At 42.0% G+C, this 69779-nt stretch overlaps 1 protein-coding gene across 2 annotated transcripts; it reads left to right on the top strand.

The window, feature by feature from the left end:
• The first annotated feature begins 8227 nt into the window (after nt 1–8227).
• On the top strand, nt 8228–49105 carry CDC42 (cell division cycle 42). 2 transcript variants are annotated; one of them, XM_080655671.1, is made up of 6 exons: nt 8228–8289; nt 31898–32052; nt 34533–34605; nt 42703–42812; nt 42933–43130; nt 47635–49105. In XM_080655671.1, the coding sequence occupies exons 2-6, from the start codon at nt 31948–31950 to the stop codon at nt 47722–47724; spliced, it is 576 nt and encodes a 191-aa protein (XP_080511797.1). In that variant the 5' UTR covers nt 8228–8289; nt 31898–31947; the 3' UTR covers nt 47725–49105. The 2 variants fall into 2 exon arrangements, with proteins under 2 accessions (XP_080511797.1, XP_080511798.1); XM_080655672.1 differs by lacking the exon at nt 47635–49105 and adding an exon at nt 46190–47029.
• Nucleotides 49106–69779: the final 20674 nt, after the last annotated feature.

The raw sequence follows: 69779 nt of genomic DNA on the forward strand, positions 1-69779 counted from the left end.
TGGCCCTGTTTACCTGAGCCTCAGGCAGCCCTGGGCAGCTGGGCAGCCACCATCCGAGGCTTGCCTGTGCCTCAGGCCTGCCCTGAGTGGCTGGGGGGCTGAAGGGACTGGGCACTGCCATCTTTGAGGGTGTGGCAGTCAATTAGCATATTCCCTCCTTATTGGCTGTGGGTGCCGTCATCTTTGTGAGGGTGTGAAGGTCAATTAGCATATTCCCTCTTTATTAGATAGGATTATCCATGAGAAAAAGCACATAACACAAATGTACAGTACAGTGAATAATTACAAAGCAAACATCCATGTAATCATCACCCAGGTCATGAAACAGAACATTGTCAACACTCTCTCCCCAATAGCCCCCTATCCCTCCCAAATTACAACCTCATTTAGAGGCAGCCAGCAGCTGGATTTTTAAAATAATAATCACTTCCTCCCTGGCCCATATGACTCGGTGGTTGAAGGTCAACCCATGAACCAAGAGGTCACTGGTTTGATTCCTGATCAGGGCATATGCCCAAGTTTTGGGCTCCATCCCCAGTAGGGGGCATGCAGGAGGCAGCCCATCAATATCATTGATATTTCTATCTCTCTCTCTCTCTAAAATCAATAAAAAATATTTAAAATAATCACTTCCTGACTTTTGTAGTTTTATCACCTATGAATAACATGGAATCTTAAATTAGGATTTTCTAATGTAAATCTTAAGACTGAAGACCAGGAAGGCAAGTCTATTTAATGTGGATCCTTCTCTTCTTTCATAAATCTTGTTAGGTCCTGGGGAGAAGTGGTGGATTTGTGGTCTTGAGCATTCAGCAGAGAACACACTTTTGTTTTTTTAATTGTTTAAAGTATTACATATGTCTCCTTTTTCCCCATCGACCCCTCCCAGGCCACTCCCACCCCCCCAGGACAAGCTCCCACTCCCCCAGTTTCTGTGTCCATTGGTTATGCTAATATGCATGCATACAAGTCCTTTGGTTGATCTCTTACACCCCTGCCCCCTCCCCTGCCTTCCTTCTGAGGTTTGATAGTCTGTTCAGTGTTTCTCTGTCTCTGGACCTATTTTTGTTCATCAGTTTATGTTGTGCATTATATTCCACAAGTGAGTGAGATCATGTGATATTTATCTTTCTCCAACTGGCTTATTTCTCTTAGCATAATGCTCTCCAGGTCCACCCATGCTGTTGCAAATGGTGAAAGTTCCTTCTTTTTTATAGCAGCATAATATTCCATTCTGTAGATGTACCACAGTTATATATATATATATATCCATACCCAGGGGGCAGTGTGCAGGAGGCAGCTGATCGATGTTTCTCTCTCATCGATGTTTCTAACTCTATCCCTCTCCCTTCCTCTCTGTAAAAAAATCAATAAAATATGTTTTAAAAATCTATATATATATATAAATATATATATTTATATAATATATATATATATTAATTGATTTTAGAGAGAAAGGGAGAGGGAGAGATAGAAACATCAATGATGAGAATCGTTGATTGGCTGCCTCCTGCACACCCCCTACTGGGGATCAAGCCTGGGCATGTGCCCTTGACCAGAATTGAACCGGGGACTCTTCAGTCCACAGGCTTACACTCTATCCACTGAGCCAAACTGGCTACGCCGTCACAGTTTTTTAATCCACTCATCTGCTGACGGGCACTTAGGCTGTTTCCAAATCTTAGCTATTGTAAATTGTGCTACTATGAACATAGGGGTGCATATGTCCTTTCTGATTGGTGTTTCTGATTTCTTGGGATATATTCCTAGAAGTGGGATGACTGGGTCGAATGGGAGTTCCATTTTTTTTAAAAAATATATTTTATTGATATTTCACAGAGAGGAAGGGAGAGGGATAGAGAGCTAGAAACATCGATGAGAGAGAAACATCGATCAGCTGCCTCCTGCACACCTCCCACTGGGGACGTGCCCACAACCAAGGTACATGCCCTTGACCGGAATCGAACCCGGGACCTTTCAGTCCGCAGGCCAACGCTCTATCCACTGAGCCAAACCGGTTTCGGCGGGAGTTCCATTTTTAACTTTTTTTTAAAAAAATATATTTTATTGATATTTTACAGAGAAGAAAGGAGAGGGATAGAGAGCCAGAAACATCGATGAGAGAGAAACATCGATCAGCTGCCTCCTGCACACGCCCCACCGGGGATGTGCCCGCAACCAAGGTATATGCCCTTGACCGGAATCGAACCCAGGACCCTTCAGTCCGCAGGCCGACACTCTATCCACTGAGCCAAACCGGTTTCGGCGGGAGTTCCATTTTTAACTTTTTGAGGAAACTCCATACTGTCTTCCACGGTGGCTGCACCATTCTGCATTCCCACCAGCAGTGCGCGTGGGTTCCTTTCTCTCCACATGCTCGCCAGCACTTGTCGTTTGTTGATTTATTGATGGAGAACACAGTTTTGAGGCTTCTTTCATTCAGCCTGTGTTGAAATGCTCACTATGTTTAAGGCACCTAAAGAGTATGGTGAGAGGCACAGAGATGTGTCCAAAACCTCGCCTGCCTCTGGGAGCTCGTAGTCAGGCAGAGACAGCACGGAGATACATGTCAGAACAGGGCGAGGGCCTGAAGAAGTCCCCAGATAAGTGCTATGGGTGTTTGGAAGAGGCAGAGATCACTTTTGGCAGCTGGAAGCAGAGCAGGCTTTGTGGAAGAGGTGCCATTAAGTTCATTCATGCATTATTTATCAAACGTTTTTGAAGGCCGGCAGTATGCCAGGAAATTAGGTCAAAGGATACAAAAATGAATAAGATCCTTGCCAGTTCACAGACTAATGGCTGTGTCAGCATAGATATAAATGATTCTAATATTGTATGCTAGAAATACCCAGTGTAATAGGAATGACTGTGGCCTGAGGTTTTCAGGGAGGGCTTCAGAGCTGAGAGCTAGGATAGTATTTTAAGGAGAGAGGAATAGGAGTTTGGCAGACAGAGAAGGGAACCACTGAATCTTCAGAGGTGCTGAGGTGGGAAAGAACACAGGTCAGTGTTGGCAAAAAGTAGAGTTCATAGTGGGACTTGACAGGTAGGATGGATGAGCAGAAAAGGTGTTCTAGGCAAAGGGATCAACCTGAGCAGGGGTTTAGCAGCAAGAGATTATGATACTGAATGCACAAAAGGATGTTGTGAGCATAAAGTATGTGATGGAAGATCTTATGTTTAATTTTGTGTCAAGTTGACTGGGCCATGAGATGCCCAAATATTTGCTCAAACATTATTCTGGGAGTGAGGGTGTTTGGGGATGAGATTAACATTTAGATTGGTAGACTATCAGGGGTGGGCAAACTTTTTGACTCGAGGGCCACAATGGGTTCTTAAACAGGACCGGAGGGCCAGAACAAAAGCATGGATGGAGTGTTTGTGTGAACTAATATAAATTCAAAGTAAAGGAGTGGAGGGGAGAGCAAGAGAACCCTCCGCTCTTTCGGCTCCGCGGGCCGGATAGAACAGCCGAACGGGCCGGATCAGGCCCGTGGGCCGTAGTTTGCCCACGGCTGGACTAAGTACTGCAGACTGCTCTCCCTAATGTGGTGGGACTCATCCAATCAGTAGAACAAAAGGCTGACCAACAGTTGAGTTAGGGAAAATTATTCCTGGCTTTGGAGTCAAGACCCATGGGTCTTTCATGGGTCTTGAGCCTGCTGGCCATTGGACTGCAATTAGATATCGCTCTTCTGGTTCTCAGGCCCTAGGACTTGGACTAGAACTACACCATTTGCTCTCCTGGGTCTCTGACTTGCCAACTCACCCTGCAGATCTTGGGACTTAATCCATCTCCATAGTTGTGTGAGTCAATTCCTTAATAAGTATAAAATAGGAGATATAGATAGATAGAAAGAAAGATACATGTAGGTGTAGGTGTTTGCTATGGGTTCTTTTCCTCTGGAGAACCCTGACTAATACAGAAGGGAAAAGCAAATAACTTTGGAAAGGCAAATTGGTCCCAGATCAAGAGAATGCAGAATGCCTAGCTCAGTGGTCGGCAAACTCATTAGTCAACAGAGCCAAATATCAACAGTACAACGATTGAAATTTCTTTTGAGAGCCGAAAACCGACTTCTGCGCATGGGCCACGAAGTTTCAATCGCACTGTACGTGTGCACCCACATGTGGTATTTTGTGGAAGAGCCACACTCAAGGGGCCAAAGAGCCGCATGTGGCTCGCGAGCCGCAGTTTGCCGACCACTGGCCTAGCTGAAGGACTTAGACTTTTACTTGGAAGACATAGGAGAAAACTCTAGGGGTTCCTGAATCTGGAAGTGACTTAATAAGAGCTGATATCTGGGAAGATGAAAGTTGTGCTGTATAAAATGAATTAAAAGAGATTCTCAAAGGAAACCTCTAGAAATTGGGTATTAATTTTGTGGGTACAGGATCTATAATGCAGGAAATGTTAGAAGCCCCTGGATGTACAAGGGTATAGGGACCCAAAGCAGATATAGGCACCACAGAACCTGGAGCAGGTGGGAACTGGGTGCTGATGGGACTTCCGAGAGCTGAAATTGAGCTCTCGGTGGGAATACGCACTAGAGGAGATAGAGATTTGGGAATCATCTACATAGAGGGCTGTGGCAAGTACCACACAGGGGCAGACATGGGGGGCAGAGTGACTCATGAAAAGTCTCACAGTTGAGAGAGAAACCTACTCAACCTGGCTCAGGAAGTATAAGGACTTTATTAGCTAACTAGAGGCCTGGTGCACGGATTCATACATGGGTGGGGTCCCTCAGCCTGGCTTGTGCCCTCTTGCAATCCAGGACCCCTCGGGAGATGTCAGACTGCTGGTTTTGGCCCGATCTCCTCAGGCCCAGCCTGGCCTGCAGGGATCAGGTCAAAACCGGCAGTTCGACATCCCCCAAGGAATGTAGCAGTGCTGAAGTGGCAGGCGGCCGGGCAGGAGCCTGTGCCACTCATCCTGGCCCTGCTGTGCCTGTTGCCGCCTGTAGCACTACCGTGGAGGCGGGAGAGGCTCCCGCTGCCGCAGCTGCGCTTACCAGCCATGATCCCGACTTGTGGCTGAGCAGCACTCCTGCTGTGGGAGCACACTGACCACCAGGGGGAAGCTGCTGCATTGAGCGTCTGCCCCCTGGTGGTCAGTGCACGTCATAGTGACTGGTTGACTGGTCGTTCAGGTCATTCCAGTTGTAATGGTCATTTAGGCTTTTATATATATAGACTAGAGGCCTGTTGCATGATATTCATGCAAGAATAGGCCTGCCTTCCCCTGGCTTCACTCCCAGCTGCCCGGGAGCCGGCACATCCCCGCTCCTGGCCCTCCCGGGAGCCCGCAAGTCCTCGCTTCTGACCAGAACACCGCTCCTGTAGCTCCCTCCGCCACCTCCCCTCCCCCTCATAGCAGGCATCCCGCCCCTCTCGGCTGCTCCGTGCCTGCATATGCAAATTAACCCACCATCTTTGTTGGGTTAATTTGCATACTCACTCTGATTGGCTGTTGGCATAGCAGAGGTACCGTCAATTTGCATGTTTGTCTATTATTAGGTAAGATGTGGCTGAAAGTTGAAACTAAACAGAATCCAAGGGCTCAAACAATGCCACTGGGATTTGGTGTCACTATCTCCATCTCTCAGCTCTGTTTCCCCTCTTGTCTTAGTCTCATCCTCAGGTGGTCTCCCTCTTTGCAGTGGGAAGATGACTGCCAGAAGTGGCTTGGTTACACATTGCCCTCAATGGATAGAGTCATTCAACTGGATAGTTCTGACCAAAGTCCCAGGATAGAATCTCATTGGCTTTCATTTGGTCATATACCCATTACTGAAATGCTGCAGTAAGAGCACTCTCTACAATGCTCTGATTGGGCCTGGCTGGTGTGGCTTAGCAGTTGAGCATTGACTCATTAAATAGGAGGTCAGAGCACATGCCTGGGTTTCCGGCTCAATCCCCAGTGGGCAACCAATGATGATTCTCTCTCATCACTGATGCTTCTATCTCTCCCTCTCCCTTCCTCTCTCTGAAATCAATAAAAACGTAAAACACACACACACACCCAAAATGCTCTGATTGGCCAAGTCTGGGTCACCAGTCTATTCCTACAACTGTAGGTAGAATAATCTCTAGAGCTACTTGGAGTGAGAATAGGGGAAGGGGTGCTTCCAGAAGAAGGAGGTGTTACCAGAAGAAGGAGGAATGGACACTGGGCTTGTAACCACAGGGGAAGCAGAGCTGGAGAACAATAGGCTACCCCTCCTGTTAATATGAGGAAACTATAGCCAGTGGGGGCAGTGGGAGGCTGGTGTTTTGATGGGCCAGCAGCAAGGGAAGGGGTAGACTGGGGTCAAGTAGTAATGCTACTGCCTTTTGGGGCTGTGAAAAGTTGAGGAAGGGGCCTTCTGATAAAAACCTGACAATATAATAGACACAGTGCTAAGTGAATCTTTGTCCTCAGAATAAAGGCAGGAAAAGCCAAGAAGTTGGGTGACACCCCATCAAGATATTGCTGCTGATGGAAAGGGCAGACATTGTCTGGGGACATTCATGGAATTGGGAGAAGGGAAGAAGGAAAGGTCACTGCCAATTGGCATTGTTGAGGGAGAAACAACCAGTTTTCTCTCAAGTTTAAGAAATGAAGCTGATGCATTTTTACGGTACTAAAATTTTTATAATAGCCCAAAACAACTTAGATTCCAACAGGAGATTGGGTGAATAGTATAATGCCCATGCATTAGAATACAGCCTTTACAAATAATGCTTTATTTGACACAAAAAGATGTTCACAATATAGTTTTGAGAGAGAAAAGCAGATTACAATCTGTTTTTGTGCAATAGATATATGTGTACCCACACACATATACATAAATAAATTACTGAGAAGGTATACACCAAAATATTAATAGTTGGTATTATTCAAGGCAGGGCCACAGCTGAAGCTTGTCTTTTGATTTCTCTATAATAAACCTGCTGGGTATTATGATAGAGTAGTGGTCAACTAGAGACAGCCTCCGGGGTTCAAGTCCCAGCTCTGCCACTGCCTGCCTTGGCGACCTTGGACAAGTCCTTTAACACTTCTGAGCCTCAGTTCATGTATCAATAAATGGAGGTACTAGCTCTTAACTTATAAAATGGTTGAGTGTTAAAGTAGCTACTATTCCATGCCTACAATAATCACTCAAAAATGTAGTTATTCCTGTGTAATTAAAAAAAGTCCGAACAACATAAACTGATGAACAAAAATAGAACCAGAGTCATAGAAGCATCGAACAGACTGTCCAACCTATGAGTGAAGGCGGGGGGTGAGGGAGTAAGAGATCAACCAAAGGATTTGTATGTATGCACATGAGCAAAACCAATGGACACAGACAGTAGGGGGGTGAGGGCATGTGCTGGGGGGTGGGGGCGGCCAGGGAGTGGTCAATGGGGGAAAAAGGAGACTTATGTAATACTTTGAACAATAAAGAATTTTAAAAAAGCTTAAAAAAAGTCCAAAAGAAAATATGACTTTTAAATTATATATATTTAAAATAGGTGTCTTTCTTGGCCAAATAGCTGTGGTAGTCAACAATAAATGAACTATTATTAAAATAAGCTGTTTTCCTCTAACACTGGGACACACTTGAGAAAAGACAGAGAAGGTTCCTATTCCCCTGAAGTTTCCACTCTAGCAGGAAAGACAGATAAACAGGTGCTGTGAGGCTAGGGTGATCAGGGAGGGCTGAGAGCCAACCTCAGGGCTTGTGAAGAGGAGCAGGCAAGAAAACAGTGAATGCAAGGCCTGGCAATGGGGAGGAAGTCTCTAAACCAAAAGAAGACGCTGTGGCTGGAGGGAGGGAGGCTGGGGTGTAGGCAGAGATGAGAAGGGCGGCTCAGCTCTCACAGCGGATCCACAGAATACAGGGCCATATCGCCTGCAGCGTGGTCTTCCGCAAGTCACTTTCCTCTGAGTAGTTTCCGTCTTCTCTGCAAACTAGGGAAGATAATACTGTACTTCACCAGAATGCAAGGATCTGAAGAAATGTTAGTGAAGGACTTTGCAAACGGCCGTTTACATATTATAAATAAAACCATCTCAGAAGGATGAGCGCTCAGCCGCAACCGAGAGAGCCGCGTCGTTTGGCGCGTGCGCGACAGGCAGCCTGAGCCTAGGCGGAGAGTGAATTCAGGTACTCGCTCGGCCTCGGTTTGCCTCCCGGTCCCGCCCACTTCCGCGGGTACCCAACCGTGCGTCGCCTGCGTGCTGACGTCAAGCGCGTGCCCCTGTCCGGCAGCCGAGGAGACCCCGCGCAGTGCTGCCAACGCCCCGGCGGAGAGGCTGAGGTGAGTGCGGGGCCCAAGGCTCCCCGCGGGAGCGGCTTCCCAACTGTCCCGTCCCTACTGTGCCGCCCCGGCATCTCCTTGTCCGCGGGGACACCCCGCTTCTGGGTTCCGGGGAAGCCTGGGAGCGCGGGTCGCGGGGTGGGGGTGGGGTTGCCTGGATCGCGCGGCGCCGTGCGGGAGAGCGCGGGTCTGGGTTCTGTCGGGGAACGGAGGGGAGAGGGTCCCGACGGGGAAGGTGTGGGGCGCCCGTTTCGCCCAGGGGAGTGCGGCCGGGATGCGGGGTGCCGGCCTGAGGGCGCGGGCGGTGCCGGGTTGTCACCGGGCAGCGGCGGAAGGAAGGGGTCACACCCATCCCGGCCGCCCGGGCTCCCCTCCCCCCGGCTGGCCCCGAGGGCGGGCGGCGGGCCGGGGCGCCGTCGTGGGTCTGGGCCTTGGAGCCGCCCGCGGGCGCCGGGCTGAGCGGGAGTGTCTGTGGCTCGGGCGGCCGGGCTAGCCCCAGCGCCCGAGCTTCAACTTCCTGCTTCGCCGGGCGCCGCCGCGGACATTTTGCGGCGGGCGGGGGGAGGGGAGCGGAGTTGCTGGCGCGGCGGGGAAGTGGCGGTCCCGGAGAGGGTGGCTTGCTGGTTCCCCCCCCCGGGCTTTGCCTGCGACTGGCTTCTCTCCGCAGCCTCGCTTCCGACGCTTGGTCCGGGCGGGGTGGGTCTGATCCCCGTTTCTCCAGTCTCTCTATTTCTGCTTTAGGTTAAGTTCCTAATGCCATTTCCGTTTGCTTCTCCAACTCTGTCTCTCTGCCTGTTCAGCTGAGCTTCCCTTTCTGGGAGTTACCTAACCATCTCTCGAAACTGTCGTTCTGCCACTTTCTTAATTCCTCTTACTAGGGGGAAATTTTCTTTGTTCGTTTGCTTTTTTTCCCCCTCTTTAAGTCCAAGAGAAATGCAGTGTGGAAGATTACGTCATCGCAATATAAGGGGTGAGAGTTTTAACTCCTGCAAGTCAGGGATTCACCCAATTAAGACAGCATTTTGCAGCCTTAGTTGGATATCCTGCCTGCTTCTCAGTGCATCGTATTCAGAGATCTTTTCAAATCCCGGTCGTCTCAAATGCACCCAAAAGCCAGGAAGGTTTAAAATCTCAAGATTAGTTTGTGCCACGGAATAAAGCGTAAGACAACACCATGCACAGCCACTTACGAAGGCCATACCTTTAAAGATCCCTTTGTACTCAGTGAAGTGAATTTATTTGTAGAAGCATTTTTCCAGAAAGACTTTCCTAGACTGTTTAACGTCTCCTGTATGACTTACTGATGCAGAGTGGTTACCTAAGTCGACTAACCTGTGCTTTTTGTGACAAGGGAAAAGAGAATCAGTTCATCTCACCCCTAATCTTTGCTTGCTACACTTATAATTTTGTAATTAAAAACGAGTTTTGGATTTTTAAGAAAACTTGAGTAACATTTTCAGACTTTTTGGATCACAGTATTTGTTCCCCAGAATGTTAGGTACAACCTTCATGGACTACAGGGTACAGTAGCACAGAAAAAAAATGTTAGCATTGTAAAGCAAATGAGATCCAATTGTGTAATGCATTGTAAAAGTAGTTCTTGTTGGAACAAGTACTTTCCTATTGTTTCTCATTTGTTGTATAGAGAGAATAAATTGCTTGTTAGGAAACATAAAAGAAGTGTAGGTTTAAATCGGCTTTCTGTAGTGGATAGGTGTTGTAGATTGGATAGGTGTGGAGCTTGGATCTTCTGAAATATGTTTGCCATAATTTATCATGTTTTAAGAATATAAAAATGGAACACTTAACTGCTGTCTTGTTTCTTGAATGTTCTATATTTAAGACGTTTAAATGTACATATATCAACTTGTATCTTTCCTCTTAAAATATATATAGCAGAATAGTTTGAGTTTACAGTGTTTACACTGAAGCAGTGAGATTGGTAATTAACTGAGTATTAAAAATGAGCTATTTTCTAGTAATTACTTCAGGACCTAAGAAGTATCACATCCTCTTAAAATGTTTTCACATAATAATGAACAGTTGTACTCAGTTCAAATTATTTTTTCGGGAATCTAAGACAGTTGTTATAGCTAGGGTATTCTGGAGTCTTAAATAAAATATCAGGAAGAGCCCTGGCCAGTGTGTTCATTGGTTAGAGCGTTGGCGAACCAAAGAGTTGGGGGTTTGTTTTCTGGCCAAGGGCACATACCTGGGTTGTAGGTTTGATCCCTGGCCCCGAGGGTGCATGTGGTTGGCAAGCAGTGGATGTGTCTCACATTGATATTTCTCTCTCTCCTCTCTTTCTTCCCCTCGCTCTCTCCCTGTCCCCCTCCTTCCCCTTCTTCCCTCCCCTTCCACTCTTAAAAAAAAATCTGATTCTTAAAGCCCACTGAGTCCAAATCTTGACTGTCTGGTAACTTAAGATTTTTTTTTTTTAAATATTTTATTGATATTTTACAGAGAGGAAGGGAGAGGGATAGAGAGCTAGAAACATCGATGAGAGAGAAACATCGATCAGCTGCCTCCTGCACACCTCCCACTGGGGATGTGCCCGCAACCAAGGTACATGCCCTTGACCGGAATCGAACCTGGGACCCTTACAGTCCTCAGGCCAATGCTCTATCCACTGAGCCAAACCGGTTTCGGCAAGATTTGTTTTTTATTTGGATAATTTTTCCACTTAAAATTTTATGGATTACTAGAAAAGCATTTCTAGTTCTTTTTAAAATGGTTACTCCAATAAAATGTATTAATCCAGGAGCTGTCACATTTGGAAAACTTTTTTTTTTTTTAAAAAAAATATATTTTATTGATTTTTTACAGAGAGGAAGGGTGAGGGATAGAGAGTTAGAAACATCGACGAGAGAGAGACATCGATCAGCTGCCTCCTGCACACCCCCTACTGGGGATGTGCCCGCAACCAAAGGTACATGCCCTTGACCGGAATCGAACCTGGGACCTTTCAGTCCTCAGGCCGATGCTCTATCCACTGAACCAAACCGGTTTCGGCACATTTGGAAAACTTTGAGGTACAATTTACTGTGCCTATTTGGGAGTAGTATTTATAGGTATTCTTGGAAATAAAGGTCAGATTGTACTTTTAATTTGTAGATACATTTTACATGCATTTATTTATTGTCTTAGGGTCTTTTTCAAGAGGATAAGAAACAATGAGCATTTCAGGCTACAGGGCCTCTGCAGCAGGAGGAGTCCTTAATATTTTGTGAACTTATTTCCCATAAATGGATCTATATAGCCCACTATATCAAAGAGCTTTATTCTAGGCTTTCAATATTTAATATTCTTTTCCAAATCTATTAGTTTCCCCCATTAGAATATAGGTTCTATGAGGGCAGGGCTTTGACTTCCCTGGTCACCCCTGTATCCCTAGAAATGTTAACAGATGAATGAATTTGATGATGTTTGAGGGTTAACCTTTTCTTTCTGCATACTTTAAAAAAATACATTTTTAATGATTTCAGAGAGGAAGGGAGAGGGAGAGATAGAAACATCAATTATGAGAGAGAATCATGGATTGGTTGCCTCCTCCACACCCTTACTGGTGATGGAGCCTGCAACCCCAGCATGTGGCATGTGCCCTTGACCAGAATCGAACCCGGGGCCTTTCAGTCTGTTTCATTCCTTTCTCTCTCTTTTTTAAAGTTGATTTGAAATATTCTCTATTTCTTTGCCATTAGCAGCTTATTTTTACCACTTCTCCTCTACTCAACAGTATCAAGTTCCTGGTCATGTTATGCTTTGTCCCTTACTAGTTTCTACTTTTAGTTACTTATCTCTTCAGTCCAAAATATTTTTGGTAAAGCAATTTTCATTACTTGCCATTTCAGCTATATCTGCCACTGCTGCTGTTAAAATCTCTGGATGTCAAAACTCTTCTTCACTAGTTGCCCCTGGAACATGGGTCTCAAACTACTTATTTCATGAAGTGAAACCAGGTGTTTTGCCACCAAATGGTATTTCATTAAAAAAATTGTTTAGCAAAGATTTTTTTTTTTCAAATATTTAGCTATTCTGAAGTCCAGAACAGTTTCTAATATAGCAAAAACTTTTATATGGTTAAGTCATTCACCAAGCATTGGTGGTCTGTCACCTGAAGAGAACCTTGTTGCTCCCTCTGCTTTAACGGTACACTGTAACACATCGTTTTCTCCAAAAGTAAGCCATTATGATTTGCCATTTTAATTCTGCTGCTGTGTGTTCAGAAAAATGCTGCTAGTACAGCAATTAAAAGTGTAGTCTGAAACTGACTGCCTGGTTTAAAATCCTGGTCCTGCTATTTATTAGTTATGTGCAACCTAAGTAATGTCTTTGTGACTCAGGTTTACCTTCTGTATAATAAGACTAGCAATGGTCCCTGCCTCACAGTGTTACGAGAATCAAATCAGTTAATCTGTGGCAAGTACTTAAGACAATTCACTGGCGCATAGTAAGTGCTGTGTAGGTGTTTGCTCTTGTTATTTTTTTATTTATTTATTTTTTTTGCTCTTGTTATTATTACAACTTCTCTTAGGCTGCCACTTTTAAGCAGCTATCTGCCTTTTCCCTAAACATTCATACTTTAATAACCATCTCTTCCCCAGATTAATTTAATGAAACCATTATTATTATAAAATTATTAAATGAAATGGAAATTGTTGCCTGTTTTAAATTTTTGTCCATTTTCTCAATCATCATCATAGAAGCAGAGTTGTAAGGTTCCAGGTATGCCTTGTGTGGTCTATGGACCAGCAGCATAGGGATCATTTTGGAGCTCATTAGAAATCTCAGGCTCCATCACAGTCCTGCTGAAGTGGAATCTGCATTTAACATGACCCCCCACATGATTTTTATGCATGTTAAAGTTTGAAGCACCTCTTCAGAAACAGTGTTGAGTATTTTATTCTTAGTTTCTCCCCTACTTAGTTAAATGTAATCTTTTAGGCAGTGTACCAGAATTTATTGCAAAGATCATATCTTAAAGTAAATGTGAAACCTATTTGGTTTTTAAAGGAATTATAGTTTCTTACCTATAGTAGAATCATCTCATCCTGTACTCATTCATTATCAGGAACAAATGTTTAGTTATTAAAATGCCATTGCCCACTTAACTAATAACTAGATAATCTTAAATTCTAGTTTAGTATATCAGTTAACACATTTGAATTCAAATGACATTTTATTGGAAACTAATTTTTATGAAGAGGATCATTCATGGTTATGAAAACATGGTAAATACAAAATTGGCATTTAGCTGGTCAAATGTAAAAAGTTTTCTGCTTTTTTAAAAAAAAAAATATATTGATGTTTTTACAGAGAGGAGGGGAGAGGGATAGAGAGTTAGAAACACTGATCAGCTGCCTCCTGCACACTCCCTTCTGGGGATGTGCCCGCAACCAAGGTACATGCCCTTGATTGGAATCGAACCCGGGACCCTTCAGTCTGCAGGCTGAAGCTCTATCCACTGAGTCAAACTGGTCAGGGCTGCTTTTTTAAAAAATATTTTAAATATATATTTTTATTGATTTCAGAGAGAAAGGGAGAAGGGAGAGAAACATCAATGATGAGAAGGAATCACTGATCAGCTGCCTTCTGCACTCCCCCTACTGGGGATTGAGCCTGCAACTCGGGCATGTGTCCTGACTGAGAATTGAACCACCACCTCCTGGTTCATAGGTCAATGCTCAACCACTGAGCCACTCCGGCTGGGCATGCTTTCTTTAAAATAAACCATATCTCCAGTCTTAAGGGAAGATGTTAGTAACAAAAATCTAGTCAGTCTTAGCTGCCATATTGAAAAATTATTGATATTTTTTAAGGACTAAATTAAAATTTTTTTCTAATAACTTTTCCCTTTTTCTTTTTCTTAAAGTATTTGGTGTAGGAGAAATTCACTAGTGCTATCTCTTTGCAGTGTACACTCTAGAGTAGTGCTTCCTAACTCTTTTGAAATCAAGGCAGACATAGAAAATGTCACACTGTAGTAAATGGATGAGGCTGCTCTTGGCTGACTGGAGTTGCTGAAGACCCCCGGAGAGCTGTAGGATCAATGTCTCAGTCACACCTGTGTCCATTCTCCGTGTCCCAAGTGGCAATATGAAACCATCTAGTGTTGGAAGTTAAACCACAGCCATCCTTTTCAGCTAAATAGATTATCACTGTTTGCTACTCCTTGTGGAAACAAGAGATTGAGGACAGATCAAATGAGCCAATGAAACAAGGGAGAGATGAAGGAATAAAAGAATACTGTGTTAAGGAGTGTAAGAAGAGGATACATTTTGTAGAGGAAAGCGTAAGCAAGATTTCAGATACCATTTGCTTTGTTGGTTGGTGGTTTAAGAATATTTGTAACTTTTTTTGGTTTATTTTTAAATCTGTTTAAAAGTAGATGAAGAGGAGTCGGAAGTAAAGAATAAAGTTTCTTAACAAAGCATCTGTGGTTTCAGGATTTTTCATTATAATACACCTTTGTTTTACCAGCTGAGCACTATTTGAGAGGAGGTCAGTTTTGGAATCTTCCGAAGTGGAATTTTAACTATATATCACACTACTTTCCTAGAAAAACCATATTTTTATTGTGGAGTTTGAGATTAAAATTAAGATTTTAAAATAAATTATTAGATTTTATTTATTTTTTAAATATATCTTTATTGATTCCAGAGAGAAAGGGAGAGGGAGAGAGAGAGAGATAAAAACATCAGTATGAGAAGGAATCATCGATTGACCGCCTCCTGCGTGCCTGCCACTGGGGATCAAGCCCGCAACCTGGGCATGTGCCCTTGACTGGAATCGAATCCACGACCCTTCAGTCCGTAGGCCGTTGCTCTATCCACTGAGCCAAATTGGCCAGGGCAATAAATTATTAGATTTTAAAATGTAAATTTTTTTGATAGCAACTTTTTTATTGGCTAAAAAAACCTAAGCATATGTACAAATTAGGTACACATTCAGATGCTTCTTTTGAAAGAATGGTTTAGTCTTTTTAAACTCAGTTTAAAAAAATAAAAACTGCAATTTTTCAACACTGTTTTGAAAACTTAAAAGTGCACCAGTATATTTAGCTTCTTTATCTACAAAACTAGTGGCCTGGTGCACGAATTCATGCACATTGAAAGGAAATTAATTAGAAGAAATATTTTAATACTGCTATTCGCCCTTTATAATAGAAGTGTCAACCAAATTCACGATTGACAATGACAGATCGAAACACACGTGTGCCATTGGCGCCAGTGAGAGCTTTATATGTATCTCGCATGCACGAGTCAACTTAGCCTTTTACCAGTATATATATATAGAATAAATTTGCTTAGTTAGACCTGTTTTCTGATTTAGCTACACTTTTTCCAGCCCAGTGAAGCACCCCAACTTTCAGGTAATTGTCAGCAACACAGCAGTAAATAACATGAAGCAGATTATTATTGTAGATCATGCAAGGAGAACAAAGGGTAAAATATTTAACTGCAGCAGTGCCAGGGGTCCTCAAACTACGGCCCGCAGGCCACATGCGGCCCACTGAGGACATGTATCCAGCCCGCCGGGTGCCGCTGCTTGTCCTACTTAGCAGCCGACTCGTCCTGGGCCTGCAGTGCGCATAGGAATTTGTTCATAGTTTTTTTTTTTAAACTATAGTCTGGCCCTCCAACGGTCTGAGGGACAGTGAACTGGCCCCCTGTTTAAAAAGTTTGAGGACCCCTGTGTGAGAAAACCTGAAGTTGTTTTCAAGGTCTACCATTTCTTTTCAGTCGGGTCAAGTTTCTAAGCTTTCTAAATCTCCGTTTTCCGGCTAATGAAAAGAAAATAGGATTCCATCTAGTCTTCTATCAACCTACTCCAGGAGTTATGTGAGGGTCAAATGAGATGAGGCACAGGAAAATGCTTTACAGACATTTGATTAAAGTGTAAAATGTTTCCACCTGGTTATAAAGCAAGTCCTGTTCCTGGGCTGAAGAAACTGCAAGGAGGCTAGTTGCTAGGGAGAGGAAGCCAGGTATTGCTATGTGACATCATTACCCAGCACCCACAGGCACCGTTTTCGGACTGGGCTGGGCTGTGGGCTGCATTTTGCGCCATGGGGTCTCGGCAGTGTTGGCTGCGATTTGGTGGGCTGTCGCTCCGGGGTGGTGGCGGGCCCTGTGTTCCACTTGGGGAAAGCCGAGTGTTACTTTGTGGGCACCAGGTCCGCAGTGCCATTTCTCTGTAAATGGCCAGTGCGCGTAATGGCAGCTCCTGCGTTGAGTGTCTGCCCCCTGGTGGTCAGTGTGCATCATAGCGACTAGTTGGATGGTTGGACAATTAGCATATTAGCCTTTTATATATATAGATGGTACAATTACAATTCTAACCTGATAAAATTGCAACAAATTGAATCAAGCAAATGCATATATCTGTGCACTACTTGATGTTATGTTCACTTATGTTAGTTTGCAATTAAAACACAAGAGGAAATGGGAATTGGCACAATAAGGCCGAATTTAATCTCATTGTGTGCAAAATTTAAAAGATAACTGTCAGTAAATAATGGAGAGTGCAGAAGAAACTAACTGGAGGGGCACAATTCACATTATCAATTAGAATGTAGTTTTAAAAATGTTTTTATCGATTTTTTTTTTAAGAGAGAGAGGAAGGTGCGGGGGGAGAGAAACACTCATCGGTTGCCTCCTGCATGCCCCCCCTACTGGGGATCTAGCACGAAACCTGGGCATGTGCCTTGACCGGGAATTGAACCAGCGACTTCTTGGTTCATGGGTTGATGTTCAGTCACTGAGCCACACCAGTTGGGCTGTCTCAGTTTTTTTAAAAAAAATTACTATTTGGTAATTAAGCTTTCTTCAGGATCAAGATTAATTCATGTCCTGCATGTGACATGTGTTGAAGATCCAAGTTTGTTTTCTGCTGACACCAAATTTCTTACTTCTGCTCCTTTCATTTGGATAAATTGCTATCATTTCTTCTCCTATAAATTATACTAGTAAATTTGCCTCTCTGGCTATTAAAATATGATGGTAAGATGATTCTCTGCAAACATTAGAAAAAAACCAAACCACCCAAAAATCTAAGAAAAGAAATCTAAGACAAGCAGCTTTTAAAATAGAGCTAATCACCCTTGCCTTTGTGGCTCACTTGTCCTGTGCACCAAAAGGTTGCCTGTTTGATTCCTGGTCAGGGCTTGGTTCTGAGTAGAGGGGTATGTAGGAGACAGCCAATAGATGTCTCTCTCCCTCCCCCCCTTGCCCAAACTTTAAAAATCAATTAAAAAAAACTTTAATAAAAATAGAGCTAATCAATGGCAGAGATTTTTGTGAAGACTTAGGTTGTGGAGATAATTCTTTGGCAATTATGTGATGCTTAAATTTGTTATACACTGTTTTAATGGATTCAAATTTGAGTGAGTTGTTTCAAAATTGGAGGCATATTTTAATTATAAAATGTCTAAGGGTAAGATTGCTTACCTTAACTATTTTACTCTGATACAGTGTAAATACAATGTAATACACATACTTTAGGAGGATACTGCTTTTTTTAGGAGAGTGTTATCTTTTTTTTTTTTCCTGGTTTAAAAGTTGGTAGAACTGTGCATTTCCAGAATAGAGTTGCTCATGATGATACAGTGTGTTTATTCCCTAAAATGATGCTGGGCGACTTCAAACACTTGGTGTTAAACCACTTCAGCTAGTTCAGACTGCAGATTTGACTTATGTCTTAGAAATAGGATTTTTCTTCTTCAGAAGGATATAGAAAAAAAATTATTCTTTATTCAGAAGTAATACGGGAGTGTTTAGGAGCCTAAAGGACACATTAAAGGGTGTATTCTGAGTCCAAAGAACATGTTTTTGACTTGCTGCATCTCTAATCCATACTATCTATTTTTTTAAAAAAATACTTTTATTGATTTAAGAGAGGAAGGGAAAGGAAGAGAGAGGAAATTAATTAATGATGAGAGAGAATAGAATCATTAATTGGTGCTTTCTGCACACCCCACACTGGGTATCAAGCCTGCAACCCAGGTATATGCCCCACTGGGAATCAAACCATGACCTCCTGGTTAATAAGTCAGTGCTCAACCACTGAGCCACTCCATCCCATCTTATTAATTTATGAATTCAGCAATGCTGTGAATGTGTGCTGTGTGGCAGTCACTGTGTCTGGGTGTTGGGGATATAGTGGTGAATAAAATAGACCAAAGCAAATGTCTGTCCCCGTGAAATTTACATACTACTGTGTGAGCTGGAGATAAGTGGAGAAAAATGAAGTGGAGGAAGATGAGGGAGGGCTGGTGGTGGGGTACAGTGGAGTGCTTTAGGGCGCGTGGTAGAACTTGGGTTGCATTTTATTATTTTTTTGGTTAATCCTTACCTGAGGATATTTTTCCATTGATTTTTAGAGAGAGTGGAAGGGAGGGGGACAGATATATAGAAAGAAACATTGATGTGAGAGAGTCACATTGATTTGTTGCCTCACGCAGCCAGGGATTGAGCTTGTAACCAAAGTACGTGCCCCTGACCAGAATCAAACCCGCAGTCCTTCAGTCCAATGCTCTACCCACAGTCAAACCAGCTAGGGCTTGGGTTGCATTTTAAAAAGGTAGCATTGTACCAGAATGAGATTTGAACTAAGATCTATAGAAGATGTGCCTGAACCATCTAGGCAAGAGAATTTTTGTTAGAGGCTGCAACTGTGATCACTTTTTATCAGTGACAAATACTGCTATGCTTACTTTTATAGGAAATCTTTAAAAATAGACCTTAAGTAACCCTGGCTGGTGTGGCTCAGTTGGTTGAGCATCATCCCGTATGTTGAAGGGTCACTGGTTCAATTACTGAGGGGCCGCACATGCCCGGGTTGCCGTCCTGGTTGGGATGGGTGCTGGAGGCAGTGGATTGATGTTTTTCACATGGATTGTTTTTTTTTCTCTCTTTCTCTCCTTCTTTCCTCTCTCTAAAATCAATAAAAACATTAAAAAAATAGATATTAAGTAACTGTATTTCATGATGCATCTGGAGTACCATTATAGGAACTTAGTTTCCCAAAATACAGTGTATGTGAATAATTTTCATATCAAACAATTGATGGTCAAGGCAGAAGTTTGTGCTTTGATGGTGTTATCCTTGGTTTTAAAGTGTGCTTAAAAAGCAGATTTATTACCCTAGTTGGTTTGGCTCGGTGGATAGAGCGTTGGCCTGTGGACTGAAGGGTCCCGGGTTCCATTCCAGACAAGGGCACATGCCCAGGTTGCAGGCTTGATCCCCAGTGTGGGGTGTGCAGGAGGCAGCCAATCAATGATTGTCTCTCATCATTGATGTTTCTATCTCTCCCTCTCTCTGTGAAATCAATAAAAATATGTTAAAAAAAACACACACAGATTTGTTGTCAACACATATTTGTTATTTTTCAGTCTTTGCAATTCTGTCTCTGTTTTTGTTTGTCTCATTCTCTTTTAGTGGATAGAACTGTACAGTTACTCACTACTGTGCAACCAAGCTGAAACATCTTCAGTCATGTCAACTGCACCCTGTGGGCATAGTCTTTGGTGCAACTGTTACAGTATCTCCAATTATTCTTTGTCCAATTATTTCTCCAAGTACATGGTTGAATGTTTCTGTATACGTTTGCCCCATTAACAACAGATTTTACATCAAAATTTGGTAGACTGCCTTGATTCACAATCTTTTTTATTTTATTATTATTTTTAAATTCTCACCTGAGGATACTTTTCCATTGATTTTTAGAAAGAGTGGAAGAGAGAGGGAAAGACAGAAACATTGATGTGAGAGAAACACATTGATTGGTTGCCTCCTGCACATGGCCTGGCAGGGCCCAGGCCGGGGAGGAGCCTGCAACTGAGGTACGTGCTCTTGACCAGAATTGAACCCGGAACCCTTTGGTCCACAGGCCGACGCTCTATCCACTGAGCAAAACTGGCCAGGGCTTGATTCAGAATTGTGGTACTCTTGTCTTGTTCTTTAAAAAATGGTTTGTGGTTTATAAAACAGACTGTATGAGAATCTGAATGTAGGTACTTCTGCATTATAAGATATAGCAGAGAAAGTCTCAATGATCCTGGTTAGTTTTGTAGTTGGTTTTTCACTGATAAGATGATGTGTGTTGCCCAGGTAAGATAGTGACTTATTTTTTACTTTTTTGCTTCAAATGTATGCTTGTATGTAGGATTTCTTATACTGGCTGGCACACGATTTCATCCTTGAAAGACTTAGGACAGAATTTGTCCACTGAATCTGAAAAGGCTGTTTTCTTACAAGAACGCCTTAAGAACATAATAGATTTCTTCTAACTTCTCCATTTATCTGTGGTACAAACTTATTTTCTTATTTCCCAGACTAAGAAACTTCCTTATAATTTCCTACCTCCTTACACAAACCCACTCTCCACCCTCAAACTGGTCAACTATTTCTTTTCTCTTTCCATGCTCCTATCCTAGTGCAGGTCTTTTGTTTAAGTCTTGGATTATTAAAGTAGTTTCGTAGCTGAGTTCCTTTACTTTATTTGGTTATCTTTGACAGTCCACCTTGGAATACAGGTGTAAGATTGATACTCTTAAAAACATACACACACACACACAAAAACTTGTTCATGGTTAAGAAAGAGATGGTAGCCTCCTGTTCACCACCCAGGTTAAATGAAAACTCTGCCTAGTTTTCAGTCTTTAATGACTTGGACGCATCTGTTGTTTTTTTTTTAAATCCTCATCTGAGGATATTTTTCTATTGATATTTAGAAAGAGTGGAAGAGAGAGGGAAAGACAGAGAGAAATATTGATGTGAGAGAAACATATCGATTGGTTGCCTCCTGCACGTGCCTGACCAGGGCCCGGGCAGGGGAGGAACCTGCAACCGAGGTACATGCCCTTGACCAGAATCGAACCTGGGACCTTTCAGTCCACAGGCTGACGCTCTATTCACTGAGCCAAACGAGCTATCGCGACTCATCTGTTTTTTTGTGTTTGTTTTTCTACTTGGTGTCCTAATTTCCTTATAAGGACACCAGTCACATTGTATTAGGGCCCATCAATAATGACTTGACTTTACCTTAAAGACCTTATCTCCAAATACAGTCTTATTCTGAGGTACTTGGGGTTAGGGCTTCAACATGTCACTTTATTTGGGATCACAATTCAGTCTATAATAGGCACTATAGCACATTCTTTATAATAGTTTATAGTATAACTAGAGGCCCGGTGCATGAAATTTGTGCATTTGGTGGGGGGTACCTCAGCCTAGCCTGTGCCCTCTCGCAGTCCGGGAGACCTTGGGGGATGTCCAACTGATGGACATCCTTAGTGCAGCTGTGGAGGCGGGAGAGGCTCCCGCCACCGCTGCTGCACTTGCCAGCCGTGAGCCCAGCTTCTGCGCACTGACCACCAGGGGGCAGCTCCTGCGTTGAGCGTCTGCCCCCTGGTGGTCAGTGCGCGTCATAGCGACCGGTTGTTCTGCTGTTCGGTCGATTTGCATATTAGTCTTTTATTATATAGGATATTACTTTATATTATAACCTAGTTTACCAGTCACCTGTTGGTGCACATGTAGGTAGTCTCCTGTCTTGTTCTTACAAGCAAGACTGATAAATATCCTTGTGTCTGCCTCTTTGCATACATGGAAAAAGTTTTAGAAATGGAATTGCCACAACAATCAACAAGTGTGGGCGAGGATGTGGAGATAGGGAACCTTAGTGCACTGTTGGTGGGAATGCAGACTGTACAGTCACTGTGGAAACCAGAATGGAGTTTACTAAAAAAACTAAAAATGGGACTGCTTTTTGACCCATTGATACCACTTCTGGGTATATATCCTAAGAATCCCAAAACAATCAGAAAGAATATATGCATTCTTGTGTTCATAGCAGTGTTATTTACAATAGCTAAGATCTTGAAATAGCACAAGTGCCCATTGGTAGATGAATGGAGAAGCTGTGGTACACATACACAATGGCATATTACGAGGCTGTAAAAAAGAAGGAACTCTTTCCCTTTGCAACAGCATGGCTGGACCTGGAGATTATTATGCTAAGTGAAATAAGCTATTCAGAGAAAGATAAATACCATGTGATCTCACTAATACAGGCCATCCTCGGGTTACGTAGGACTTGACTTAGGTTGTTTCGTGGTTACGTCGCCATCTCCCATTTACAGTATTTATATATAAAAAAAGTTCCGTCATTTCGACATGCACATATGTGCTTTATGTTTTTTATTATTTATTTTCCACAAATAAACGTCAGGAATTGTTATCTTTCTTTTACATTTTTTTTTTTACTGTTTCACTTCATTACTGCTGTGTATGTGCTCCATGTGAGTGACGTAGGTGCTTATGTAGGTGGGTTCCGACTTATGGTGAAAATCGCGTTATGTCGCGCCGTAGGAACGGGTCTCCAATGTAACCCGAGGACTGCCGGTATGTGGATTCTAATGAACAAAATAAACTGACAAACAAAATAGAACCAGAATTATGAATACATGAAACAGAATGACAGATCTCAGAGGGTAGGGGGTAGGGGGAGACTGGATAAAGGAAGGTGAAGGGATTAGCTAAAGAATTTATATGCATAGTCCATGTACACAGACAATAGTGTGGGGAGGGCCAAGGGAGTGGGTGCAGGGGCTGGGTGGAGGTGGACAGAGTGGGGGAATATGGGGGACATCTGCAGTAGTGTCAACAATAAAAAATTTAAATAAAAAAAGATGGAATTGCTAGGGTCAAAGAATGTACATGTTAAGTTTTGGTAGGTATTGACCTAGACATGGAGGTCTTGTTTCTGATATTTTTTTGAAAGTAAACATTTGTCTTGTGTGTTATGTCCTAATCTAAAACCACATTGTTTTCCTGGGTACATGAATGGCTTTCATTTAGTACTTCGATGGAGTATAAACACAATCCCCTATACAAGATTGCCTAATCAGATTCTAAATTGACTGCTTCTTTGGGTGACTTCACAATGATAAAAAGAGCTTGTAATTGAGTGTTAAGTACTGTACAGAGGAGTAACTCAATAATTCTTACAGCCTGTGATGTTAGATTTATTTCTGTTTTACAAATGGAGAAATAGTGTTAAAGAGGTTTTGTAGCCCCAACTCACACAAGAAGGGGTATATGAGCTGAGGGCTGCTTGACTGCTACTCTATATTGTCTTCCTTGGGCATATTAGAGACTTGATAAATATTTTTTGTATGATTAAGTACTGTTATTTTGTCTCATCTTAAAATAGAGGCAGATTACAACCCTTTTTATAACATTCCAAATCCTCTGGCTACAAATAAGAAGTTTCCTTTAAACTGTTCTTTGAGATCAGAGTGCCAGGATTTCAAAAAGGATTGATCAAGTTAACAAATAAGCCTGTCTAGTAGAAGGACAGACTTTTTTGAGTTTTCTCTTAATTGTAGTGTTCAGATGCTTTCATTTAACAGTAGTAGGCCATTTTGGTTTTTGCAAGTTTTAATTTATTTTTTTATTATTATTTTTAAAAATATATATTTTATTGATTTTTTGCAGAGAGGAAGGGAGAGGGTCAGAGAGTTAGAAACATTGATCAGCTGCCTCCTGCACACCCCCGACTGGGGATGTGCCCGCAACCAAGGTACATGCCCTTCACCAGAACTGAATCTGTGACTCTTCAGTCCGCAGGCTGACGCTCTATCCACTGAGCCAAACCGACCAGGGTGTAAGTTTTAATTTAGAATAAAATGCCCTATTAGGTGTTTACTCTGTGCCAGGTGATGTTAGTTGCTTTATATACATACCTCATTTTTCTTTATAGCAGTTTTTTTGTTGTTAATGTCCACCTGAGGATATTTTTCCATTGATGTTTAGAGAAACTGGAAGGGAGAGGGAGAGACACAGAAAGAGAAAAACATCAATCTGAAAGAGACATATGGATTGGTTGCCTCCCACACGTGCCCCGGGGATTGAGCCTGCAACCTAGGCACTTTTTCCTTGATCGGAATCAAACCCAGGACCTTTCAGTCTGCAGGCCAACGCTCTACCCACTGAGCCAAACTCTATAGGGCTATAGCAGTTTTTTGAGTTGAATGGTATTGTGTAGATGAGAAAATTAAGGTATAGAAGTGAAGTAATTTGCCAGGATCCACACACTGAAGTAGAGCTAAGATTGGAACCCACATGTGCTTGTTTTTAAAAATCCAATGCTTTTTAGCCAACAGGGTTTTAAAAAAACCATTAAAAATGTTATTTTTTCACCTGGCCAGCATGGCTCAGGGGTTGAGGGTTGACTTATGAACCAGGAGATCACAGTTCGATTCCCAGTCAGGGTACATGCCCGGGTTGTGGGCTCGATCCCCAGGGTGGGGTGTGCAGGAGGCAGCCAATCAATGATTCTCTGTCATCATTGATGTTTCTCTTTCTCCTGTTCCCTTCCTCTCTGAAATCAATAAACATGTATATTTTAAAAATTCTAATTTTTTTCTTGCCATTGATATATGCTCAATACTGTTTGAGGTGCTTTGGGAGGGAGATAAAGAAGTATAAGCCTAGTTTTTTCTCTCTGAGGGCCTATAATCTATTAGAATAAGCACACGCACATGTGAATAAAAACAGCATGAGTAAGTAGTCACTTGTGTGATTAATTTATTCAGTGAGTACATATTAGTGTTCAGTATTGAGCTGTTTTCTTGGAATACAGCAGAGTCCCTGCCTTTACAGAGGTTTTCTTATTTTTTATCTGTCTCCTTTGCTGCAATATAACAAATAAACGAGATAATTATAGACTATGATCATACTGTAGAGGAAATAAATGGTAATATGATAGAAGTAAGGAGGGAGGGGGGTTGGGTATTATTCTGGATCCTGTGCTTAGGGAGGATTTTCTGAGGAAGTGATTTGAGTTGAAATCTGAAGGATGGGAACTCAACAGCTTTAAGAATAGGGAAAGAGTGCTCTTGGCAAGACAGAGCCTTATATGTTTGAGGAATATAAAGAGATCTGTGTAGCCAGAGCATGGAGAGTGAAGGGGAGAGGAGTATGAAATACGAGATCAAAGAGTTACGAAGGGCCTTGTCATGGGCGTTAAGAATTTATTTGGCAGTTTTTTTTTTTTTTTTGTTAATCGTCATCTGAGTATATTTTTTCCATTGATTTCTAGAGACAGTGGAAGGAAGAAGGGGAGGGAGGAATGGAAGAAGGGAGGGAGGAAAGAGAGAGAGAGATGGATTGGTTGCCTGCTGCATGTGCCCCAACTAACCTGGACCCGGGATCAAGCCTGCAAGCCACCTACATGCCCTTGACTGGGAATTGAACCTGAGACCCTGTGGTGCATGGGCTGACAGGCTAACCACTGAGACACACTGGCCAGGGCAGAATTTGGGCAGTTTTTGAAAGCTGGAATAGTTAGGGAAGGAAACTCAGATAATGGGATTTTGGGATGGAAAGTTAGGTTAGAAATAGGATGAGCTGTAAGGCCAGACATTCATGGTTTGGAGAGATGATGTGAATAAAGTCATAGACTTTGAAATAAGCAACAAACAGTATTGGATAATTTATATAGTATCAGGCAATTGACAGTTGATTAGATGATCAGAATAAGATAGAAGATGCAAATTCAGTCCTATTTTCCCCCCAGGTTGTCTAGACCTCGGAGCTGTGGTAAATTCAGATTTGAGATAAGCACAATGCTCTTATTTTTTGTTATCTGGTCTTTTGCATGAAACAGAGGAAGGTTTGAGTGTATCTAATATCTCCTTGCCTGTTCTTTTTAAAAAAAATTATTATTTTAAAATATATTTTTATTCATTTCAGAGAGGAAGGGAGAGAGCTAGAGAGATAGAAACATCAATGATGAGATAGAATCATTGATTGTCTGCCTCCTGCACGTCCCCTACTGGGGGAGGTGGATAGAGCCTGCAACCCTGGCATGTTCCCTTGGCCGGAATCAAATCTGGGACCCTTTAGTCCACAGGCCGATGCTCTATCCACTGAGCCAAACCGGCTAGGGCTTCTTGCCTGTTCTTAATTAAGAGAATAGAATTATATTGCCCTTAATTAAGAGACAAGAATGGGAATATTACCTATAAGGGTGTCAGTATCAGTAATGTTATGAAAATAAAGTATGTTGGGGGGGAGGATGATGCTTATTTATTGTCTGTATACCACACTTAGGATTATTGCCCCAAGAGAACAGGAACTTTCTTCCAGGCATTGGCCATGTATAGGGGATTAGCACATATTAGGTGCTTAAAGGTATCTTGAATGAATGAATAAATCTACAAGTCTTGGATATTTTGAGGGAAAACCTTGTAATTTCCATTCTCTTCCCATGAAACACTTAGTAAGTAGTTTTATACATTTCATACTCTTCAGTTTTTCCAAATTGTTTTGAGAAATTAAATTTAAAAAGTATATAGCTTATTTAAATATGTACTAATTGGATTTTTAAATGTTATTTTTAAAAACTATTTTAAAAAATTTTAAATATATTTTTATTTTTTAAAAAAAATATATTTTATTGATTTTTTACAGAGAGGAAGGGAGAGGGATAGAGAGTTAGAAACATCGATGAGAGAGAAACATTGATCAGCTGCCTCCTGCACATCCCCTACTGGGTATGTGCCCACAACCAAGGTACATGCCCTTGACCGGAATCGAACCTGGGAACCTTGAGTCCGCAGGCCGATGCTCTATCCACTGAGCGAAACCGGTTAGGGCTTAAATATATTTTTAATAGTTTTTTTTTTTTTTTTTTTTTTAGAGAAAGAGGAAGGGAGAGGGAGAGAAACATCAAAGTGAAAGCAAAACATCTATCCTTTGCCTCTTGCATGCCCCCTACTGGGGATTGAGCCTGCAAACCATGGAGAACTCTCTCCTAACACAGGGTTGTCTACTTTTTACTAACACAGGGTTGTCTACTTTTTACTAATTGAAAGATATTTTACAGAATTACAATTTTAATTTATTTTTTCAAATTGGAATGGATATATTTATTATTGAAAAGTGAGGTAAACTGCTGATCATATTTAAGCTTCTTTTGGTTCATTTTTTAGGCAAATAACTTTTAGCAGTATCTGTATTGCTTTGACTTTTTGAATGAGTGCCAAAGTTTGTAAGATTATTTTCTGTTTATTGAGGACTCTGGAAACAAATTATAAAGTTTAAAAAGGACTGCCATTGGCTGCCTCCTGCATGCCTACCAGGGATTGAGCCTGTAATCCAGGCATGTGCCCCAGCCTGGAATCGAACTGGCAACCTTTCGGTGCCAACCAACTGAGCTACACAGGCCAGGGCTTGGCATTGTTTCAACAGGAAGTTAACACAGGATATGCAAACATGTCTGGCCTAGTTTTCTCCATGTTGTTGAAGCTGGCGTTGTATATATTGCAAAACCAAAGTTTCTTCTCTGGTCACCTGCTTCCTTCCCTCTGATGATATTTTAATACATTACATTATTATTTTAAAAATATATTTATATTGATTTTTATTGATTTCAGAGAGGAAGGGAGAGGGAGAGAGAAATAGAAACATCAATAATGAGAGAGAATCATCGATTGGCTGCCTCCTGCACACCCCCACTGGGGACCCAGCCCGAATCCCCGGGCATGTGCCCCACCGTGACCTCCTGGTTCATAGGTCGATGCTCAACTACTGAGCCACACTGGCCAGGCAGTACATGAAATTATTAACACTGTATAGCAAATGTTGTGCAGAATAGTTAATTAAATTGGAATTTGATGCTGAAATGACCACTTTTATAATGATAGCTCTATATTTGACTACATTTTTAGTAAGTACAAAGAATACTGTAATTATTTTGCAAATAAAATATATGTGCTCCTTTCTTAGTGGGTTGGAATTGTTGATGTTTTAAACTATATTAACTTAAAAGTGCCTTTAATCATTAAAAATTAATAGCTAACATTTACTCAGCATTTACTGTATGCCAGACACTGTTTCAAATTCTTTACATGTATTATCTTAATCAATTTATCCTATGAGGAAGGTATTACTATTTTCATTTTTTAGATAAGAGAAGCCATAGAGAAGTTAAATAGCTTGCCTAAGGTCACATAGCTTGCATGGTAGAACCAGTCTGACTCCTGAACCAATGCTCTTAACAGGAGACCCACAATCAATTTCCAACAGATTGCTGAGCTGTTAAATTCAGGAATCCTAAGAAATGGAATATTTGTGGGTATATAGAAAGGGGAACAGCAAACGAAAACTCAGTTACTAATTCTTCTGTCCCCTTTCCCCAATAAAATTCAGTAATTGTCTGCAGGGTGAAGAAACAGGAATTGAACTTCTGTTTCTTGCTTCCTCTTCTGCCTTCCTCTTTCCAATGCCAGCAACTGTCATGGGTATATACTTGCCACTACATTTGCAGTGATCATATTTGTTTTTATTAGTGTCAATTCTCAGGCGAGGTAGTATAGTGTTTTAGAGCAGGGGCTTGCTTGACAGTCAAGACTGCTTGGCTTTAAATTTCAGCTCTGCTATTTACTGGCTCATTGATCTTGGCCTAATTACTTCACTGAGACTTGGTTTTCTTATCTGTAAAATGGGGATAATGTACTCACTTCATAGGGTTGTTGGGAGGATGAAATATATAAATATGTGTAATATGTTTAGGACAGTATGTGGCATATAGGAAATGTTTGCTATTGTCTCTGTTATTATTTGAAAACACTTTTTAGGTTGAAACACCTCTGAAATATATTACGTCATGATCTTTCAATATTCAACATGAATTTTTCATTACTGAATATGTAAAATGCCTGGGTGATACGGTAATTCATTTTGATAATTTGAATTCTACTTTAAGAAACTATTTCTAGGTGACCTAAAATGCCAGTAATGTTTATCTTAGTTTAGATTCTTGTGTTATTGGTATTCTTTATCTTGCTGTCACATAGAAAAGTTGTTCTCAAACTTCATTGTGCATTAGAATTACATAGGACGTGTTGTTCTGATTTATGAGTTTTGGGGTAAGGCCCAGGAATCTGAATTGTTAATAAACCCAGTCCAAGGTAATTCTGACTGTGGTGGTCTGAGATGTGATAATTTTGAAATTACAGGTTTAGAGGCTAAATTCAAGCATAAAAGGTAGTAACTGTCAGATTTTTGTTCATTTACATGTAAGCAGTGATGATTTGTAAACTAAAAAAGCACTTAATCTGGTGTTTAAAGATAGTGATAGGGTCTGTTCCCCTACCTAAATTATTTTGTTAATACCTGTTAGATAACTTGTTTTTAGGGACTACTCTATAGATACAGAAATGACACAGGAGATACAGAAATAATACAGGAGTTTTTAGGTGAAGAAGAAATATTTGGGTGGATTTCGTTTTTTTTGTGTGTGTGTCTCATTAAAGTAGCAGCGAATATAGTCAGTTCATTTTAACCTCTGTTTTTGTTGTGCCTGGTACATGCAAAGCATGAAAACTTTGATTAGATAGGTCACCAAAGAGAGAAGGAAGTACAGTGTAAGCTTTTTTTTTTTTTTTTTAAATCCTCACCCGAGGATACGTTTTTATTGATTTTTAGAGAGAGAGAGAAAGAGAGAAATCGATGTGAGAGAGAAACATCGAATGGTTGCCTCCCATGCTTGCCCTGACTGGGGATCGAACCTGCAACCTAGGTATGTGCCCTGACTGGGAACTGAACCTGCAACCTTTTTGGTGTACAGAATGAAGCTCCAACCAACTGAGTCACCTGGCCAAGGCTACATTGTAAGTTTTGACTCACTGGATGAAAGTAGAATGTGAAAGAATTGATTTATTTGACACACTAGGTAGAGGAATTCTTGCATATTGAGTATGAGCTACAAGCCAAATCTTTTTTTTTTTTTTTGGTTAATCCTCACCATAGGATATTTTCTCCATTGATTTTAGAGAGAGTGGGAAGAAGGGAAGGAGGGGTTGAGAGAGAGAGAAACATCAGTGTGAGAGAGACACATCAATTTATTGCCACCAGCATGCACCCCAACCGAGGCTGGGGATTAAAGCTACAACCCAGTTATGTGCCCAAGATCCTTCAGTGTGAGGGCTGATATTCAAACCACAGAGCCACAATAGGCAGGGCAAGGCCTTGTTTATACTATTTAATCGTCATAACAACTGTGTGAGGTTTTGATATAATTAGTTCTGTTTTACAGATGAGAAAACTGAGGCAAAAAGAGATTAAGAGCCTGGCCAGTGTGGCTCAGTGATTGAGCATGGACTCGTGGACCAAGAGGTCACTGGTTCAACTCCCGGTCAGGGCACATGTCCAGGTTTTGGGCTTCTCAGTAGGGGGGAGCTGATTGATGATTCTCTTTTACTGAGGTTTCTATCTCTCCCTCTCCCTTCCTCTCTGAAGTCAATAAAAATATATTAAAAAATGTGCCGAAACCGGTTTGGCTCAGTGGATAGAGCGTCGGCCTGCGGACTGAAAGGTCCCGGGTTCGATTCCGGTCAAGGGCATGTACCTTGGTTGCGGGCACATCCTCAGTGGGAGGTGTGCAGGAGGCGGCTGATCGATGTTTCTCTCTCATCGATGTTTCTAGCTCTCTATCCCTCTCCCTTCCTCTCTGTGAAATATCAATAAAATATATTTAAAAAAATATTAAAAAATGTAGATTTTGGCCTCTTTATGCCACAGATATTGAATTAGTAACTAGGCAACCCGATGCTAAAACAGCTGCTGAGAACGAGGGATTACCCTGATCTCTGTCTGGTTTGTCATGTTGCTCATCTCTTACAGGGGAATGGTGGTGTTCTGCTCCTTGTTGGTTATAGTCGGAGTAACTGTAGCTCTAAGGTTGGATATATGGACCATTCTTTAAAGAAGTGGCCTTTATATTGCAGTGTAGTACACATACATGTATAAACACACGGGTGTGCACCTACAACTGAAGGAAAAGTTTCACAGAATATTTGGTATACTAAATGGGATTCATTCTGAAATACAAATGGCCTCTTCTCTTTCACTATAGTAAGACATATGCTGCTTTTTACACAAATTTGAACTTTTAAAAACACCATTTAAGTAGAAATAACCAGGCATTAGCAACGTGACTCTTATTTATTACTAGAGGCCCATTGCACGAAGAGATTCGTGCAATAGGCCTTCCTTCCCTTGGCTTCCAGCACTGGTTTTCCTCCGGCACCCGGGACCCAGGCCTTCGCTCCGGCCAGAGTCTGCCTTCTTCGTCTTTGCTGCAGGCTACGGCCAGAGTCTGCCTTCTTTGTCTTTGCTGCAGACTCTGGGGTCTGCAGTCTTCGTCTTTGCTGTGGCCGGAGTGCTGCTCCTGTAGATCCCTTCGCCCCCCCCACACTCCCCCTCGCCCTCCCTCTCATAGCAGGCGTCCTGCCCCGCCCGGCCACTCAGCGCCTGGAGCAGCTGGGCGCCCACCATCTTTGTCTTTCTAATTTGCATATCCCCTCCTGATTGGCTGGTGGGCGTACCAGAGTGATGGTCAATTTGCATGTTTCTCTTTTATTAGTGTAGATTGTGACTTTGAGCAAGTCACTATTTCTCCTTAGGTTCTTTCAGTGATAGTAGTTGGGGTACTAGTTTTGTTTTTGCTCTAAATGAATGAACCTGTTGCTAGATGAAGAAAACAGTACATATATAAGTACAAATAAATAAAACAAATATCCTTAATCTTTTTGTAGGTCATCATTGGATTTGAAATATTTAAAGTGGATATAAAACTGTTTCAGCAATGCAGACAATTAAGTGCGTTGTTGTGGGTGATGGTGCTGTTGGTAAAACATGTCTTCTGATATCCTACACAACAAACAAATTTCCATCTGAGTATGTACCGACTGTAAGTATAAAGGCTTTCATCTGTTAGTGAAACATCTAATTTGATATCCTTTTGAAAATTCTTTCTCTGAGTGTACTGAAATATTTCTGTTGTCTGCCTTTGTTTCCTGTTTTTAAAGATCTTGACTTCTCATGGGTAAATTATATACACTTTAAAATTAAACAGCTGAAAAATCAGTGGAAAGTCAGAAGGGGTGACACAAGGGTTTGCAAGAAGTGCTGGGAGGCAAAACTCCAGTAGACAAGATTCTAAAGAGTGGTGTTCTCAGTTTGGAGAAGTATGCCCTACATCTTGGAATGAGGTGACTTTTTTATTTTTGATATCTTGGCCAATGATTAATCAGTGCTTAGAGGTCTTCTGGAATGCTTTTGGGGGTCTTATAACTTCAGAGAAAGTAGTATGTCTACACTTATTCTCCTGAAGGAGTAGAAGAGAATCTTATAGAGCTGTTGTCTTAGCACTAATGGAGCTCCAAACTGGTTTTTAGGGGTGGAGAAGACCTCTGCTTTTCTTATGAGAATACCAACAGAAGCCTTTGGGGGTCCTCTTCCACAAATCTTTTTATTAGCTTGTCTTGGAAGAATATAGGGAAAATGGGAATTACAAAGATAATGAAGAGAGAGAGAGAGAGAGTGAGAGAGAGAGTGAGAGTCAGGGAGACAGAGTTATTTAGGGTAACACTTGTGAAAGAATGTGTTTGGGGATTCAGTGTTTGTCCCAAGTTGTTGGACCAACCCAGTGGTATAATTATGTTAAACATAGATGTCCAGTCAGTGATGTGAGGGGAGTATGGTTGGCCTGCCTTGGCAACATCCACCTCTGTTAAGTGAGCTGTTTTAGGGATTATGAAGCTCCTATGTGGATTAATATTGTTTGTAAGTAAAAAGGAAGAAAATAGGAGTACTTTAGGTTAATATTCAGAGACATGAGCATTGTTAAGAGGGTGAATTGTTAAAATGTTGGTAATTATGTTTACTTGGAATTGACAATCTTTAATACCCCAAGGCAGGTAAAGTGAATGAGGTAGACCAAAATTAGGTTTCTTGGAGGGGGAGAATTTAAGTGTATAATTAAATAAAAAATCATTTTTTTGTGTTGGCCCATTTGGGGACATTATAAGTGAAATAAATTCTGAGATTGAAGGGAACTTTTAGAGATAACATGGATCTTGTTTCATAGTGAGGGCAACTGTCAGAATTTTTGTGTTTCAGTCTCCATTAACATTATTTTCTTGTAAACATTTCTGATACTTTTATGACTGTTTAAGGTGGGCTTGTGGGTCCTTTATGTGTTTGTATGTGGATCTCTGGAAAAGCGTTAGGTATGACTTAAGAAAATAACCAATATGGTTTGAGAGCTTAACCACATTAGTTACATTTCTTTGTTTTTGTTATTAAGAACTGACTTTTCCTTTAACTGTCACCTCCCCCATGCCCTTGCTTGCACTCTTGTTTACATTTATTTATTTAAATATTTTTTATTGATTTCAGAGAGGAAGGGAGAGGGAGAGAGAAATAGAAACATTAATGATGAGAGAGAATCACTGATCAGCTGCCTCCTGCACGCCCCCTACATTGGGGATCCTATCCACTGAGCCAAACCGGCTAGGGCTAAACAAGCTCCTTACCTGTTAAAACATGAATCAGAAAATTAGTGTTAGATAGCTAAAAGGTGTCTTGAAATGTAACATCCTCCTACTAGTTGGAAAGCATTGCTTTTTAATTGTAAATTAATTCAAAGACATCCATGAATTAGTGTTGGGTCTTTATCCACTTAGCACCATTATCTCCCATTTTTACAAATAACTTAGTACAACCATATTAATATATATTGAGTTTGTCATGGGTTTTACAGTCTATTTACTAAAAAAGCATCTAGATCAAAGAAGGTATCTTGGGTCATGTGGTTTGTACCCAGTAACATAAATTTTATTCATGAAATTCCAACAAATAATCTTCCAGCCTTTAGTTGCACGCTTAACTTGATTATCTTGAGGGAACCTTTATTTCTTTCTAACGGGCCTGTTGGCAACAAGGCTCTTCTTATCTTGAACCCCGAAGGGAAAAAGATTATCATGGACCTAGGAGATTTTAATTCTAGATTAAAAGGAAATGGTCTATGAAGAAATAATTTCTCAGAAGTCAGATTGAACATTAAGGTAAACTCTAAATTATTGTCTCAAAATTTTCAAACTTGAACATGGTCATTTTGTATAGCTAGGGACTCTGCTACTGTGACATTTCTAAACCCTTTTGTCCAGGCTGCTGGGGTAGAGAAGACATTCCAGAACACCCCCTGTAATTTTTCCCAATAATCATTTAGCTCATGCAAAGGGCTTGGTTGACAACGTTGGTTATATATAAAGAAGATGGGCTAAGAGAGGAATAAGTCTTAGGAAGGAAACATTGCCTTAGTTTAAGAGTTGTCCTATCTCATTTTGACCACCGCCTTGCACACTAACTGTATTTTTATGTTTTTAGGTTTTTGACAACTATGCAGTCACAGTTATGATTGGTGGAGAGCCATATACTCTTGGACTTTTTGATACTGCAGGTGAAAACTTGATATATTTTCTAATGTTTTGGTCTGTAACTATGACAGTTGCCGGTTGTCTTTTTTTGGACATTTTTGGGAAACTAGTGTATTAGCAAACCACTTGCCATTTTTTTAATAGTTAGCAGGAGTGAATATCATGATGGTTTTTGCTTGACCAAGAGGCAATCCCAGATCTGGAATGGCAAATAGGAGTTTGGAGGATCCTGGGCGGATGGTGTGGAAAGAGATAAAGTAGGGTGAGAGCAGAGTACTAGTATATGGACAAGCTGTATTGTCACTCTGTGAAATTTGTACAGTTAGCTTCATCCAGATAGCTTGTTATTTTATACTACATTTGAAAGTATTTTGAGGGTTATCCAATGTCTAGCTTATAGTATTGACATTTGTGGTCAACTTTTCAAATTAAAGGAACAAATTTTTTTCTTTCTTAACTATAACCAATTTTTCAGTGTTATTTCTTATTTTAACAGTGGCTGCACATCTTAATTTCTGACTTCTCACAATTTTCAGTTAAGTTAGCCAAAGGGAAATTTCACTGTTATTCTTTTAGTATGTAGGAATTCTAAATCTTTTACTTTTTATGACTTCTAGCTGACATATGCTTTTAGGGAGTGTATTATATTGCCCAATGCGAGGAACTTGTCTAGATTCAATAGGGAGGATGAAATGGAGAAACAATAGTAAGCAGTTAAGTTTAGAGATCAGTAGCTTTTTTTTTGTTTTGTTTTGTTTTAATAATTTTATTGATTTTTACAGATAGGAAGGGAGAGGGATAGAAAGTTAGAAACTTCGATGAGAGAGAAACATCGATCAGCTGCCTCCTGCACACCCCCTACTGGGGATGTGCCCGCAACCAAGGTACATGCCCTTGACTGGAATCGAACCTGGGACCCTTCAGTCCGCAGGCTGACGCACTATCCACTGAGCCAAACCAGCTAGAGCAGCTTTTTTTTTTTTTTTTAAATATATTTTATTGATTTTTTTTACAGAGAGGAATGGAGAGGGATAGAGAGTTAGAAACATCAATCAGCTGCCTCCTGCACACCCCCTACTGGGGATGTGCCTGCAACCAAGGTACATGCCCTTGACTGGAACCGAACCTGGGACCTTTCAGTCCGCAGGCCGACGCTCTATCCACTGATCAAAACCAGTTAGGGCAAGAGATCAGTAGCTTTTAATAGTGTCTTAGACCTTTTAACATTTCTAACTATCCCTCTCTCTTCCTCTCTGTAAAAAAAAATCAATAAAATTTATAAAAAAAAAATTATGAGAGTAAAGGTATATTAGAGGAAACTTGGGGAAAATAGAGAAAATAAAATAATGACCTATATCTCATGATATGTAAGGGATTTTGTTTTATGTGTGCCCCTGGAAGTAATCTATATATGCAAAAAAAAAAAAGATACTTAAAAATTAAAAAAAATACATATTTTATTAATTTTTTTACAGAGAGGAAGGGAGAGGGATAGTTAGAAACATAGATGAGAGAGAAACATCGATCAGCTGCCTCCTGCACACTCCCTACTGGGTATGTGCCCGCAACCAAGGTACATGCCCTTGACCGGAATCGAACCTAGGACCTTGAGTCCCCAGGCCAACGCTCTATCCACTGAGCCAAACCGGTTAGGGCATTATTTTAAAATTTCAAAGCGTATTTTTATAAGCCTTTAAATTTTATTCAGTATTTATTTTTTAGCTATATTGAAGTATAATACAATAGAATTCACTCATTTTAAGTATTCAGTTTGATAATTTTGCTGATTATATAGTTGTGTCACCTCTACCATAATCAAGATATATCACCTTAAAAATTTCCTTGTGCCCCTTCCCTGGAAATTACAGATCCACTTTCTGTCACTGTAGTTTTGCTTTTCTGAAGTTTCATATGAATGGAATCATACAATATGCAGTCTTTTCTGTTTGATTTCTTTCACTTAGCATAATGTTTTTTTGACCTTTATCTGTGCTGTATATCAGTAGCTTATTTTTATTGGTGAGTAGTATTTCATTCTATGAATATAGCAAAGTTTATCATTTATGAGTTGATTGATATTTGGGTTCCACTTTTAAGCTATTAGGAATAATGGTGCTATGAACATTTGTATGGACATATTTTATATCTCTTCAGTAAATAGCTTGGAGTGGGTAAGCCTTTAGTGCTTTGATTAATATTGGCTGTTTAACTTAGGTTGACAAGACTTTAATTCTAATCAGCCTCATTTTAAATGGCAGTTATAAATTCAATGTATGCAGTTTTCTATTTTGAATAATTTAGAGTGCTTGACCTGACAAGTGAAACATTCCAAGTTTTTACATACAGAACTTTAATAAACCTGGTAACTTGTGATTTCCTGTACTAATTTATCTTAAACTGTTTTCTTTATAGCTTTCATAAAATTCTTAACATTTTCAACAAAGAAATTCGAAGTTTAAGATCAGTTACTCAATTACACATTTTAAGCTGGCATCAGAATCATGTTGTTTTAAATGTTATAGACATGAGTGTTAAATATAAATAAGGATAGGTTATTCCTAAATGTAACTGAAAATTAACAATAACAGTATTTGATTTATTTTACCTCTATATTAGATTCTGAATCTTTCTGGGAGTAAAAAGACATGCATTAAGAAATAATTTTACCATCCCAGGCAAAGTAGGGGCAGGGGGCTTCTGTCTCAATTGGTTGAGGTCACTATAAGTCAGAGGTCTTTTTTGAGAAGCTCTGGAGACCTGAGGCTGAGGTGTCCAGGGTGAGTTTCCTATCTTTGACACACTTGAGGAGACTCCATTTCCTTCTTCAAAGGCCTTAATCTCAGAGTCCCTTTTCCTTGTTCAAGTCATGACATTAACTCAGTTTTCTTCTAAAGCTTTCATCCCCATTGAGATGGCGGCTTGACTTTAACTGTTTGGTTGCATTTAATCTGTTGACTGTGTCCTTTTGTTCTGAATTCTTTTTATAGCCTTCTTACCTCGTGTTTGGCTGCAACTGTTATGGTTATAGTTAAATAATATTATTAAGCCCAGAGATAGGCTTTTCCCTCTGTTAAGGCCTTATTTCTATTTCTGCTTTTGATCCCAACAGTAAATTCTTGCTAGTGAGTTCCCCAGTTATTGTGTTTTTTGTTTCTGTAAATGCTTTACTATGGTGTATATATTTTTATATTTAGCTTTGTTTATTTATTTATTTTTCTCAACCTTTCTTTTTTTTAAATTTAATAAATCTTTATTGTTCAGATTATTACAATTGTCCCTCTTTTTCCCCCCATAGCTCCCCTCCACCCGGTTCCCACCCCACCCTCTGCCCTTACCCGCCTTCCCCTCCCCACTGTCCTCATCCATAGGTGTACGATTTTTGTCCAGTCGCTTCCCACACCCCCCACACCCCTTTCCCCCCGAGAATTGTCAGTCCACTCCCTTTCTTTCTTTTTTTTAAATATTTTTATTGATTTTAGAGAGGAAGGGAAAGGGATAGAGAGATAGAAACATCAATGATGATAATCATTGATAAGCTGCTTCTTGCGTGCCCCTTTCTGGGGATTGAGCCCGCAACCCAGGCATGTGCCCTTGGCCGGAATAGAACCTGGGACCCTTCAATCCACAGGCCACCACTCTATCCACTGAGCCAAACCAGCTAGGGCAGTCCATTCCCTTTCTATGCCCCTGATTCTATTATATTCACCAGTTTATTCTGTTCATCAGATTTTTTTATTCACTTGATTTTTAGATTCACTTGTTGATAGATACGTATTTGTTGTTCATAATTTTTATCTTTACCTTTTCTTCTTCTTCCTCTTAAAGAATACCTTTCAGCATTTCATATAATACTGGTTTGGTGGTGATGAACTCCTTTAGCTTTTTCTTATCTGTGAAGCTCTTTATCTGCTCTTCAATTCTGAATGATAGCTTTGCTGGGTAGAGTAATCTTGGTTGTAGGTTCTTGCTATTCATCACTTTGAATATTTCTTGCCACACCCGTCTGGCCTGCATAGTTTCTGTTGAGAAATCAGCTGACAGTCGTATGGGTGCTCCCTTGTAGGTAACTAACTGTTTTTCTCTTGCTGCTTTTAATATTCTCTCTCTGTCTTTTGCTCTTGGTATTTTAATTATGATGTGTCTTGGTGTGGTCCTCTTTGGATTCCTTTTGTTTGGGGTTCTCTGTGCTTCCTGGACTTGTAAGTCTATTTCTTTCACCAGGTGGGGGAAGTTTTCTGTCATTATTTCTTCAAATAGGTTTTCAGTATATTGTTCTCTCTCTTCTTCTGGTACCCCCATAATTCTGATGTTGGTATGCTAGAAGTTGTCCCAGAGGCTCCTTACACTATCTTCATATTTTTGGATTTTTTTTTTTTTTTTTTTGCTTTTCCGGTTGAATGTTTTTTTTGCTTATTTGTATTTCAAATCTTTGACTTGATTCTTGCGATCCTCTAGTCTGCTGTTAGATCTCTGTATAATATTTTTTATTTCAGTCAGTGTATGCTTAATTTCTAGTTGGTCCTTTTTCATATCCTCGAGGGTCTCACTAAATTTATTGGCCTTTTCTAGAAAATTCTTGAAAAACCTTATAACCGTGGTTTTGAACTCTATATCCATTCGTTTGCTTTCCTCCATTTCTTTCATTTGTGATCTGTTTCTTTGTCTTCGCATTTTGGCTGCTTCCCTGAGTTGATAGAGTGGCTTTGTGTGCTAGGTGTTCTATAGGGCCCAGTGGCTCAGCCTCCCCAGTACCCTGAGGTGGACACACTTGGTGCACCCCTTTGTGGACTGTGTGCACAGACTTGTTGTAGTTAAGCCTTGATTGTTGTTGGTATCACTGAGAGGAATTGACCTCCAGGCCAATTGGCTGTGAGGATCAGCTGTGTCTAAGCTGGGAGAACTTCTGTGCTGGAGACACCCTTATGGGAGAAGACTTGCAAAAGCCTCTGTGCTCAGCTTGGGTGGGGCGGAGTCTTGGGGCGGAGCAGACAGCATTGGTTTCCCGTCAGCCCTGCCCCATGAGGCCCCTGTGTCTCAGTGTCCCGTGGTAATCGCTGCAAGCACCTCTGAGAGAAAGCCACCCTCAAATTCTGCCCGCTGCCAGACAGTCCACTTTCTCGCCAAATGAGTCTGGGTCCCCAGAGTCTTGCCCGGAACTGGAGTTCAGTGTAGTCGGGAGCTTTTGTCTCCCTCCCTCTTGAGAAAGCCAGCTGCGTACTCAGTTGCCTGCCCTCTGCGCGCGCACCTCGGTACCTCTGCCTTCCGCAGTTCCTCTGAGCCTCAGTGTGCTTTTCTCTTTCCTTCTAGTTGTAGAATTTCCACTCAGCCAGCCTTCCTGTGGTTCTGGATGATGTCCGTTTTGTCTTTTAGTTGTAGTTTTGAAATTGTTGTGCTAGGCAGCAGTTTAGGTGTTTACCTATGCCGCCATCTTGGTTTCTCCCTAGCTTTGTTAATTTTACATGTTTACTTAACATAGACTCTTTCCCATGCTGTAGAATCATTACCCCAAAGCCAATTGCTTTGTATGTCAAAATTTAAATGTTATTCTTTTTTTAAAATATTTTTTATTGATTTCAGAGAGAGGAAGGGAGAGGGAGAGAGAGATAGAAACATCAATAATGAGAGAGAATCATTGATTGGCTGCCTCCTGCACACCTCACACTGGGGATCAAGCCTGCAACCTGGGCATGTGCCCTGACTGGGAATCTAACTGTGACCTCCTGGTTCCTGGGTCAACACTCAGCCACTGAGCCACAGTAGCTGGGCTGATTATCATGCTTTGATAGCTACTCTAAATCCTTATATTCTATCTCAGTGGTGGGCAAAAAAAAAATAAAAAAAAAAAATATTGGCATACAAAATATTGAACTTGTCTTTTCTGCCTTTAAAAAATTTTTTTTATTAAGTATAGAGTTCAGTGTCATTAAATATTTCTTTTTTTTTTTTTCTTTTTCTTTTTTTTTTTTTTATAAATTTTATTGATTTTTTACAGAGAGGAAGGGAGAGGGATAGAGAGTTAGAAACATCGATTCAGCTGCCTCCTGCACACTCCCTACTGGGGATGTGCCTGCAACCGAGGTACATGCCCTTGACTGGAATCGAACCTGGGACCCTTCAGTCCGCAGGCTGACGCTCTATGCACTGAGCCAAACCGGTTAGGGCTAAATATTTCTTTTTAATACATAGGATTGCTGTAGCTCAGTTTTGAAATTAGAGTGTTAAATCTTTCCCCTGTAACTCCTTCCTTCTCCTCACAGTTTGGAAGTGTGTGTGGCTAAATTTAAATCATTTTATCTGAAAATAATTGCAAGCCTACAGAAAAGTAGAAAGAATAGTTCCAGGAGCTTCCATAGACCCTTTAATCAGATTTTCCAATTGTTAACATTTTGCCCTATTTGCTTTACTATTCTTTTTAAAAATATATATATATATTTTGTTGATTTCAGAGAGGAAGGGGCAGGGAGAGAGAGAGAAACATCAATGATAAAATAGAATCATTGATCGGCTGCCTCCTGCACACCCTCTACTAGAGATGGAGCCTGAAATCCGGGCATGTGCTCTGACTGGGAATTGAACTATGACTTCCTGGTTCATAGGTCAACATTCAACCACTGAGCCACGCCAGCCGGCTGGGCTCTTTTATGACATTTTTAAAATGACATTCTTTTAATACAGGTCCATCCTCTCTTCCTCCTCCCCTTATAAAATGTTCCTCATTTTGAGTTTGGTCTGTGTTTCCTCATGATTAGACTCATGAGGAAACACAGACCAAACTATGCTATTTGTTTGGAATATCACATTAGTGATGTCTTTTTTAAGATATAAATCTGGAGGCGCATGATCTTCATCTGTCACTCACTGCTGTTGATATTCATGTTCCACTCACTGGTGATGGTAATTTTCATCACTCAGTCAAGATGATGTCTGATTTCTTCACAATTAGTTTACATTCCCCCCCACTCTGTGGCTTATAAAGAATCTTTTAGACCATGCAGATATTATTCTTTTCACCAGAATTTCTCCCCATGGATTTAGCATCCATAGAGTATTGTCGAATTATTATTATTTTTTTTAGGCATTCTCAGTTTCAGATACTGGTTTTATTTGCACACGTTAACTAATGTGAACCTGCTTTGGTAGTCATGAATGGGCAATGGGTATTGTAGTAAGTTGGGTTTCACTGAGATTTTTGTTTCCTTAGATGGTTTCAGTGTAATCATTTCTTAACCATATCTGAGTAGGATTAATTTTTAACCATTTCTGTGGCAACAGTTTAATGTGTTTAGTACATGGTTGTTGGATTGCTAATGGACACAAAGATTGAAAACCTCAAACTGGTAATAAAGCAAATAATATTCTAATGGCTTGAAATATTAAGTAAAATTAGCACAGTGAGAATTTTCTCAAATATTATCTATCATCTATCTATCTATCTATCTATCTATCTATCTATCTATCTAAAAGCCTAAGTGACCATTGACCATCCAGTTGGTAGCTATGATGCACAATGACCACCAGGGGGGCAGATGCTCCGATTGGTAGCTATGATGCACACTGACCACCAGGGGGCAGGTGCTCAACACAAGAGCTGCTAGGCTGCGGTGAGTTGGCAGCGGTGGTTCTCGGGTGAAGCACCCCAGAACCAGAGGAGGGAGCCTGATTCCGGGGTGCATCACCCGAGAACCACCCTCTTGCAATCCGGGACCCCTTGGGGGATGTCAGCCAGTTTTGGCCCAATCCATGCAGGCCAGGCTGAGGGACCCCACCTGTCGGAGGGACCCCGCTCACTCTGCAGACACCTTCTGAGCCACTGCGCAGCCCCAGGTGCGGCTGGCCAGGGAGGGACCGTGGAGGGGGCAGGGAGTTGGCTCCAGGGCATGTCTGACCCATCTTACCCAGTCCTGCCCCGCTGGCCACATTCTAATTAATTTCCTTTCAAATGTGCACGAATCCGTGCACCGGGACACTAGTATTATATAAAGCCATACATTTTATTAGGTAAGTTGCTTTCTCGTTAACAATCATTGTGCTGTTAGCTGCATTTAGCTGCATACTTAATTTGTTGACTGGTAATTTTAATACATTGAGTTGATGATTTCTCCGATTTTTTTCCTTCTTAGGGCAAGAGGATTATGACAGATTACGACCGCTGAGTTATCCACAAACAGATGTATTTCTAGTCTGTTTTTCAGTGGTCTCTCCATCCTCATTTGAAAATGTGAAAGAAAAGGTGAGTTGGTCAGGTACTCTTGTCCTGAAAAATGTTGTCACAACTTCTATTGACTTGAAAATAGATCTAGAGGCTTGTTGGGTTAATGAAGGTGTAATTTTTAAAATACCTTTCCTCTAGTGGGTGCCTGAGATAACTCATCACTGTCCAAAGACTCCTTTCTTGCTTGTTGGGACCCAAATTGATCTCAGAGATGACCCCTCTACGATTGAGAAACTTGCCAAGAACAAACAGAAACCTATCACTCCAGAGACTGCTGAAAAGCTGGCCCGTGACCTGAAGGCTGTCAAGTATGTGGAGTGTTCTGCACTCACACAGGTGAGGACTGTGCGGAACCCGATTTTTATTTACAGCTGAATAGTTTCTTCGAGCATTAGGATTCAGGGGCTGTTTCTAACAGTGGTCAAGAAAGCTGACTAGGAAGACTATGATCAGCCTCATAGTGTATATATCTTTTTCTGGATGTCTGTTTATGGAGAAATTATTAGTCTCTAAGTAAAGCTCTTGTGTTGGTGAGCTTCCATGTTGTGCTGAGTCATTTATAGTGGTCAGGGATTGTGTTAAAAAAAAAAAAAATTTACAGGAAAGGTCCAGGTAAGCATAAATTTACAAATCCTCCCCCCCAACCCCCGACACACACATACATCTTAAATTTTCATTTAAATAGTACTGACCTTTTCTTGTCTATTCTATTCTGAAAATTGATGCTATACTGTTTCTGGGATAGGGAATTAGTCAGAGACTTTCATGTCAGAGAAAGTTGCCATGGCTGTTTCTTAAGCATGCTTATACGTATAGTGTCTCTACAGTTTTGGGAGGCATTCCTTCTTTATTTGGCCCTCTTTCCTCTGTCCCTTTCTGAATGATTTAATTGGAACTCTTCTCATAGCTTGATGGGAAATGTCAGATTCTGAGGACAGGGAACAGCACTAGAGTATGTAGACTGAGAGTTGTAACTGACCTGTGGTTTCATTTTCTTGACTTGCATGGTTATTGCAACTGATTCTCCCATTTGATTCTCCATCTAGAGGCAAAGGAAATAATTATGGAACTAATTCGCACAGAACTCTTTTATTTTACTAGTTACTGGTGGCTTTGACTTTTGAACAATGAACAAAAACATGCCCAAGTAAATTAGGGCAGGTTTGAAGGGAAGATATTATTTTAGTTACATTAATCTTGATTATATGTATAGTAAGATAAATGGCATATATAGTTGCATATTGTGCATATATTAGGTATTTAGTATGTGGGGCCTAGACATAATTCAGTTTAGCACTAGGTTGGATAAAGATAAAATTTTCATGTTTATCTGGATATTACACAGGATAATTTTAAGGCCTAATATTCTCCCAAACCCAGTTCTCTTTGGCAATTTAGTTGTATTGTAAAAGCAGATATTTAAAACTAAATAAGATTTTACATCTTATCACACACAGCACTTACTGAGATTTTAAAAAAATGCCTGATGCTTCTGTGTTTTGATACCATACTCAGAAAAGTGTTTGTGTGTTTGTTGGGGAAGGATATGTGTGGAACGTGTGTGTCAGATTATAATTAATTATGTGCATCTTTTGTATACCCCTTTTCTCTAAATATGGGTTGTTTTGGGGAGGGAAATGGAGGCAAGTAGGCTAAGTGGACCCAATTTTAGGTCACTGGTGAAGCTTATTTTAGAGAATTGGATGCTTCTATATATGACTTTTTTTTTTTTTTTACAGGTTTTATAGTAAGTCATTTTGCAGAGAATAACAATTTGAAAAGGTCTTAGCAACTGTGTTTTTCTTACCAGATTTTTATGTTGGAGAAGTCAGAAAATAGGGTCCGTGGTTATGTTTGGGAGCTAGAACTTTTAGGACTACAAATTGTTGATTTCTCTAAAAGTAAACTATATAATCAGATAGTTTGTGGGTAAAAGTGAAGATTAGTTTTGTTTTGTAGGGAATTAGTTGATCTTTGCCAATAAACAAGAAAAGATTTCCTTCTTATTAAGGAATGCTCTAGTTTCTAATTGCTATTCTCTACTTTTTTTCCTTATAGAATGTATTTCACTTTCCATTCTCTCTTCTTCCTTTCATATTTGACTACTAGAACTTGCTCCTAGATGTGTAGAAAGAATTTCAGAGGATCTTTAATTTTTGTTTAGCATTTCTACTTTGTAAAAGATATGGAAAGAAGAAAACTTTTTTAACTGCTTTGCTTCTTTTTAAGTACTTATTGTTATTTCTGATTTATTTTGTACCTAATAGAATGCGTAAGTGCCAGTCCTCTGGGATGCATTGGTGGGGCTATGGTGGGAATAGGGTAGGGGTGGGAATATCTGGGGTAGTCTGGGGCTGGTACTTGTTATTGGAACTGTATTCTGGAACTTTCGCAAATTTTTTATTTGGGATCAAACTGACATAGAGAACATGTGAAACTTCTTTGGGTGGTAAATCTGTGGCTTCAGATTTAGGTGAGTTTAAGTGAGTCTGTAGACCTGGGCCCAAGGTACCAGTACTATTGAATCACTGTCATGTTGGAGTTCTGCCTGAGGTGTAAGTGTATTTATGCATCTTAATCCCTGTAGATCTGAGAATATTCTTTGTTTTCACTCCATGCTTTTATGCTCTGATACCCATGCAGACACCTTAAAGCATTGGACTGCTTGCTAAAACTCATTCTAGGACCCCATTCTTTGTTTTCCTATAACTTGGGTGGTGGTTATTTGCTCTGATAACATTACTGAATAACTGAAGTGTTTGCTGTTTCTAGAGTCTGTTCTTTAAACTTTTCCCAGTTGGCACTGTTGAACAATTAACACTCTTTCTAAATGTCTGAACCTTTTTGTTCTGGGAAACTGGTTGACTTTGAGATCCTGATTAATTCCATCCAGCTATGTCATTGAATCTAGAAACATGTAGCATGCCTGTTAGTCTGCTATTTGTGTACTTCAGTTATTCAGGGGCTGAATTCACAGAATTCTGAAATTCAATAGATTTCAAAATGTGTGTGCCATTCTTATCATACTGGGGAATTTATAAGGCTTACTTACACAATGTATCTCTTGTGTTTGCATATCTATTTTCCTGTCCTGGCATTATTTTCATTAAAATGTAATATTAGATTTCAAAGTGTGATTGTTTTAGAAGTCAACATATGGCGTTTTCATAAAAATTGCTTTCTTGTTCAGTTAACCTTTTTGAAGTAAGAAGTTTCTGTTCAGTTAATGTACTTTCCCAGTAATGGGCTTAAGTCTTACATTCTGGCATTTATTTCTTCTTAAGGCACATTGCTTCTGTGAATCCAGCCCATTTAATCCAGACTGCTATTGTATCTGCTAGTCTTTCTAACCTCTAACCTGGCTGCTATTCTCTCTCCTCCCCTCTGTCTTGTAGAGAGGTCTGAAGAATGTGTTTGATGAGGCTATCCTAGCTGCCCTCGAGCCTCCGGAAACTCAACCCAAAAGGAAGTGCTGTATATTCTAAACTGTTTCTCCTTCCCCTCTTTGCTGCTGCTTCCTGTCCCACTACTGTAGAAAGATCATTTAAAAACAAAGGAATAAAACCATCCTGTTTGAAAGCCTCTGTGTCTTTTTACTCACCACCTTAGAGCAACCTCTGTATTAGTTTTTGACCAAGAATGCAATATCTTATAGAATATTTTGTGTGATCAGTAGTCAAGTTGCTGCTTGAGTTGCCTGATGCTCAGAGCTTTTTGGTTTGGATTACTGTTGCAAAAGGGAACTTGGTCTAGCATTAAGAATGTCCTCTTGGAGAAAATAAGTGTTTAACACTTCTAGATCTTAGTTCTAGACGGAGAAAATAACACAAACATCATTTTATTCTTATGATCAATTGTTAATTGTAACTGCATGACAAACTATGGAAAAAGGGTGACTTGCTAGTAGAGTGTAATGGGGAAGGGATGATTTTCTTCTGGTTTTCCTTTGTGCAGTGAAACTTTGTGTTGCTATTGCTTTGGCTGTCTGTGCTGTAGTGGAGTATTTGTCAGTCTGGGTGGGAAAGATATTGATGTATCTGCTACTGCTTTATGAGATTATTTGTTACATTATCTTTTAAGAATAGCATCCATTTTAACAGTTGACTTAAGGTTTGTTTATGTTGAGATGTAAAGCTGCCACCTTGATATTTTCTTCTGATTTTATCCTTGTGAGGGAAACATACAATTGTGGTTACCTTCAAATTTTGAAATTAAAAATATACAATTGTTTGTATAAATGCCTGATGAAGCTTTATTCCTGTTGCACTGACTGGCTCTAGTTTTATATATGTATCAGGTACCCACATTTTTGCTTCCTTGAATCCCCTTGGCTCTGTGTAATTGGTGGGATAAAGGGAGTTCAGAGTGAATATCTTTGCAGCCACTGTAATCGCTCTCTCCATCTTTGCCTGTGCCTTCATGTAATAAGGATGCCACTGCCTGGTGCCCATCCTCCCATATCCAGCTGTTTCATTTGAATGCAGAGCTGCTTCACTTGTTTTTATGTAAAATGTTTCAGCAGCACATAACAAAACGCATATTGAATGAGCAAATGACACATGTGCTTGTTTGCTTCTTGTGACATACATTGGTCTGCAAAAAGCTTTCTCAAAGGACCACTGTCTCACTCATGAATATCTGCTCCTCTGAATTGCTGGATCCTTCCAGGGCCCTGCCTGGACAAAGCTTGGTGAAGCGAGATGATTGTGTTGAGATTCAGGATTGTTTTTAATATTTTGTTCTTTGCCAACTTTTGGGATTTGAATGTTTTTAATTTGAACTTCCACTTTCTTATACTGAAAATCAGACTGCCCATTTTTTTTCTTTCTACCCCTTTCAGAAAGGCCTAAAGAATGTATTTGACGAAGCAATATTGGCTGCCCTGGAGCCTCCAGAACCGAAGAAGAGCCGCAGGTGTGTGCTGCTATGAACATCTCTCCAGAGCCCTTTCTGCACAGCTGGTTTCGGCATCATACTAAAAGCAATGTTTAAATCAAACTAAAGATTAAAAATTAAAATTCGTTTTTGCAATAATGACAAATGCCCTGCACCTACCCATATGCACTCGTGTGAAACAAGGCCCATAGATATGGTCCCTTTCCCCCTCTCAATACTAGTTAATTTTGAGTAATTGTGTATTGTCAGAAAAGTGATCAGTACTAGTTTTTGTTTTGTTTTTTGTTTTGTTTAAAAGCAAGGCATGCTTGTGATGACTCTGTAACAGACTAATTCGGGTTGTTGAAGCTGCTCCCGGGTTCCACTCTGGAGAGTGATCTGAGACATCTAGTATTTTTTTTTTTTTTGTGGTGGGAGGGGAGGGGTGTGTATGTGGACTTTGTTTTTATTTAGTCATTTTTAAAAAATTCGTTAACCATTGGACAGCCCTTTAGGTGAGGAGGATGGAATGATTCCACATTCCACTTCCTAGATCTAGTTTAGAAAACATGTTCCCCACCGGTGCTCTTAGGAAGGAGTATAGTAAATGCCTCATTTAATAACATACTCCTTTTTGAAAGTTGCCTTTTCTCTCCACCCTTGAGTAGGTTCAGTATTTGATGAAACTCATGAAAGTGGGTGGAACCTGTCTTGCCCCTCCTCTTTTCTAGGATGCACTATATACGTGACTGACTTTCAAGGAAATTTGTTAGCTGTTTGCTAATTTTTTTTTTAAGTTAATGTCTAACTTCTTTCACTGATAAATGAAGAAAAGTATTGCACCTTTTGAAATATACCAAATGGATTAAGTACATAATTTAAAAAACCATTTTTTCCTTGTCAGTCATTGTCTTATATGCTTAGCATAGATGTGCAGCTTAATAGTGTATGATATGGTTCCTAGAACACAGCTGAAGACCTGGTATATATGAGGGGTGCTAGAAGACAGATGTCTGTGGAATGATTCACATCCTCTTCAAGTTATGAGGATGGAGACCTGCTTCATTAAGAAGCTAGGGGTGGGGTGGGGGGTGGGGAGAACATTTAACAACATGGGGACCAGTCAGGGGAATCCCCTTATTTCTGTTTTGCATGAGGAACCCTAGAGCAGCCAGTTGAGGCTCTCTAGTTTAATAAAAATCATGGAGAGAGTCTTATGAAGACTCTTCATAAGTGTTAATAGGGATTTTATCAGCTTATTTTGGTTGCAGTTTCCAACATTTTAAAAAATGTTTAGGTAATATTCTCCACCTTCCCCAAATCCTAATTCTTGTAGTTTCATTAGTGTTGAACCAATGCTTTCTCATGTCTCAATTCTTTGTATATGCATTCTTTTCAGATGTATTAAACAAACAAAAAAACCCTTCACAAGCCAGCCTGGGGGTTGTTATTTTCCCTCCGCCTCTTTTTTAGATATTTAACAGTGAGAACTTAACTTGACTCTTAATAATATAATATCAATTTCTAACAAATTTTGGGATAAGATTTTAAAAGCTTTATTTCATTTTTGGCATTCAGTTTGAGATAATGCTTTTTACTCCATGTACTCAGGTTTATGCCTTCTCCCCTAAGTTTGGCATGTAGCCTACAAATTCCTATTCAATACCAAGTAGGTTCTTAACAGGTCTATGTGAAGAGTGTTTAGGAAGCTCACCGCTCACGTTGTTGGAAGGAAGCACACCTCTAATCCATGGGTTAGTTGGGAAGCGGCCAGTTCCTCCAAGTTTTCTGTATCTGTGGTTTTCAAACTTTGCTGCTTACTGTAGTGCAGCTTGAGCAATGGGGTATTTAAAAGCTTTCCAGGTATTTCCAAAATGGCAGCCAGGTTTGAGAACTGCTGCTGGGTGGTTAACCCAAACTGCTTCTCTCAGATTCTAGATTCTGTGCTGTGAATCTGAATATGGGACACATTTTCTTTAGGTGGCCAGAATGATTCATTTAACTTCAGAGTATAATTCTGATCTGTCTGAGAATTTTAAAAACTAAGAACTGTTAATCCAGTTAATCAGGTTGATATAGTATAGCTTGTTTTGATAGGTTTTTACAGGGAGTCGGGTTCGGCTTGATTTATACTGTACTAGAACCAAGCTGGGTTGGTTGGGAAGGGGTTAGGAAGAGGCAGATCTAAGCTTTACTGTTTTACCAATGTGTCTTATTATTCTTTTTGATTGTACTAGAAGAGGTACCTGGATTGAGACTCTGTGGAGCAGGTACTATGTATCACTAGTTTTTAGTACAGTGGCATATAGGTCCATTCTGATTATTGCTATATCCCTGGCCTAGAGCAGTGCTTGACACATGAGATGGCTCTAAAAATAATCATTGGATGGGTACATGATATCAAGAATGAATAAATGAAAATAAGGCAGGTCACATGATTGTGTCGAATTATGCACACATCAGAAAAACAATAGTGACAGAAGATAGATGCTAACATTGTTTTCTAATTTTTCAGTTTCACTTTCATATATTAGAAGAATATGGGTGGCAAATAGATGAAGCTAACATTATTTTCTACTTAAATATTGTTTTCTATTTGACTTAAGAAATGTGTCTGTAATCTTGGCTTAGTGAGTGATACTGCCCAGGTTGGAAAAGGGTTATTTTAAGCAGTCCTTAGTAGACTTAGCATGTGACAAAATTTATATTATTTAGGCTAATACATCACTGGTTTTCTAAAATAATCAATGTTTTACTGAAGGTCTTAGTAATAGGTTCTGTAAGTTTGTTACAGTTGCATTATTAGAGCTGGATTTTATGCCAGTAGGGAAGTATATTCTAATGGGAAGAAAGGGTTGTGGTATGAAAGGAAAAATTGCAGTATTTCCTTATTCTAAGATGTATTTTTCCTCACATTTTCATATTATAATCAGAATACCGCTTAAAACTTCTGTGTACATTTAACGTAGAGTACATTTTTTTTCGAAGAGCTGTCATTAAATCAGTAATGTCTTATAATTTTTATCTTCATAAATGGATAAAGGTATATTTTCCTCATTGTTAGGTTTGGACTATTTTCTCCCATTTTGATGTTGTTGGTTACTTGGTTGCTGAGTGCCAAGAAACTCTGGTATATAAGGGCACTGTTTCTTGAGAAGGATTGGAACTTAGTCCCGGCTGGGTACAGCTAACATACGCTGGAAATTTAACAGTGTGGGGGAGAGGCAACATTTCACCAGGAAGTAGCAACTCTAGTACTTTCAGGGAGGGCTGAGCTCTTCAGTGGTTAGGGTATCACTGATTGATATGTGAGGGAAGTAGCTTTAAATCACTGTTCTAGTTTAGCTCTCCTTGTTTTCTGTAGGCCTTGCCCCAAGTCCTCTCAACTCAGAGCATGGTGATTTAACTACTTAGAACAACAGAAGGCCTCACCTTACTATGCTTTCCAGGGCTATTTAAATACTTTGAAGTTTATATATTACTTTGAGTTTTTTCCAAAGTGCCCTTACGTTTTAAAAAAGAAAGTTACTTTTATTAGCTGTTGCTACAATAATATTGCATTATAAGCCATCCTAACAGTGGCTTACTACAATAAGCACTTACGTTTTTTATGCATGGGTCAGTTGGGTTTTGCCTCCAGGCTTCAGATTGGGCTTAGGTTGGCTCCATGTTTTTTATTCTGGAGCCTGGCTCCAGAAAACAGGCAACCTGAGAGTTGACTTCTTTCTCACGGTGAGCCTGGTGAGCCAAAGGGGTGTGAGGTCAAGCACATTTAAAATTTCTCATGTTCCGTTACCCAGAGGATTCCATATACCCAACCCCAAAGTTTGTGCCACTTATTCATTCAAAATTCATATTTAGTAAATTCAAAAATAGGGTTTTTAAAAAAGCATTTACTAAGAATCTAAGAATATAACTAAAAATGTGGGCTCCTGACTTGTAGTTGGATTTTTTATTTAAAAAAAAAAATGCTTTTATTGATTTCAGAGAGAGGAAGGAGAGAGGGATAGAAACATTAATGATGAGAGAAAATCACCAGTCAGCTGCCACCTGCATGCCTCTCCCCCCAAGAATTGGACCTGCAACCCGGGCATGTGCCCTGATTGGGAACTGAACTGTGACCTCCTGGTTCATAGGTTGATGCTCAACCACTGACCCATACTGGCCAGGCTGGAATTTTCTTTTCCTTAAATTTTGATATCTACCTCCTCTTGAATAGCCATGTGGTCTCTTCCCACTTTTAGAGTGGTTCTCAAGAGAGTAAAAATCAGAAAAGAACAAAAAGTAATTTTATGTGTGTGCATGCACATGCCATACATTTATTGGTCAGAGCACTTGTTCCATCCTGGGCACTGGAGACCTGGGGAAGGACAGCCCTAACTCAGCATATCCATTGGTAGGTAACTTTCACTGTCCTGGCCTCTATCTGTAAAATAATTACGTACTTTATCATTGTTGAGGTCTCAGATGCAAGTCCGGTGCCTGGTTCAATTAATGGGAAGCTTAAAAAATTCCCCTTAGCGGGGGACCTGCTAGTTCTTAAAAGCACCTCAGGTAGGATTTAAAATATATTTTTATTGATTTCAGAGAAGAAAGGAGAGGGAGAGAGACATAGAAACATAGGTTGATGCTCAACCACTTAGCCACGCCAGCCGGGCTCCCCAAGTTGTATTTAGATGAGCTATGCTTGGGGATTAGTGCACACCTCAGTGATTTGTAACTTTGGCTGTGTGAATATCACCTTTAGAGCTCATTTTAAAGAGAGGTAAATACTGCCTGGGGCCATTTCAATCAATCCCTGGAGATAGAGCCTGGTTTTTCAAATTATTTTTTTGAGTGGCATCACTTCTTTAAAGCTCACCAGATTATTTTAATACTAGTGGCCTGGTGCACGAAATTTGTGCATTGTGGGGCAGGGGGTGTCCCTTAGCCTGGCCTGCACCCTCTCCAATCTGGGACCCCTCAGGAGATGTCTGACTGCCAGTTTAGGCCCGATCCTCCTAACTGCTAACCTGCCTGCCTGCCTGATCACCCCTAACCACTCTGCCTGCCGGCCTGCTTGCCCCCAACTGCCCCCCTCCCCCCCGCTGCCGGCCTGCTCGTCTCCAACTGCTCCCCCCTGCTGGCCTGATCGCCCCCAACTGTCCCCCACTGCTGGCCTGATCACCCCCAACTGTCTCCCCTCCTGGCCTGATCGTTTCTAACCACCTCTGCCTCTGCCCCGCCACCATGGCTTTGTCTGGAAGGATGTCCGGAAGGTCTCCTGGTCTGATTAGTACATTATCCTTTTATTATTATAGATAGAGGCCTGGTGCATAGGTGGGGGCTGGCTGGTCTGCCCTGAAGGGGGTCCCGGATCAGGGTGGGGGTTCCCTTGGGGGGTGGGGCCGGCCTGGGCATGGGGCCTGGGGTGGTTTGCAGACTGACCACGCCCCCATTGGGGTGGGGGTCCCTGCTGGGGGGCATGGCCAGCCTGGGCAAGGGGCTGAGGGCCGTAGGGCCGTTAGCAGGCTGGCCACGCCCCCATTGGGTGAGGGTCCCTGCTGGGGGGCGTGGCAGGCCTGGGCAAGGGGCTGATGGCCGTTGGGGGGTGGTTTGCAGGCAGGCCAAGCCCCTGGCTTTGTCTGGAAAGATGTCTGGAAGGTCTCCAGAAGGTCTCCTGGTCTAATTAGCATATTACTATTTTATTAGTATAGATGCCAACCAGGTTTGAGAATCATGACATTAGATCTCTTAAGGTTTCATTTACACCTGATATGAGTTTTAGAGTAAGTTCAGGCTACATGTCTTTACAGCTTTATTTGCTCTTTTAGGAAAGAGGTTTTCCAAACTTGTGGTCCCAAACTAATACTCAGTTCTTGACTCCTTATTTAGAAAGAAGGTTTACAAAGTTCATATCATCATAATCTTACTGGTAGACTGGCACAGAGATATTTTGAGCAGATTCCTAAGTAATTAAATTAAGAGGGTAAGTATTTGAGTTGTAGAGATCAACTAAGGTTTTCTAAGTCAAAGCTGGAATGTAGAGGAAGGTTGTATTTCCCTGATAACTTCAAGACAAGTGTGCTCTACAAGTTTCACTGGATGGAGGTGGATATCTTTTTCACTCAGGATATTCTACTTCATCTGCTGAGAGTACAAATTCCAAATAGTGTAAGTTACTGCTAGAAATGAGTATGAAATTGAAGTAATTCCAGGACTAAATTGGTCGTCTTGGATGTGAAGTCTCTTGCTACGTTAAAAACACCATCATTTCACCCTGGCCTTTGTGGTTCAGTTGGTTATTGTCCCATGCACTGAAAGGTTGCTGGCTCAATTCCTGATTAGGGCACATGCCTGGGTTTCGGGCTCCATCCCTGGTAGGGGGCGTGCAGGAGGCAGCTGGTCAATGTTTCACTCTCACATCAATGTTTCAATCTCTCCCTTTCCTCACTCTGAAAATCAATTAAAAAATCTTTAAAAACACCAGGGTGGGCCTCATTATTTGTCAGACCTTTGGGCAGGGTGTGGACCAGTGTTAAGTGGCTTTATTTCCCCCTCTTGTCAGTGAATATTTAGTTCTAGGTGGATTGATTTTTTTTATACATCTGAGTGATTAAACATGTATCGGCTTCCTCTGTGTATTAGCCTGATACTGTGAATTGATATTTAATTGGATAGGATCTTAGTTTTTAGTTTCTGTGTCTTGATTTGTAATTTTTTTTTTTTAATTCTCACCCGAGGATATTTTTCCATTGATTTTTAGAGAGTGTGGAAGAGAGAGGAAAAGACAGAAACATCAATGTGAGAGAAACACATCAATTGGTTGCCTCCAGTACGCATCCTGACCAGGGTCCGGGCCATGAAGGAGCCTGCAACCAAAGTACCTGCCCTTGACCGGAATTGAACCCCGGACCCTTTGGTCCACAGGCCGATGCTCTTATGCTGTGAGCCAAATCAACTAGGGCTGATATAGCTGTAATTTGATTCAAAGTCCAGTAGCCAGCCTTCTCAGAAGCAGGAACTGGGAAGGGGTACCTGTATGGGTTTGCAAATATTTGTTTCTGAGCCTAAGCCTTGGACTGAAGCTATTTAAAAAATATATATGTTTTATTGATTTTTTACAGAGAGGAAGGGAGAGGGATAGAGAGTTAGAAACATCGATGAGAGAGAAACATGGAACAGCTACCTCCTGCACACTCCCTACTGGGTATGTGCCCACAACCAAGGTATATATCCTTGACCGGAATCGAACCTGGGACCCTTGAGTCCGAAGGCCGACGCTCTATCCACTGAGCCAAACCGGTTAGGGCAAGATGTTCTTTCTTAACTCTCTGATCATGGGCTACTGGGATGAAGATGGGAAAGCTTGTGCCAGTACCAGAATATCTCTTTCTTGTTTCTTTTAAACAATGTATTGAGCTACTTTAACTCTGGCTCCTCTGTTTTCTCGTTCCCAATGAGCTTGCTTGTTGGCTTCTTGGATTATTGAGATGAGCTCCACCTAGTGGTGAATTTGCTAAAATCCTGGTTGTTGAACTGAGGGTACCTAATTTATGGACACCACTTCTTACGGGGTCTTGATAAATGTCTGAAGGGAGAGGAGAAGGAGATGATGAAGAAAGGAAATAAAATTGAGTAAATGTACTGGTGGACTAGGGAGACTTATGGATTCTTTAGGAGAGGTGAAGAGTCAGTCTGAGAATTCATAGTCAATTAAAAAAAAAATCCAAGGTGATGTCTGCTGTGGGGAAAAATGGGCCTTGAGTTTCTTTTCTGGCCTTACTAGCTGTGTGACTTTGGATAAACAGTGAATGTCCCTGATCTTCTTTTGCTTCATCTGTAAATTAGGAATAAAAATATCTACACCTTAGGGTTGAGTGTGAGGATTAAATGAGGTCATATATGTGAATATGTTCTGTAAACACAAAAGTGCTCTGCAAATATTAACAGCTACCAGATTTGCATTGCAATGGAAAGAATTTAGATTATGTATGAGGAATTATCCTATATAATAAAAGCCTAATATGCTAAGTGTCTGGTCATTGGGTGGGCCAGTCAACCAATCAAAACGTAATATGCTAATGATATGCTAAGGCAGCTCAACTGCTCCCTATGACGTGCACTGACCACCAGGGGGCAGACAGTCGACTGATCAACCAGTCACTATGACGTGCACTGACCACCAGGGGGCAGACGCTCTGACTGGTAGGTTAGCTTGCTGCTGGGGTCCTGATGATCGGGACTGAGTGGGCCGGATATGCCCTGGAGCCCTCCTGCAGTCCCACCCCGGCTGTCCAACCTCCTGCGTCCCTCCCCGGCTCAGATCATGCATTGGTGGGGTCCCTTGGCCTGGCCTGCACCCTCTTGCAATCAGGGATCCCTCAGGGGATGTCGGAGAGCCGGTTTCAGCATTATCAGTCGCTATGACACACACTGACCACCAGGGGGCAGCTCAATGTAGGAGTTGCCCCCTGGTGGTCAGTGCGCTCCCACAGGGGGAGCGCTGCTCAGCCAGAACTGGGCTCACGGCTGGCCAGCACAGCAGCAGCGGCGGGAGCCTCTCCCGCCTCTGCAGCAGCACTAAGGATGTCCGACTGACGGCTTTGGTCTGCCTGCTCCCTGTGAGCGGGCCTAAGCCATCAGTCACATCCCCCGAGGGCTCCTGGACTGCAAGAGGGTGCAGGCCAGGCTGAGGGACCACCCCCTCCAAGTGCACGAATTTCATGCACTGGGTCTCTAGTTTACTTACATATATCATTGTCACATGCTACTGGGTGTATATTGGGGATTTTGTATTTTAGTAATTACAGGAGTACAGATTTAGTATTTATAAAACTAGGATGTTTGAGCTCAAGCTCCATTACAGCTTTTTTTCTATTCTTACCTGAGGATATGTTTATTGATTTTGGAAAGATAGGGAGAAAGGGAGGAAGGAAGAGAGAGAGAGGGAGAGAGAGAAAGAAACATTGATAAACATTGATGTGAGAGAGAAACATTTGTCGGCTGCTTCCTGACTGGGGCTCAAACTTGAAGCCTAGGTATGTGCCTTGACTAGGAATCAAACAACCTTTTTGGTGTACAGGACAATCCTCCAACCGACTGAGCAACCCCGCTAGGGCTAGAGCTTTCTTTAAGAAGCTAAGACCTAGAGATGGAGTTTTCTCCTAGCTTTTTAATTTTGTGTGTGTATTTCATGTACGCATTAAATTGTATCTAAAGAGCTCTAGATACTTTACCTCTGAAATGGCTTTGTTTTTAGGACCCCTGGAAGGGAGGAAAACAAAACCTCTGCAGATCAGGTTAGTTGTGCAGTTTCCCCAGTGCCCCAGAGTTACCAGGACTGGTTATCTTAGGTTGGCCAAGCCTCTGAGGCTAGCCTGAGGATCTTGCGGGTCCAAGCTAGTTTACGAACATCAAGGGATAAGAAACGTTCAGAAGATGTTGTTATATTAAAAACTACAAATCTCCCCAAAGCTTTTGTTTTTTGTAAAGTCAATTTAACATTTATTTAGTACCGAGAGGCCCTCCGTTAGATAGCATGGTGGATGAAGATGGTTCTAGTAAGAATGAGAGTAAGGGAGGGTAACTTAATATACCAGGAAAGGAAGAGAAAGCACAGTTGTGTGTGTATTTTGTTGGGGGATGATGGAGTGAGGGATGGAGAGAAATCAGGAAAGGCTTCTTGAAAAAGGTGACATTTTAGATGTATTTAAAGGATGGGTCTGACTTGGAAATGAGGAGCTATATGGGGTGGGGGCAGGGGCAGGTGGATGAGTATAGATTTCTGGAAGGGAGGAATGTGAACAAAGATGGGGGACACCTGGCATGTTTGGGAAGTGGTCACCTGCTTAGGGATAGGTGTAGTAGGTAGAAAGCTAGCTCTCAAGGGCCCCCCAAAACAAATGAGTGAATTAAAGAGGGAACATTAATCATACTGGTGGAGGACTCTGTTCTAATTGCCTAGGATCATAAAAGAAATGGAACATACTCTTTGGTGAAAGAATAGCTATTTTTTAAGCACTTGCTGTGCTTTGGATTGTGTTAAACCCACAGTATTACCACATTTATTTCTCACAACAGCTATATGACATTAATACTGCAGGTATCTTCATTTTGTAGATGAGGACTCCTAGACCCTATAATTGGTTGGTATCTCCAGCCAGAGTTGGAACTCAGGTCTGTCTGATTCTGGAGCCTGTATGTTTAACCATACGTATCTTATGAAAATAAAATACATGTTACTAATTACATAGCTGAAAATTGTAGTTCAAGCATCATTAATGCCAGGGCAAGCATAGTGATATAAAAGTTTCATCTACAGTGGCAGATTGGGTAGGAGCTTTATAGGGAAGGTGACTTAATTGTAGCATGAGAGAAAGATAGCCTTTGTCTTTTGTATGAGATGCCTTTGCATTTGAGTAGTGAGCCCCTAGAGTCATTAGAGCAGCCTTGTATGTTGGCAGAGCAGGGTTTGTTGAGAAAGCTGGACCTTACTGATTACCAAGGCCAGGGGGATGATGGGAGTGCCAGTTCTGAGATCTGGCACCCTTTCTCTTTACCATTCCACATAAAGGCTTTAGAATAGCACCATTGTTTCCACATATCTAATACAGTCTTCATCAGGAGGAAGGAACCCTGTTATTAGGGAATAGCTCATTAGCTAGACTCAAATAAAGGGAGGTGATTGGGATTCTGGAGCTACATCTTCACAAAGCTCAGGAGTCCTCACACTGTTTTGAATTTAGGTAGTAAACTCAAACTTCAAATCATGTTTGTATTAGTGATTTCACTCACCTTCAATACAGCCCTGTAAGGGAGGCAGGATAGATGGCAAGACTGAGGTTAAACAACTTGGCATTGTGATGGAAAGTGCATGCATATACCCTCCCTGCTGGTGTGGCTCAGTGGTTGAGCATCGGCCTATGAATCAGAAGGTCACAGTTCAATTCCTGGTCAGGCCAATCCCCAGTGGGTTGTGCAGGAGGCAGCCAATCAATGATTCTCTTTCATCATTGATGTTTCTATCTCTCCCTTTCCCTCTCTGAAGTCAATAAAAATGTATTAAAAAAAAAAAAAAAAAAGGAAAGAAACTGCATGCATAGGCTTTGGATTTGAGTTTGGGTCCTGTCTCTTGATCATTGACCTTCTGTAAGTAACTTAAACCTGAGCCTTGCATTCTCCTCTGTGAAATGGAATAGCTATATTAACTTTACCTGAGAATTGTGAGGGTTAAATGAAATGTTTCATGTAAAGCACTTAGCACAGGCTTGGCAAGTAGTCCCAGGGCCATAGAGCCCTGTTGGCTCTGGGTCATAGGCTGCTATATGAGTGAGGGTCCCGCAGCCCCATTGCCAGGAACCCGGAGAAGACTTTCTTTCAGGGAGCTTGAGAGTGTATCATGCCCTCCTATGTCTCATTTATAACTCTGTGACAGGGATGGGTATTTGGAGCCCCAGAACCACAGGGGAGCTTCATGCCAGCACTCTGCTCCTTTGTAAAGCACATAGCACACACTGTGGCTGTAACTTTTGCAGTTTGAGGTGCGACAGCAAAAAACTAGCATGAATTTCTTTTTCCTTCACAATTTCACAGATAGGTTTTTTTACTGTGGATCTGAGAAACCTCAACATACAATTTTTTTCTTTCACCTTTTCACTTAAAAGAAGCACTCTGTGGCTTCTCTTTGGCATCTCTGAATTGCCAGCAAAACTACGCTTGTACTTGGGAACCATTAGTAAGTAAAGTAAGGGTGACTTGAACATAAGCACTGCAGCACCTCGGCAGTCAATCTGATAACTGAGACAGCAACTAAGTGACAAACTGGCAGGTAGCATATGCAGCACGGATATGCTTAACAAAGGGATGATTTATGTTCAGGTTGGGACAGAATGGGACAGTGTGAGATTTCATCATTACTCAGAACGACATGCACTTCAAGACTTACGAATTGTTTATTTCTGGAATTTTCCATTTAATATTTTTGAACCGCAATTGACCATGGTAACAAACTGCAGAAAGCCAAACCCACAGATACAGGGGGGTTTTATCTGTGGTTTGTATAAAATTCCCCTGCCTTCAATGCCACTTGATTCTAAGACCAGCCTTTCCTTAGCCCATAGGGATCTTGAAGCCTGGTAAATGTAGTGAGACTAAACGGAGTCCTGTTTATTTGTTTATTTTGCATTATGGTGTTTGATGTTATCTCCTCATTACTCCCAGGGTGGTAATATCATTACTGGAAAAAGCTCTGGATTGGGAGTTGGATACCCAGGTTCTAATTGGGGCACCAGAATTTCCTTGGAAGAGTAGCTATATCTCTTTGGGCCTCCGTTTCCCCATGTGTAGATGAAGCAGTTTTCTATTCCTATTTGGTTTGTGTCTTTTCAGCAGTAGACCTCTGTTTCCCCCAAATAAAATCCTACATGGAACCTTATCACAGAAACGGAAAAGGTAAATGAAGTAACTGCTGCGATTGAAACAAGCCCAGCAGTTTCGCTCCCCTGACTGCTTCCTTGTCCCAAACATGGGGACACACTTGGTGCTCCCCTGTGGGAGCTGTAGGGCTTTGCCAAGAGATTCGAACACCACTGGTGTAGGACATCTATACAACTCGAGGAATTTTTTGCTATTGACAGGTAATTAATAAAAATATATAAAACCTATGTATTAAATATACAAGTAGACTATTGGGTCTTCAAGAAGAATCAGGTTTTCATTGATGTATTTGAAAGGTTCTAAAGTTTGGTTCAATCTGTAGTGTTTTGTATATTGCAGTGTCCAGTAAAGACTGATGTGGTTTTTGCTTTTAGGATAAATATGGTTTAACAGTAAATATTAACTTGTAATGCTCCAGAGGAGCCACTAGATGGCAGAGAAACAGCAAGAAAAGTGGTTGGTTGTGGGACTTAGCAAGGTTTCTTGAGTTTCTGCCTTTCTCATTGCCCCTGAGAAGAGTGCAAACTCTCAAATTGATGGGAACAGAGCCCACTACCCACAGTGTCTTGTCACCCATATCTGTAGCCGGTGCTTCCAATTCTGAGAACCATTACTACCTTCCAGAGCCAATCATCTTGCTTGTCATTTTTCAAATAACTGAATGTCTTAAAAAATGGTGTGTGTGTGTGTGTGTGTGTGTGTGTGTGTGTGTGTGTTTTATTTATTGATTTGAGAGAGAGGGAGAGATGGATTTGTTGTTCCACCTATCTATACATTCATTGGTTGATTCTTTTTTTATTTTTTACTTTGTTCATATTTCACTAGTTTTTCTTTCTTTTTTTACTACATATATCCCCTTTTCCCCCCATTAACCCCTTCTAGACCGCCCCCACCCCTCACCCCCCATCCCAGGCCTTTACCACCTATTATCTGTGTCCATATATATATGCATACAAGTTCTTTGGTTGATCACTTCTCACCCACTCATCCTCCTCTGCCTTCTCTCTGAGATTCCACAGTCTGTTCTATGCTTCTGTGCCTCTGGATCTATTTTGTTCATCAGTTAATTTTGTTCATTAGATTCCACATGAGTGAGGTCATATGATACTTGTATTTCTCTTACTGGCTTATTTTGCTTAGCATAATACTTTCCAGCTCCCTCCATGCTGTCTCAGGGGGTAAGAGATCCTTCATTTTTACTGCTGCATAGCATTCCATGGTATAAATGTACCACAGCTTTTTAATCCACTCATCTACTAATGGGCACTTGGGCTGTTTCCAGATCTTAGCTATTGTAAATTGTGCTGCTATGAACATAGGGGGCATACATTCTTTCTGATTGGTACTTCGGGAATATATTCCTGGAAGTGGGATCACTGGGTCAAATGGCAGTTCCATATTTAATTAAAAAAAAATATATCTTTATTGATTTCAGAGAGGAAGGGAGAGGGAGAGAGTGATAGAAACATCAATGATGAGGAGAATCATTGATTGGCTGCCTCCTGCATGTCCCCTAATGGGGATCAAGCCCACAACCCAGGCATGTACCCTTGACCGGAATCGAACCTGGGACCCTTCAGTCTGCAGGCTGACGCTCCATCCACTGAGCCAAACCAGCCAGGGCCATATTTAATTTTTTGAAGAAACTCCATACTGTTTTCCATAATGGCTGCACCAGTCTGCATTCCCACCATCAGTGTACTAGGGTTCCTTTTTCTCCACATCCTTGCCAGCACTTGTCATTTGTTGATAGTAGCCATTCTGACAGGTGTGAGGTGATACCTCATTGTTATTTTAATTTGCATCTCTCTGATGATCAGTGACTTTGAGCATTTTTTCGTATGTCTCTTGGCCTTCTGTATGTCCACTTTGGAGAAATATCTATTTATGTCCTTTGCCCATTTTTTAAATTGGATTGCTTGTCTTCCTTTTGTTAAGTTGTATTTTGTTCATCAGATTATTTTGTTCCTTATATATTTTGGATTTTAACCCTTTATCAGATGTATCATTGCCAAATATGTTCTCCCATACAGTGGGCTCCCTTTTTATTTTGTTGATGGTTTCTTTTGCTGTGCAGAAGCTTTTTATTTTTATGTAGTCCTGTTTGTCTATTTTCTCCTTAGTTTCCTTTGCCCCAGAAGCTGTATCTGTAAAAATATTGCTACAAGAGATGTCTGAGATTTTGCTGCCTATGATTTCTTCTAGGATTTTTATGGTTTCATGACTTACATTTAAGTCTTTTATCCATTTTGAATTTATTCTTGTGTATGGTGTAAATTGGTGGTCTAGTTTCATTTTTTTGCATGTATCTGTCCAATTTTCCCAATACTACTTATTAAAGAAACTGTCTTGACTCCATTGTATGTCCTTGCCTTCTTTGTCAAATATTGATAGAGCGTAATGGCTTGGGTTTAGTCCTGGGATTTTTCTTCTGTTCCATTGATCTATATGCTTATTCTTGTGCCGGTACCAGGCTGTTTTGATTACAGTGGCTTTGTAGTATAACTTGATATCTGGTATTGTGATTCTCTAACTTTGTTCTTCTTTCTCAAGATTGCTGCGGCTATTCATTTTTGTGTTTTTTTTTGGTTACATATAAATTTTTGGAGTATTTGTTCAAGATCTGTGAAATATGCTGTTGGTATTTTAATAGGGATTGCATTGAATCTGTAGATTGCCTTGGGTAGTATGGACATTTTAATAATGTTAATTCTACCAATCCATGAACACGGTGTATTCTTCCACTTGTTTATATCTTCTCTATCTTTTGTCAATGTCCTGTAGTTTTCTGAATACAAGACTTTTACCTCCTTGGTTAAGTTTATTCCTAAGTATCTTAATTTTTTTGTTGCAGTGGTAAATGGGATTGTTTGTTCAGTTTCTCTTTCTAATAATTCATTATTAGTGTATAAAAAGGCCATAGAGCCCTGGCAGGTTTGGCTCAGTGCATAGAGTGTTGGCCTGCAGACCTAAAAGATCCCGGGTTTGATTCCGGTCAAGGGCATGTACCTCGGTTACAGGCTCCTCCCTGGCCCAGGCCCGGGGCTGCGTGCAGGACGCAACCAATCAATATGTTTCTCTCACATCGATATTTCTGTCTTTCCCTCTCTCTTCCACTCTCTCTAAGAATCAATGGCAAAATATCCTCAGGTGAGGATTAAAAAAAAAAAGCCATAGATTTTTGGATGTTGATTTTGTATCCTGCTACATTGCCAAATTCATTTATTAAAGCAAGTGGTTTTTTAGTGGAGTCTTTAATGTTTTCTATGTACAATATCATGTCATCTGTGAATAATGAGAGTTTTAATTCCTCCTTTCCAATTTGGATGCCTTTTATTTCTTCTTGTCTGATCGCTGTGTCTAGGACTACCAGTACTATCTATAATAATAAAAGCGTAATATGCTAATTAGACCGGACAGCCGAACAAACTTCTGGACATCATAATGGACGTCCTTCTGGACAAAGCACCCGCAGCAGGGGCTGAGGTAGAGGCGGTTAGGGGTGATTAGGCAGGCAGGCGAGCAGTTAGGGGCAATCAGGCAGGCAAGCGAGTGGTTAGGGGCGATGTGGCAGGCAGGCAAGTGGTTAGGGGCGATGAGGCAGGCAGGTGAGTGGTTAGGGATGATGAGGCAGGCAGGTGAGTGGTTAGGGGTAATGAGGCAGGCAGGTGAGTGGTTAGGGGCGATGAGGCAGGCAGGCAAGTGGTTAGGGGCAATGAGGCAGGCAGGCAGAATGGTTAGGGGCGATCAGGCAGGCAGGCAGGCAAGCGGTTAGGAGCCAGCGGTCCCAGATTGCAAGAGGGATGTCCAACTGCCGGTTTAGGCCCGATCCCACAGGGGTCCCGGATTGCAAGAGGGTGCAGGCCATGTTGAGGGACCTCCCACCCCCAGGCACGAATTTCGTGCACTGGGTCTCTAGTATTGAATAGAGTGGTGAAAGCGGACATCCCTGTCTTATTCCTGTTCTTAAGGGAAATGGTTTTAGTTTTTGCCCATTGAGTATGATGTTCGATGTAGGTTTGCCATGTATGGCCTTTATAATGTTGAGATACGCTCCCTCTATTCCCACTTTGCTGAGAGTTTTTATAAAAAATGGGTGTTGGGGCCTGGCCGGCATGATTCAGTGGTTGAGCGTCCACTTATGAACCAAGAGGTCACGGTTTGATTCCTTGTGTGTGCACATGATTGGGTTGCGGGCTTGATCCCCAGTGTGGAGGCAGCCGATCACTGATTCTCTCTCATTATTGATGTTTTTCTCTCTCTCTCTTTCCCTCCCTCCCTCCCTCCCATCTTCTCTGAAATCAATAAAAAATATATTTTTTTTTAAAAAGGGAGGGGGTGGAGTTTGTTAGAGTTACTGTGGAAGTTGCAAGCTTTGGAGTAAAACATCTAGGTTTCAGACCATCCCTGCCATCGAGTATCTGTGACTTTGGACAAGCTCGTTAACCTCTCTCAGCTCCAGTTTCTTAATTCCTAAAATTATAGTTCCCATGTTAGAGGGTTGGTGAGAATTAGAGATCCGTGCCCAGAGGGGAGGGCATGTGCCCCAGTGAGTGTTCCACATCTGGTTGCTCACAGTCTCTCCTGTGTGCTGTCTGTGGATGGACCCCTGATTGCCTTCTGCTCTGGTAAGCCAGAGCAGGAATCCCAGGCCTGGTTCTTGGGAAGCTCACCCCAGGGGCTATAGAATCTGATGCATTTGTACTTTCCCAGGAGAAGGGGGAGGATGTCTTTAAACTTCTTGCTGGCTGCTGGGCCCTGGGACAAAGGGGAGACAAGCCCCCAGGGTTGAGACAATCATGTCTTTATTATCTCAGATGTCTCAGGCCTGTCCCCCGCCTGGAGATATATGGCCGGGAAGGCTAGCTCCATGGCCTCGGCGGGATTCCAGGTCCTAGGAATGTCTGGCTGTTTTATAGCAAACAGAATCACGCACAACAGCCCAGCATCCAGGCATCTCCACCCCAGCAAGCTCTTTCTCTCTGCCAACTTGTAAAACAGTGGGACCTACAGCAGTGTGACACAGGCCCCATGCCTCTTGGGGTCTCAGCAGCTGGCATAGAGCAGCAATCCTGGGCAATAGCGAATCCATCCAAGGCTCTGGGCACAGGGCCAGTAGCGCAGACCTGGCCACACCCAGGGACCATCTTTCAGACCAGGCTTTGCCTGGCTCAGTTCTCCAAGCCATGGGCTGCCTGGATTCTAGTCTGTTTCTCTCTCTTTGACCCCTTGGGAGTAGCTGCAGGGAACCACTGAGAAGGCTTGTTTACAGATGCACTTGGCACAGGATGGGGAGACCAGCAGCGATGAGTCCTTGAGTTCCAAGTTCCAGCTGCTCCCAGGTGCTGGGGAGCCTTCCACTCTGGGCCCCGAAGAAATGAGTCCACACTGTTGTCTTTGGCTGAGGCTCCAGGAACTTGAGGATGAGACCAGGAGACAATGGGTCAGATGGCTGTCCAGGGCATCATTTATAACAAAGCCATGTGGGCTGGCTCTCCAGGGGGCCTTGCACAGGGACCAGGGGTTGCAGACCCAGGCTGAGGCTTTTCTCTGGGGCCTTGAAGGGGGAATGGGGTCCTGCAATCCAGGGATACTAGTGGGTAGAGGTGGTTTAATTTATTCTCCTGACTCCTTCATTCTGAAGGAGTCCAGAATGCCAGCCTGGTGCTGTAGCGTTTTAGAGCTTCCAGGGACATGAGCCATCCTGTGCTGCCCTCATCAGGCTGGCCGTCCACCTGGCCTCCAGTGCCAGCGGATGACTGCACTGCCTGCCTTTCTAGAGTGCATGCCTCAGTTCATGTGGCATTTGTTCACTGCTCCTGACTCCCTCCCCTCATAAAACAGTAGGTCCAGGTCGCACCCTGAAAGAGCTCGCGGTTTGAGGGGGAGAGTGGAATGTGTAAACAATAGTGTGTATGGCACAAGGTCTGTAAAAGGGCACCCACCCATTTTTCTCTAAAGTGTCCTCTGCCCAGCTGAAGTCTCGGGAGCCCACACTGGAACATCTGGCTCAGTGAGTCTCAGGATCAGAGGAGGGGTGGTGGCAGGCACATTCTCCAGTGTTAACAGCAGTAGTAATAATAGCTGATGGCTGAGCAGCAGCTGTGTGACAGGCAGTGTGCTAAGTGCTTTACATTCTCTATCTTCGCAATTGTTCTCTTTATAACTGAGGAAACAGGTTAAATGACTTACCCAAGGTACACAGCTAGGACTCGGTGGAGCTGGAGTTATTTGACTGCAGAGTGTTTTAACTACTAGGCTTCTCTTGGGGGTCGAGGGGAGAGTATTAGAATAGCCAGTTGACAAATGGTGTATGTAATTTGAAATGCTTATTTTAGTCACAAGATTTATTTTGAAATGTCAGAACGAACAGAGCAAGGGCTTTTGTCTCTCAGAGGCAGGGGTCATAGGTTAAAGGTTGAGAACTTCATTTTTGCTAATGAGCTGATGCCTCTGCTGGGTGAGCTGGACAGAGCTCTGACCCTTGAGGGCAAGTCTCTTCTCCTCACCATGCTGGGGTCTTCCTGTCAAACTGAAGCTTGCTGTGGTTAAAGGGGCTTCTGGGCTGCCTGGCAACCAGGAATCGTGCCATTTTGAAAGTACCCTAGGTGCTGAGAGGAGACGTTTGTGGTAGAGTGTATGCAGTGCCATCACCAAACCTATGGCAATGGCAACTAGCCAGGTGGGAAGGGGAGAGTGCATGTCCTAGGCCAGAAGTGAATGGAATGGCACAGAAAATTATTTACTGGACACCTATCTACATTATGGTTCAGTTCCCATAGTAGCCTTTGAGATGATATAGATGGGGAAGCTGAGTCTCATAGGGGTTAACTTATCTGAGGTCACCCAGCTAGTGAGAGGCCTAGAAGAGGTTCAATCCCAGATCTGTGCGATTTCAGCCCTCAGACTTCCTCCACCACACCGTGCCTGTTCTTTTGAGGAATGAGTCTAAAGTCCCCTCTCCTCATTCCTTTCTGATTTGAATGATTGAACTGCCCTCTTTCAGCCTCTTTCCCGACTGAAACAGTCTGAATTCATAGCAGCAGCCCTGCCTCCTCTTGGTCAGTTCTCTGGATCCATTCCAGTTCTGTGATGAATCAGAGGGGCAGCAACTCGCCCTGTCCTGGCTCTGATAACCATCAGCCATTCCTGAAGCTTCACAGGTGGCTCCAGCCGCTGTCCAAGCAGGGGATGATGAGGAGGCCCAGGCTGCAGGAGGTGCTGGGGAGGGAGAAAAAGGGGTGGGAAGACTCCCAGGAGAAGAGAGACCCAGCACATTCTAGTGTCATCTCAACCTGATGGGACCAGGAGGATCTCCACTTCTCCCACACACGCTTTCCCTCACACTTAAAGAAAGAGCCAGAGTGCTGGCTGAGAATAACCATCAATATCCCTTACCGCCCTTCACAGTCCACGAAGCACTTCCTGGTTCAGGGTTTCACTCGGTCCTCCAACAGCCATAATGTCATGGGTGGGAGGCTTTCAAATTAGGACTGGATCTGGTCCTGGCTCTACCATTATCAGCATCTCTTTAACAGCTGAGGTTTAGAGTTGACTGACTTGCTTCAGATTTCACAGGCTGTCGGCAGTGGAGCTAGAATGAGTCCCTGTCTAGAAAGGAGGTAGGGAGATGCAGTATCTGCAGGGTTCTGGTTAGGCACTGGTTAAAGGCCTGCTTAGGAATCTGCTTGTTTCTGTGTACTTAGGGTCTGTTTGTTTTTCTTCAGTTTCCTAGTAAAAGACTTTTTTGAAAAATACCTCCTTTTTGGCTGAACTAAAGGGGAATAAGACTCATCTACTCATCTATACCTTGGTTCAGGCTAGATATTCTAGGGCCAGGTGTGGGAGCAGCCCAAAGAGAGTTCAGACTGGATTGTCAGCTCCTTCCTGCTTTGGGCAGGGACCTGACAGCCTATCTGGCGGACTTGGAAGTGGACTTGAAGTCTCCAGCCAGCAGGGGGTGGTGGGCAGGGCTGCTGCTTCCAGCTGTGGCGTTGTCAGCTCTAGCAGTGTGATTCCAGCCTTTCTCACCCTCTCCCCTACAGAAAGCTGTCTACAATGTATAGGTCCCCAGCAGAGCAACAGAGTGGAGCTTAGCTCAGCCAGAGACAATTAATGCTGTTTTGTGGGGAAAGGGTGGGCTCAAGGCACCGAGGCCTGTTGGCCCAGGAAGCATCAGGTCTAGGCCAGCATGGGGTGAGGGAAAATGGAGAGGTGTGTGGGACTGGTGGAGGGGCCTAGTGACACACACACACTTGCCACCATAGGCAAGTCTCTGCCGTGAGCCTTGGTCTCCTTATCTGTAAAGTGGGGATAAACCATACACCTGCCTCTCAGTTGGTTTATCCAACAGGATATATTCATGTTCCATTATTTGCTTGTGACTCTGACATGGGATAATGCCGGTGGTGGTATTTAGTGTGGGCCTGGCCCTCTGTTGATAGGTGCTCAGTAAATGGTAGTGGTGCTGCATATCAATGATCAGCGCAGTTTCCCAAGGGGCCTGGCCCATTCAGGGAGGCCGTATCACTTCCCCCAGTAGAAGCTCCAAGGAGGCTGCAGTTTCTGATGTTGCAGCAAAGTCCAGGCACCTATGTAGGTGAGGAACCATGTTGCAGATAGAGGGTTTATCTCAGAGAGGAGATGCTCCCTAGTCAAGGGCTGAGGAAAGTGGAATTGGGCTGGAATGAAGAAGTCGGGGTGCAGGAGTAGGGCCTTGCCTGCTCTCCCAGTGGTTGCTGGGTTGTGTGAAGGAGTTACTGGTCCAGGACCAGTCTGTGCCAAAGTTTGTTCTGATCCCCTCCTGTCCTCTTGGCACCATCTCCCCATTTATCTATCTATGGGCCTCTGTTTCTTCTCCTGTGCCCCTTTTGCCTTCTCGGTTGTGGGTGTTCCACCTGGGGGGACAGGTAGTTGCTGATGGGAGTAGAGTCTGGCGCTGCTCCAGGGTTGTACATGGTCTGTTCCCTTGCTGGACCGTGAACCCCTTGAGGGCAGGGTCCAGGTCTGAATTGCCTCTGGGCTCCCGTGTCCAACATGGAGCCTGTAATCCTTGGGTTCTAACCAGAGGGCTCAGGCCCTTCTGGCCTCAATTATTGGGCTGGTCAAGGCAACACAAGCCTGAGTTGGCCCTTCTCCCTCACAGGTGGCATGGGTGGGGGTAGGGGTGGGTACTGAATTAGAGTATATGGCTCCTTGTGTCCAGCTTCCTCTTCCTGGCTGGCCCAAGGCTTGGGAACAGTGGCTGCCTTTCTGGGGCAGTCAGGGCGCCTGGCCAGAGTATGCCTGTCGGGCATGGTCAGCTCTTCAGCAAGCCTCGGTCCTCCTCTTAACCCAGAGAAGGCCCCGGGTTATTGGTGTTGTTCTTGGCGGACCACCGGGCCCCTCAGCAAACAGGCAGGCGAGTGTGCACCCGGCCTGGGCCTGTTTGTGTTGGCCTCGCCAGGCGGGGGATTAGCTCAGCTGGGCTGCTAATTGCCTCCGAAGTGCCGGCCGGGATGCTGACAAGGGCTGGGCCTCTAGGCCCCTCCTTCCCAGCAGGCACTATGCCAGGCTAGGGGGCCTGGCCCAGGAGGGCCCCTTTTCTCCCCTGTCAGCGCCTGCTTGGCCTAGACCCTTGAGATGCGGGCAGGGGGTCACTAGGGCTGGCGGCTCAGGAAGGAGTGGGGGGAGATGCTTATGAAGTCATCGCCT

Source organism: Plecotus auritus (genome assembly GCF_963455305.1).
Source record: "Plecotus auritus genome assembly, chromosome: 2".
NCBI classification, from domain to species: domain Eukaryota; kingdom Metazoa; phylum Chordata; class Mammalia; order Chiroptera; family Vespertilionidae; genus Plecotus; species Plecotus auritus.

Excerpts from the sequence above, each read along its gene's own strand:
- CDC42 (XM_080655671.1), top strand. The coding sequence starts at position 31,948 with ATGCAGACAATTAAGTGCGTTGTTGTGGGTGATGGTGCTGTTGGTAAA. Across the intron at positions 32,053-34,532 it reads CATCTGAGTATGTACCGACT|GTTTTTGACAACTATGCAGT; the intron begins GTAAGTATAAAG and ends TTATGTTTTTAG. Across the intron at positions 43,131-47,634 it reads AGTGTTCTGCACTCACACAG|AAAGGCCTAAAGAATGTATT; the intron begins GTGAGGACTGTG and ends TACCCCTTTCAG.